Below are 72089 nucleotides of genomic sequence, written 5' to 3' on the forward strand. Positions count from 1 at the left end.
ACCAGAAAAAGACACATCAGAAAAAAGAAAACTATAGGTTAATGTTACTGATGAATGTTGATGCAAAGATCCTCAACAAAATACTAGCAAACTGAATTCAACAGCATATTACGAAAAGCATTCATTATGACCAATTGGGATTTATCCCTGGGATGCCAGGATCATTCAACATATGCAAACCAATTATGTGCTATATCATATCAACAGAATGAAGTATAAAAACTATATGATTATTTCAATTGATGACAAAAATACATTTGATAAAACTCAACATCCTCCATAATAATAAAAAATATCCCTCAAAAACTGGGAGTGGAAGAAACATACCTCAACACAACAAAAATCATACATTACAACCTGATGGTTAGTATCACACTAACTAAAGAAAAACTGAAGCCTTTTTCCAAGATCTGGAACAAGCCAAGAATGCCCATCTTCATCACTGTTATTTAACATAGTACTGGAAGTACTCGCTAGAACAATCAGACAAGAGAAAAAATAAAGGACATCCAAATTAGAATGAAAGAAGTCAAATTATTTTTGTTTGTGGATAATATGATCTTATATATGAAAAACCCTGAAGATTTCACTGATAAACTGTTGGAATAAATAAACAAATTCAGTAAAGTTGCAGCATACAACATCAACATACAAAAATCTGTAGCATTTCTATATGCCAACAGTGAACAATCTAAAAAAATTTAAAAAGTAATTCCATTTACAATAGCCATACATAAAACTAAATACCTAGAAATTAAGCAAAGTAGTGAAAGATTGCTATAATGAAAATATAAAACACTGATAAGAGAAATTGAAGAGGACAGAAAAAGTAAAAAAATTCTGTGTGCATGGATAGAAAGAATTAATATTGTTAAAATGTCCACACTACTCAAAGCAATCTACAGATTCAATGCATTTTCTATCCAAATATTGCAATTGCTTCTAAGTGCAAAAAGAGCAATTACTTTTGCACCAACCTAATATCACTTATATTCTTCACATAAATAGAAAATCTACTCTAAAATTTTTATGAAATCATAAACATCCAGAATTGTCAATGCTATCATAAGCAAAAAGAATAAAATGGGAGGAGTCATATTAACCAACTTCAAATTATATTACAGAGCTACAGTAACCAAAATAGCATTATCCTGGCATAAAAACAGACACATATACCAATGCAACAGAATACAGAACCCAGAAACAATTCCATGCATTTTTAGTGACTTTATTTTCAAGAAAGTTTCCAATAGCATACACTGGGGAAAAGACAGTCTCTTCAATAAATGGTGCTGGAAAAACTGAATATCTATATGCAGAATGATAAAATTAGACACCTATGTCTCACCATATACAAAAATCAAATCAAAATTGATTTAAATTTAAGACCTCAAAATGTGAAAAATTAGTACAAGAAAACTTTAGGAAAAGTTTCTGGGGCATAGGTGTGGGCAAAAATTTCTCGAGCAATGTCCCACAACCACAGTGAACCAAAACAGAAATTGATAAATAAGATTTAACCAAGCCAAATAACTTCTGTACAATAAAGGATACAGTCAATAAAATGCAGAGACAACTTAAAGATTGGAGGAAAATATTTTGAAACTACTCACATGACAAGGAATTAACAACCACAATATATAAGAAGCTCAAACAACTCTATAGAAAAAAATTTAATAATCCAATTTAGAAAATGGGCAAAAGATTTGAATAGACATTTATCAAAAGAAGACATACAAATGCCAAACAGGCAAATGAAAAGTTGCTCAACATCATTGATCATTGGAGAACTGCAAATTAAAACTGCAATGAGTTATCACCTCACTCCAGTCAAAATGCCTTATATTCAAAAGGAAGCAATAACAAAGGTTGATAAGAATGTGGAGAAAAGGCCGCCTTTGCACACTGCTGGTGGGAGTGTAAATTAATACAACCACTATGGAAGACAGTTTGAAGGTTCCCCCAAAAACTAAAATTAAACTACCATGTGATACAGCAAACCCACTGCCAGGTATATACCCAAAAGAAAGGAAATCAGTATACTGAAGAGATATCTGGAGAGGTGGGGCCGTGATTGCTGACTTGAAGCAGTGGAGATCAGAGACTCCCATCAATAAGAACTAAAACAGTGTGTGAATACTGCACCAACAACGGAGGTATCCAGGGTCTGTCATCAGGACTGACTAGACGGCTGGGATGACCCACAGAGAGGAAGAAATAGCAGCGTGGTGTGGTGGCACATCTAAGGGCCACACCGGGTGAAGTAGCCCCCAACCCCCAGCCAAGGGAGGCAGTGAGTGAGTGTGCTACCCAGCCTGGGAAACTGTGCTTTTGCACAATTTCTGTGCAAAAGAACAATGTAACCCATGGAATGAAAGATCCTACTCATGAGCCTACGCCACTGGGGCCTTGGGTCCCAACCAGGGATCTGTGCAGATTCTCAACAGTCACTCAGCTAGAATCTGCTTAAGCCTGCTGAGTTCCTTGGCAGAGGGGCGGCCATCACCACAGCTGTTGCTGCCTGCTGTCTAAGCCATCTGAGTTCCTTGGGGGAGGGGTGGCAACCAACACTGGGACTGCTAGCTGCCTAACACACTAAGCTTCCAGAACTGGGAAAGGGTGGCAGCCATCTCTATAGCTCCAAGTAACACTTTTACCCTGCTAGAGCCTGGGATGCTGGACGGCCAGGTCCCAAGAGGTATTCGCCACAGCCCAACACACCAGCTGTGGAAGACTGCAGTCAGAGTGCCTCTTCAGGTCTGACCCTGACAAATCCCTCCTCACTGGGTGGGGCCTCTTGACAATGCTTTAGCTGTGTCCCAGATATTCTGGTACATTGTCTCTTTGTTCTCATTGGTTTCAAATAATTTCTTGGTTTCTGCCTTAATTTTATTATTTACCCAGGAATCATTCAGGAGCAGGTTGTTCAATTTCCATGTAGTTGTGTGGTTTTGAGTGAGTTTCTTAATCCTGAGTTCTAACTAGATTTCACTGTTACGATTTCAGTCCTTTTGCATTTGCTGAGGAGGAGTTTACTTCCAATTCTGTGGTCGATTGTAGAATAAATGCCATGCACCACTGAGAAGAATGTATATTGTATTGATTTGGAGTGGAGAGTACTGTAGATATCTATTAGGTCCATTTGACCCAGAACTGAGATCAAGTCCTGAATATTCCTGTTGATTTTCTGTCTCATTGATCCATCTAATATTGACAGTGGAGTGTTAAAAAGTCTTCCACTATTATTGTGTGGGAGTCCAAGTCTCTTTGTAGGTCTCTAAGAACTTGTTTTATGAATCTGAGTGCTCATGTATTGGGTGCATATACATTTAGGATAGTTAGCTGTTCTTGTTGAATTGATCCCTTTATCTTCCTTTTCTTATTTGATCTTTGTTGGTTTAAAGTGTCTTTTGTCAGAAACCAGGATTGTAACTCCTACTTTTTCCACTTTCCATTTGCTTAGTAAGTTTTCCTCTAGTCCTTTATTTTCAGTCTATGTGTGTCTTTGCACATGAGATGGGTCTCTCAGTACAGCACACTGATGGGTCTTGCCTCTTTATCCAATTTGCCAGTCTGTGTCTTTTATTTGGGATACTTAGCCCATTTACATTTAAGGTTAATATTTTTATGTGTGAATTTGATCTTGTCATCATGATGCTAGCTGGTTATTTTGCACACTAGTTGATGCAGTTTCTTCATAGTGTCATTGGTCTTTACAATTTAATGTGTTTTTGTAGTGGTTGGTATCAGTTTTCCCTTTCCATATTTAGTGATTCTTTCAGGAGCTCTTGCAAGACAAGCCTAGTGGTGACAAAATCCCTGAGTAGTATTTCATTGTATATGTATACCTCGGTTTCCTTATCCAAAGTTAAGACAAAAGAAAGAATAAAAAACACCAAGTAACCTATAAAGAAAGGTCTATCAGATTAACAGCAGATTTCTCAGCAGAAACCCTACAAGCTATAAGAGATTGGAGGCTGGTGACTGGCAAGATGGCCGAATAGGAACAATTCTGATCTGCAGCTCCTAGTGAGATCAATGCAAAAAGGCGGGTGATTTCTACATTTCCAACTGAGGTATCTGGCTCATCTCATTGGGACTGGTTAGACAGTGGGTGCAACCCACGGAGGGCGAGCAGAAACAGGGTGGGGCGTTGATTCACCTGGGAAGCACAATGGGTCAGGGAACTCCCTCCACTATATCCAAGGAAAGCTGTGAGGGGCTGTGCCGTGAGGGACAGTGCACTCTGGCCCCAGATACTATGCTTTTCCCACTGTCTTCACAACCCATAGACCAGGAGATTCCCTTGGGTGCCTATGCCACCAGGGCCCTGAGTTTTTAGCACAAAACTGGTCGGCAGGCACACACCAAACTACCTGCAGGAGTTTTTTTTCATACCCCAGTGGCATCTGGAATGCCAGCAAGACAGACCTTTGTAGCCTTCTTAAAGAAATAAATGCAAGTCAAAATTTTATATCCTGCCAAACTAAGTTTCATAAATGAGAGTAAAAAAGTCTTTCCAAGATAAGAAAATGCTAAAGGAATTTATCACCACTAGATCAGCCCTACAAGAAATATTAAAAGGAGTTCTAAGCATGAAAGCAAAAGGATGATACTCATAATTATAAAACCATTTGTAAGTACAAAATTCACATCCTATAAAGCAGTGACAAAATGGAGACTACAAATCAGCTAACAACACTGTGACAGAAAGAAAACCTAACATACCAATATTAACTCTAAACACAACTGGCTTACATGTTCCACTTAAAAGATATAGACTGGAAAATTGGATACAATGAAAAAGACTTAACCACTTTCTGCCTACAAGAGACACAGAAAATGGCTAAAGGCACCTATATATTTAAAGTAAAGATGTGAGAAAAAATATATCACATACATGGGAAAAAAAGTAAGTAGGAGCAGCTGTTCATATATCACATAAAACATAAAACAAACTCTAAATCAACAGCAGTAAAAAAAAGGACAAAGGAGAGTCTTGTATAATGATAAAGTGGTCAATAGAACAAGAATAAGTATTCTAAATATGTATGCATTAAATACAATAGCACCCAGATTCATAAAACAACTACCACTAAGCTTAAAAAAGAAATGAACAGCAATAAAATGATAGTGGGGGAACTTTAGCACCACACTGACAAAACACTAAACAGAGCATCAAGGCAGAAAATTAACAAAAAATTATAGTTAAACTAGACTGTTGACGAAATAGAACTAATAGACATTTACAGAACATTCTACCCAGCAACTGCAGAATATACTTTTTCTCATCTGCACATAGAACATCCTCCAAAATTGGTCCTATCCTGGGCCGTAAAACAAGTCAATAAATTCAATAAAAAGCAAAATTCTATCAAGTATCTTCTTGGACCACAGTAAAATAAGATTAGAAACAATGACAAGTGGAACTCTCAAAACTATACAAGTACACCGAAGCTAAACAACTTGCTCCTAAATAACTTTTGAGTAAACAACAAAATTAAGACAGAAATAAAACAAATTTTTTAAATGAATAAAAATAGAGATACAACATAGCAAAACCTCTGGGATACAGCAAAAGCTGTGTTAAGAAGAAAGTTTACAGCATTAAATGCCTACATCAAAGGCATAGAAAGATCTCAAATGAACAACTTAACACTGCACCTCAAGCAATTTGAGAAGCAAGAACACACTAAATCCAAAGTTAGCTTAAGAAAATAAGTTACAGTAGAAAAAAGAAAGCAGAGCAAGATGGCCGAATAGGAACAGCTCCAGTCTCCAACTCCCAGCGCGAGTGACACAGAAGACCCGTGATTTCTGCATTTTCAACTGAGGTACTGGGGTCATCTCACTAGGGAGTGCCGGACAATCAGTGTTGGTCAGCCGCTGCAGGCCGACCAGCGAGAGCTGAAGCAGGGTGAGGCATCGCCTCACCTGGGAACCACAAGGGGGAAGGGAATCCCTTTTCCTAGCCAGGGGAACTGAGACACACAACACCTGGAAAACCGGGTAACTCACACCCCAATACAGCGCTTTAAGCAAATGGGCACACCAGGAGATTATATCCCACACCTGGCCGGGAGGGTCCCACGCACAGGGAGCCTCCCTCATTGCTAGCACAGCAGTCTGCGATCTAACCGCAAGGTAGCAGCGAGGCTGGGGGAGGGGCGTCCACCATTACTGAGGCTTAAGTAGGTAAACAAAGCCCCTGGGAAGCTCGAACTGGGTGGAGCTCACAGCAGCTCACGGAAGCCTGCCTGTCTCATAAACTCCACCTCTGGGGACAGGGCACAGCTAAACAACAAAAACAGCAACAAAAAAAGCAGCAGAACCCTGTGCAGATGCAAACGACTCCGTCTGACAGCTTTGAAGAGAGCAGTGGATCTCCTAACACGGAGGTTGAGATCTGAGAACCGACAGACTGCCTGCTCAAGTGGGTCACTGACCCCTGAGTAGGCTAACTGGGAGACATCCTCCACTAGGGGCAGTCAGACACCCCACACCTCACAGGGTGGAGTAAACCCCTGAGAGGAAGCTTCCAAAGTAAGAATCAGACAGGTACACTCGCTGTTCAGCAATATTCTATCTTCTGCAACCTCTGCTGCTGATACCCAGGCAAACAGGTTCTGGAGTGGCCCTCAAGCAATCTCCAACAGACCTACAACTGAGGGTCCTCACTGTTAGAAGGAAAACTATCGAACAGTACGGACACCTACACTAAAACCCCATCAGTACGTCACCATCATCAAAGACCTGAGGCAGATAAAACCACAAAGATGGGGAAGAAGCAGGGCAGAAAAGCTGGAAATTCAAAAAATAAGAACACATCTCCCCCTGCAAAGGAGCACAGCTCATCGCCAGCAATGGATCAAAGCTGGACGGAGAATGACTTTGATGAGATGAGAGAAGAAGGCTTCAGTCTATCAAACTTCTCAGAGCTAAAGGAGGAATTATGTACTCAGCGCAAAGAAACTAAAAATCTTGAAAAAAGAGTGGAAGAATTGATAGCTGGAATAATTAATGCAGAGAAGGTCATAAATGAAATGACAGAGATGAAAACCATGACACGAGAAATACGTGACAAATGCACAAGCTTCAGTAACCGACTTGATCAACTGGAAGAAATAGTATCAGCGATTGAGGATCAAATGAATGAAATGAAGTGAGAAGAGAAACCAAAAGAAAAAAGAAGAAAAAGAAATGAACAAAGCCTGCAAGAAGTAAGGGATTATGTAAAAGACCAAATCTACGTCTGATTGGGGTGCCTGAAAGTGAGGGGGAAAATGGAACCAAGTTGGAAAACACTCTTCAGGATATCATCCAGGAGAACTTCCCCAACCTAGTAGGGCAGGCCAACATTCAAATTCAGGAAATACAGAGAACGCCACAAAGATACTCCTCCAGAAGAGCAACTCCAAGACACATAATTGCCAGATTCACCAAAGTTGAAATGAAGGAAAAAATGTTAAGGGCAGCCAGAGAGAAGGGTCGGGTTACCCACAAAGGGAAGCCCATCAGACTAACAGCAGATCTCTCGGCAGAAACTCTACAAGCCAGAAGAGAGTGGGGGCCAATATTCATCGTTCTTAAAGAAAAGAATTTTAAACCCAGAATTTCATATCCAGGCAAACTAAGTTTCATAAGTGAAGGAGAAATAAAATCCTTTACAGATAAGCAAATGCTTAGAGATTTTGTCACCACCAGGCCTGCCTTACAAGAGACCCTGAAGGAGGCACTAAACATGGAAAGGAACAACTGGTACCAGCCATTGCAAAAACATGCCAAAATGTAAAGACCATCGAGGCTAGGAAGGAACTGCATCAACTAACGAGCGACATAACCAGTTAACATCATAATGGCAGGATCAAGTTCACACATAACAATATTAACCTTAAATGTCAATGGACTAAATGCTCCAATTAAAAGACACAGACTGGCAAACTGGATAAAGAGTCACGACCCATCAGTCTGCTGTATTCAGGAGACCCATCTCACATGCAGAGACATACATAGGCTCAAAATAAAAGGATGGAGAAAGATCTATCAAACAAATGGGGAACAAAAAAAGCAGGGGTTGCAATCCTGGTCTATGATAAAACAGACTTTAAACCATCAAAAATCAAAAGAGACAAAGAAGGCCATTACATAATGGTAAAGGGATCAATTCAACAGGAAGAGCTAACTCTCCTAAATATATATGGACCCAATACAGGAGCACCCAGATTCATAAAGCAAGTCCTTAGAGACTTACGAAGAGACTTAGACTCCCATACAATAATAATGGGAGACTTCAACACCCCACTGTTAACATTAGACAGATCAACGAGACAGAAAGTTAACAAGGATATCCAGGAATTGAACTCATCTCTGCACCAAGCAGACCTAATAGACATCTACAGAACTCTCCACCCCAAATCAACAGAATATACATTCTTCTCAGCACCACATCGCACTTATTCCAAAATGGACCACATAATTGGAAGTAAAGCACTCCTCAGCCAATGTAAAAGAACAGAAATTATAGTAAACTGTCTCTCAGACCACAGTGTAATCAAGCTAGAACTCAGGGCTAAGAAACTCAATCAAAACTGCTCAACTATATGGAAACTGAACAACCTGCTCCTGAATGACTACTGGGTGCATAATGAAATGAAGGCAGAGATAAAGATGTTCTTTGAAACCAATGAGAGCAAAGATACAACATAACAGAATCTCTGGGACACATTCAAAGCAGTGTGTAGAGGGAAATTTATAGCACTAAATGCCCACAAGAGAAAGCTGGAAAGATCTAAAATTGACACTCTAACATCACAATTAAAAGAACTAGAGAAGCAAGAGCAAATACCTCCAAAAGCTAGCAGAATGCAATAAATAACTAAGATCAGAGCAGAACTGAAGGAGATAGACACACAAAAAACCCTCCAAAAAATCAAGAAATCCAACAGCTGTTTTTTTCAAAAGATCAACAAAATTGACAGACCACTAGCAAGACTAATAAAGAAGAAAAGAGAGAAGAATCAAATAGACGCAATAAAAAAGGATAAAGGGGATATCACCACGGACCCCACAGAAATACAAACTACCACCAAATAATACTATAAACACCTCCACGCAAATCAACTAGAAAATCTAGAAGAAATGGATAATTCCTGGACACTTACACTCTTCCAAGACTAAACCAGGAAGAAGTTGAATCCCTGAATAGACCAATAGTAGGCCCTGAAATTGAGGCAATAATTAATAGCCTACCAAAGAAAAAAAGTCCACGACCAGATGGATTCACAGCTGAATTCTACCAGAGGTACAAGGAGGAGCTGGTACCATTCCTTCTGAAACTATTCCAATCAATAGAAAAAGAGGGAATCCTCCCTAACTCATTTTATGAGGCCAACATCATCCTGAAACCAAAGCCTGGCAGAGACACAACAAAAAAAGAGAATTTTAGACCAATATTCCTGATGAACATCGGTGCAAAAATCCTCAATAAAATACTGGCAAACCGGATTCAGCACCACATGAAGAAGCTTATCCACCATGATCAAGTGGGCTTCATCCCTGGGATGCAAGGCTGGTTCAACATTCGCAAATCAATAAATGTAATCCAGCATATAAACAGAACCAAAGACAAGAACCACATGGTTATCTCAATAGATGCAGAAAAGGCCTTTGACAAAACTCAACAGCCCTTCATGCTAAAAACGCTCAATAAATTCGGTATTGATGGAACATACCTCAAAATAATAAGAGCTATTTATAACAAACCCACATCCAATATCATACTGAATGGGCAAAAACTGGAAAAATTCCCTTTGAAGTATGGCACAAGACAGGGATACCCTCTCTCAGCACTCCTATTCAACATAGTGTTGGAAGTTCTGGCTAGGGCAATCAGGCAAGAGAAAGAAATAAAGGGTATTCAGTTAGGAAAAGAAGTCAAATTATCCTTGTTTGCAGATGACATGATTGTATATTTAGAAAACCCCATTGTCTCAGCCCAAAATCTCCTTAAGCTGATAAGCAACTTCAACAAAGTTTCAGGATACAAAATTAATGTGCAAAAATCACAAGCATTCTTATACACCAGTAACAGACAAGCAGAGAGCCAAATCAGGAATGAACTTCCATTCACAATTGCTTCAAAGAGAATAAAATACCTAGGAATCCAACTTACAAGGGATGTAAAGGACCTCTTCAAGGAGAACTACAAACCACTGCTCAGTGAAATCAAAGAGGACACAAACAAATGGAAGAACATACCGTGCTCATGGATAGGAAGAATCAATATCGTGAAAATGGCCATACTGCCCAAGGTTATTTATAGATTCAATGCCATCCCCATCAAGCTACCAATGAGTTTCTTCACAGAATTGGAAAAAACTGCTTTAAAGTTCATATGGAACCAAAAAAGAGCCCGCATTGCCAAGACAATCCTAAGTCAAAAGGACAAAGCTGGAGGCGTTACGCTACCTGACTTCAAACTATACTACAAGGCTACAGTAACCAAAACAGCATGGTACTGGTACCAAAACAGAGCTATAGACCAATGGAACAGAACAGAGTCCTCAGAAACAATACCACACACCTACAGCCATCTGATCTTTGACAAACCTGAGAAAAACAAGAAATGGGGAAAGGATTCCCGAGTTAATAAGTGGTGCTGGGAAAATTGGCTAGCCATAAGTAGAAAGCTGAAACTGAATCCTTTCCTTACTCCTTATAAGAAGATTAATTCAAGATGGATTAGAGACTTAAATGTTAGACCTAATATGATAAAAACCCTGAAAGAAAACCTAGGTAGTACCATTCAGGACATAGGCATGGGCAAGGACTTCATGTCTAAAACACCAAAAGCAACGGCAACACAAGCCAAAACTGATAAATGGGATCGAATTAAACTAAAGAGCTTCTGCACAGCAAAAGAAACTACCATCAGAGTGAACAGGCAACCTAGAGAATGGGAGAAAATTTTTGCAATCTACTCATCTGACAAAGGGCTGATATCCAGAACCTACAAAGAACTCAAACACATTTACAAGAAAAAACAAACAACCCCATCAAAAAGTTGGCAAAGGATATGAACAGACATTTCTCAAAAGAAGACATTCATACAGCCAACAGACACATGAAAAAATGCTCATGATCACTCGCCATCAGAGAAATGCAAATCAAAACCACAATGAGATACCATCTCACACCAGTTAGAATGGCAATCATTAAAAAGTCAGGAAACAACAGGTGCTGGAGAGGATGTGGAGAAATAGGAACACTTTTACACTGTTGGTGGGATTGTAAACTAGTTCAACCATTATGGGAAAGAGTACGGCAATTCCTCAAGGATCTAGAACTAGATATACCATATGACCCAGCCATCCCACTACTGGGTATATACCCAAAGGATCATAAATCATGCTGCTATAAAGACACATGCACACGTATGTTTATTGCGGCACTATTCACAATAGCAAAGACTTGGAATCAACCCAAATATCCATCAGTGGCAGACTGGATTAAGAAAATGTGGCACGTATACACCATGGAATACTATGCAGCCATAAAAAAGGATGAGTTTGCATCCTTTGTAGGGACATGGATGCAGGTGGAAACCATCATTCTTAGCAAACTATCACAAGAACAGAAAACCAAACACCGCATGTTCTCACTCATAGGTGGGAACTGAGCAACGAGATCACTTGGACTCTGGAAGGGGAAGATCACACACCAGGGCCTATCATGGTGAGGGGGCAGCGGGGAGGGATTGTATTTGGAGTTATACCTGATGTAAATGACGAGTTGATGGGTGCTGACGAGTTGATGGGTGCAGCACACCAACATGGCACAAGTATACATATGTAACAAGCCAGCACGTTATGCACATGTGTTCTAGAACTTGAAGTATAATAATAATAATAATAATAAAGAAAATAAGTTACAAAGATTATAGCAGAAATAAACAAGAGTGAGACCACAAAAACCATGCAAATTATTAACAAAAATTTTGTTCTTGGACATAATAATGAAATTTATAGACCACTAGCTAGATTAACCAAGAAGAAAGAGAAGATTCAAATAAATACGATAAGAAATAATAGAGGTCACAATAGATTCCATAGAAATACAGAAGATTATCAGAGACTACTATGAACATTGCTATGTGCACAAACTAAAAAATCTAGAGGAAATAAATAAATTTCTTGAAACATAAAACCTACCAATATTAACTAGGAAGAAATATAAAAAAGTAAATTCATTGAGATAGTGAATAGAAGGATTGTTACCAGAGGCTGGGAAGGGTAGGAAGGGGTTGGGGAGGATGTAGGGATGGTTAATGGGTTCAAAAAACATAGAAAGCATGAATAAAGCCTAGTATGTGATATTACAACAGGGGGGCTATAGACGATTATAATTGATATTGTTTGTATGTGTGTGCCTATCTAAATCTTACATTGAAATATAATCCCCAGTGCTGGAGGTGGGACCTGTTGAGAGGTAATTTAATCATGAGGGTGGATTTCTCATGAATGGTTTAGCAGTATTCCCCTTGGTACTTTTCTCATAATAGTGAGTGAATTCTCGTGATAGCTGGTCATTTTAAAATGTGTAGCACCTCTCCTCTCACTCTCTTGCTCCTGCTTTCACCACGTGATGTTACACCTCTCACCCTTTGCCTTCTGCCATGGTTAGAAGCTTGCTGAGGCCTCCTCAGAAGCAGATGATGCTGTGATTTCTGTACAACCTGCAGAATCATGAGCCAATTAAACCTTCTTGCTTTCCTTTTTTTTTTTTTTCAGAAGCACACTACAATAGTTAATTTTATTTGTTCAAGAACTCATTGCAAGCATTAAACCAAGCATAGGCTTTGACTCTGTGAGCCCAAATTCACATGTTGAAGATCAAAGCAAACTGTGATCCATGTAAATAGATGAAATCTAAAGGCTCAGAGTTAATCATATTGTAGTTTTTAAATTTCTACAGCCTAGAGATCAGTAGTCACAGGTCTTTTAGGTCCTTCTGGATGTCCCACAGGGTGTCTGTACTTTTCTTGAACTGAGCAACCTCATTATCCTTTAGCTTCTGGTTGATAATGCTGGTTAATCCCCGGGCATTGAGGATACACAGAAATCTGAGGAGGACTTCATTCTCGATGCCATACATCCCCTTTACCATTGTTGACATGGGATGAATCCTGGGTAGATTATTCATCACAGATTCAATAAGATCAGTCACACTTAATCCAATAGCCCAGTTGGTATATCCTTTTAGCTTGATGACTTCATGGGCACTTTCAACCACCATCTTATGCACTTCCTTCCAATTTTCACTATCATCATCAGTTCCTATTTCTGGATTCAATTCCTGGAGAGAAAAACCTGCCACATTCACTCCAATCCACACAGCCACATTTGAGTCGCTATGTTCCCCCAAAATCCATACATGGCAGCTGCTGGGATGAATGCCAAGGTTTTCAGCCATAAGGCAGTGAAATCTAGCAGAATCCGGATTACATCCACTTCCAATCACACTTTGGGTAATCCACTTATTTTCCAGGTAACATATATAAGAATGTCTACTAGGTTGGAAACCACTATTATGAGGCAATCAGGAGTGAACTTGACCATCTGAAGAATAATGAATTTGAAGACATTAACATTTTTCTGCACCAAATTGGGACGCCTCTCCCCCTCTTGCTGACGGACTCCTGCGGTTACGACTACAATCTTAGAACTGGCGGTCATAGAACAATCTTTATCTGCCACAATTTTAAGTGTCTGGAGAAATAAACTCCCATGCTGCAGATTGATCATTTCTCCTTTAAGCTTACCTTCCAAAACATCCACAAGAGCAAGTTCATCAGCCAGAGAACTTTCCCAGAATGCAGATAGCACATGCCATACCAACTAGTCCAAAACTCACTGCAGTGATCTTATTGTTTTGGACTGTTGCCTCTTCTTCCGCAACTGGTGCAATGAGTTTTTCCTTAAGAGTTGCCATTTTGCACAGAGAGAAAAGGCTCTGGAGACCACTGTAACAGTCGTGTGGAGGAGACAATGTCAGCTGTGTCAAAACTTTCTTTCTTCATAAATTACCCAGTCTTAGGTATTTCTTTATAACCATGTGAGAACAGCCTAACACAATAATTCAGTTGCACAGTTTAGAATAACTAAAAAGAGTTATAATTGGATTGTTTGTAAAACAAAAGATATATACTTCAGGGAATGGATACTCCATTTTATATGATGTGATTATTATGCATTGTGTGCCTGTATCAAAACATCTAATTTACTTCACTGATATATACACCTACTATGTACTCACAAAAATTAAAATTAAAACTAAAACAGCATTGTACTAGTACAAAAATAGACACACAGGTCACTGGAACAGATTAGAAAATCCTGAAATAAAGCCATGCATCTATGACCAACTGACTTTCAACAAAACCAGCATAAATAATCAATGAAGAAAGAACTCCTTTTTCACTAATTGGTGTTGAATGAATTGGCCAGCCATATGCAGAAGAATAAATCTGGACCTTCACCTGTCATGATACACAAAAATTAACTAAAAATGGATTAAAGACCTAAATGTAAAGCCTGAAACTATAAAAATTCTAGAAGAAAATCAAGAAGAAACTCTTCTGGTCATGGATTTAGGAAAATAATTTATAAATAAGACCTCAAAAGTGAATACAAAAAAACCCAAATAGACAAAAGGGACCAAATTAAACTAAGAAGCTTCTGCAGAGCAATAGAAATATTCAACAGAGTAAACAGACAACCTACAAAATGGGAGAAAATATTTGTAAATTAATCTTTTGACAAAAATAATCTTAAAGGAACTCAAACAACTCAACAAGAAAAAACAACTTCATTAAAAAGTGGACAAAGAACAAGAATGAGCATTTTTTTAAAAAGAAGACATACAAGCAGCTCAGAAACATGAAATAATGCACATCAGTAATAATCAGATAAATGCAAATTAAAACCACAATGAGAAACTAGTTTATATTAGTCAGAATTATTATTATTAAAAAATCAAAAACAGTAGATGTTGGCATGGATGTGGAGAAACACAGATGTTTATGCACTGTTGCTGGGAATGTAAGCACAAGCCTCGTGTAAAACAGTATGAAAATATTTCACAGAACTGAAAGTAGAACTACTATTCTACCCAGCAATCTAACTGCTATCTACCCAAAGGCAAATAAACTATTGTATAAAAAAGAAATCTGCAATCATATGTTTATTCATAGTAGCAAAGTCATGAGATTAACCTCATTGTCCTCACTGGTTGATTGAATAAATATAATGTGGTACACATACACAATGGAATACTATGCAGCCATAAAAAGAATAAAATATTGTTCTTTGCCGGAATATGGATGGGGCTGGAGGCCATTGTCCTAAATGAAATAACTCAGGAACAGAAAATCAAACACCGCAGGTTCTCACTTATTAGTTGGAGTTAAACAATGGGTACGCATAGGCACAAAGATGAATGTTATGAACACTGGGGGCTCCAAACAAGGAGAGGGGGAGGGGAATGTGAGTGTTGTAAAAATATCTCTTGGCTACAATGTTCACTATTTGAATGATGGGTACACCAGAAGCTCAAACCTTACCATTATGCACTACATTCATGTAAGAAACCTACACATGTACCCCTTGAAAATAAAGTTAAAATGCATATTCTATTTTGGTTGTGCATAAAATGAGTGAAAAATATGAGAAAATAGGATAAATGTTTTATTTCTAGTGTGTTTCCCTCCACCAAAAATGATGAATGATAACAAGTGTTGTCAAGGATGTGGAAAACAGGGTACACTTGTACCTAATTGGTAAAAATGTAAACTAGTAAAACCATTTTAAAAATTGTATGGAGCTTCCTCAGAAAGATAAAAATAGAATTATCATATGATCCAGCAATCGCACCCCCTGGTATTTACTCCAAAGGTATGAAATCTGTATGTTAAAAAGAAGTCTGCATTTTCATGTTCATTGCAGCACTGTTCGTAATAGCCAAGTTATAGAATCAACCTTAGTGTTTATCAACATGAATGTTGGCATGGATGTGGAGAAACAGGGATGCTTATGTACTGTTGGTGGGAATGAAGAAAGATATGAAGATGAATGAAGAAGGATAATGTGGTGTATATAGGCATGTTTTATTTAATCCCACTTCACAGTTATTGCCTTTTTTTTTTTTTTCAAATTGAAGGTTTGTAGCAATCCTGCATCAACCAAGATTATCGGTGCCATTTTTCCAACCACATGTGTTCACACAATGTTTGTGTCATATTTTGGTAATTCTCACAATATTTTAAGTCTTTTCATTTTATTATATTTGTCATGGTGATCTGTGATCTTACTATTGAAATTGTTTTGAGAGGTTAATTATGCCCATATAAGACAGTGACCTTAATAAATATACAGGTGTATTTTGACTGATCTACTTACTGGCTATTCCCCTATCTCTGTCCCTCTCCTCAGGGCTCCTCATTTCCCGAGACACAACAATATTAAAATTAGATTAATTAATAAGCCTACAATGACCTCTAAGAGTGCAAGACAAAGGAAGAGTTACACATCTCTTAATTTAAATCAAAAGGTAGAAGAAATTAAGTTTTGTTAGTAATAAATGTCAAAACATAAGATAGGTCAAAAGCTAGGCCTCTAGCACCAAGCAGCCGTTCTGTGAATGCAAAGGAATAGTTCCAGAAGCAAATTTAAAATGCTACTCCAGAGGGGCGGAGCAAGATGGCCGAATAGGAACAGCTCCAGTCTCCAACTCCCAGCGCGAGCAACACAGAAGACCGGTGATTTCTGCATTTTTAACTGAGGTACCGGGGTCATCTCACTAGGGAGTGCTGGACAATCGGTGCTGGTCAGCTGCTGCAGCCTGACCAGCGAGAGCTGAAGCAGGGCGAGGCATCGCCTCACCTGGAAGTGCAAGGGGGAAGGGAAACCGTTTTCCTAGCCAGGGGAACTGAGACACACAACACCTGGAAAATCGGGTAATTCCCACCCCAATACGGCGCTTTAAGCAAAGAGGCACACCAGGAAAATATATCCCACACCTGGCCGGGAGGGTCCCATACCCACAGAGCCTCCCTCACTGCTAACACAGCAGTCTGCGGTGATCTATCGGCAAGGCAGCAGCGAGGCTGGGGGAGGGGCGCCCGCCATTGCTGAGGCTTAAGTAGGTAACCAAAGCCGCTGGGAAGCTCGAATTGGGTGGAGCTCACAGCAGCGCAAGGAAGACAGCCTGTCTCTGTAGACTCCACCTCTGGGGACAGCGCACAGCTGAAGGCCAACAGGGGAAACAGCGGGGGCCGGTGCAGACGCGAACGACTCTGTCTGACAGCTTTGGGGAGAGCTGTGGATCTCCCAACGCGGAGGTTGAGATCTGAGAACGGACAGACTGCCTGCTCAAGTGGGTCCCTGACCCCTGAGTAGCCTAGCTGGGAGAAATCCCCCACTAGGGGCAGTCTGACACCCCACACCTCACAGGGTGGAGTACACCCCTGAGAGGAAACTTCCAAAGGAAGAATCAGACAGGTACACTCACTGTTCAGCAATATTCTATCTTCGGCAACCTCTGCTGCTGATACCCAGGCAAACAGGGTCTGGAGTGGACCTCAAGCAATCTCCAACAGACTAACAGACAGTCCTTCTGACTGTCAGAAGGAAAACTATCAAAGAGGAAGGACACCTATACCAAAACCCCATCAGTACATCACCATCATCAAAGACCAGAGACAGATAAAACCACAAAGATGGGGAAGAAGCAGGGCAGAAAAGCTGGAAATTCAAAATATAAGAGCGCATCTCCCCCTGCAAAGGAGCGCAGCCCATCGCCAGCAACGGATCAAAGCTGGTCAGAGAATGACTTGGACGAGAGGAGAGAAGAAGGCTTCAGTCCATCAAACTTCTCAGAGCTAAAGGAGGAATTACGTACCGAGTGCAAAGAAACTAAAAATCTTGAAAAAAGAGTGGAAGAATTGACAGCTAGACTAATTAATGCAGAGAAGATCATAAACGAAATGACAGAGATGAAAACCATGACACGAGAAATACGTGACAAATGCACAAGCTTCAGTAACCGACTCCATCAACTGGAAGAAAGAGTATCAGCGATGGAAGATCAAATGAATGAAATGAAGCGAGAAGAGAAACCAAAAGAAAAAAGAAGAAAAAGAAATGAACAAAGCCTGCAAGAAGTATGGGATTACGTAAAAAGACCAAATCTACGTCTGATTGGGGTGCCTGAAAGTGAGGGGGAAAATGGAACCAAGTTGGAAAACACTCTTCAGGATATCATCCAGGAGAACTTCCCCAACCTAGTAGGGCAGGCCAACATTCAAATTCAGGAAATACAGAGAACGCCACAAAGATACTCCTCCAGAAGAGCAACTCCAAGACACATAATTGCCAGATTCACCAAAGTGGAAATGAAGGAAACAATCTTAAGGGCAGCCAGAGAGAAAGGTCGGGTTACCCACAAAGGGAAGCCCATCAGACTAACAGCAGATCTCTCGGCAGAAACTCTACAAGCCAGAAGAGAGTGGGGGCCAATATTCAACGTTCTTAAAGAAAAGAATTTTAAACCCAGAATTTCATATCCAGCCAAACTAAGTTTCATAAGTGAAGGAGAAATAAAATCCTTTACAGATAAGCAAATGCTTAGAGATTTTGTCACCACCAGGCCTGCCTTACAAGAGACCATGAAGGAAGCCATAAACATGGAAAGGAACAACCGGTACCAGCCATTGCAAAAACATGCCAAAATGTAAAGACCATCGAGGCTAGGAAGAAACTGCATCAAATAACGAGCAAAATAACCAGTTAATATCATAATGGCAGGATCAAGTTCACACATAACAATATTAACCTTAAATGTCAATGGACTAAATGCTCCAATTAAAAGACACAGACTGGCAAACTGGATAAAGAGGCAAGACCCATCAGTCTGCTGTACTCAGGAGACCCATCTCACATGCAGAGACATACATAGGCTCAAAATAAAGGGATGGAGGAAGATCTACCAAGCAAATGGAGATCAAAAAAAAGCATGGGTTGCAATCCTTGTCTCTGATAAAACAGACTTTAAACCATCAAAGATTAAAAGAGACAAAGAAGGCCATTACATAATGGTAAAGGGATCAATTCAACAGGAAGAGCTAACTCTCGTAAATATATATGCACCCAATACAGGAGCACCCAGATTCATAAAGCAAGTCCTTAGAGACTTACAAAGAGACTTAGACTCCCATACAATAATAATGGGAGACTTCAACACTCCGCTGTCAACGTTAGACAGATCAACGAGACAGAAAGTTAACAAGGATATCCAGGAATTGAACTCATCTCTGCACCAAGCGGACCTAATAGACATCTATAGAACTCTCCACCCCAAATCAACAGAATATACATTCTTCTCAGCACCACATCAAACTTATTCCAAAATTGACCACATAATTGGAAGTAAAGCACTCCTCAGCAAATGTAAAAGAACAGAAATTATAACAAACTGTCTCTCAGACCACATTGCAATCAAACTAGAACTCAGGACTAAGAAACTCAATCAAAACCGCTCAACTACATGGAAACTGAACAACCTGCTCCTGAATGACTACTGGGTACATAATGAAATGAAAGCGGAAATAAAGATGTTCTTTGAAACCAATGAGAACAAAGATACAACATACCAGAATCTCTGGGACACATTTAAGCAGTGTGTAGAGGGAAATTTATAGCACTAAATGCCCACAAGAGAAAGCAGGAAAGATCTAAAATTGACACTCTAACATCACAATTAAAAGAACTAGAGAGGCAAGAGCAAACACATTCAAAAGCTAGCAGAAGGCAAGAAATAACTAAGATCATAGCTGAACTGAAGGAGATAGAGACACAAAAAACCCTCCAAAAAATCAATGAATCCAGGAGTTGGTTTTTTGAAAAGATCAACAAAATTGACAGACCGCTAGCAAGGCTAATAAAGAAGAAAAGAGAGAGGAATCAAGTAGATGCAATAAAAAATGATAAAGGGGATATCACCACTGACCCCTCAGAAATACAAACTACCGTCAGAGAATACTATAAACGCCTCTACGCAAATCAACTAGAAAATCTAGAAGAAATGGATAATTTCCTGGCCACTTACACTCTCCCAAGGCTAAACCAGGAAGAAGTTGAATCCCTGAATACACCAATAGCAGGCTCTGAAATTGAGGCAACAATTAATAGCCTACCCACCAAAAAAAGTCCAGGACCAGATGGATTCACAGCTGAATTCTACCAGAGGTACAAGGAGGAGCTGGTACCATTCCTTCTGAAACTGTTCCAATCAATAGAAAAAGAGGGAATCCTCCCTAACTCATTTTATGAGGCCAACATCATCCTGATACCAAAGCCTGGCAGAGACACAACAAAAAAAGAGAATTTTAGACCAATATCCCTGATGAACATCGATGCAAAAATTCTCAATAAAATACTGGCAAACCGGATTCAGCAGCACATCAAAAAGCTTATCCACCACGATCAAGTGGGCTTCATCCCTGGGATGCAAGGCTGGTTCAACATTCGCAAATCAATAAACGTAATCCAGCATATAAACAGAACCAAAGACAAGAACCACATGATTGTCTCAATAGATGCAGAAAAGGCTTTTGACAAAATTCAACAGCCCTTCATGCTAAAAACGCTCAAGAAATTCGGTATTGATGGAACGTACCTCAAAATAATAAGAGCTATTTATGACAAACCCACAGCTAATATCATTCTGAATGGGCAAAAACTGGAAAAATTCCCTTTGGAAACTGGCAGAAGACAGGGATGCCCTCTCTCACCACTCCTATTCAACATAGTGTTGGAAGTTCTGGCTAGGGCAATCAGGCAAGAGAAAGAAATCAAGGGTATCCAGTTAGGAAAAGAAGAAGTCAAATTGTCCCTGTTTGCAGATGACATGATTGTATATTTAGAAAACCCCATTGTCTCAGCCCAAAATCTCCTTAAGCTGATAAGAAACTTCAGCAAAGTCTCAGGATACAAAATTAATGTGCAAAAATCACAAGCATTCTTATACACCAGTAACAGACAAGCAGAGAGCCAAATCAGGAATGAACTTCCATTCACAATTGCTTCAAAGAGAATAAAATACCTAGGAATCCAGCTTACAAGGGATGTAAAGGACCTCTTCAAGGAGAACTACAAACCACTGCTCAGTGAAATCAAAGAGGACACAAACAAATGGAAGAACATACCATGCTCATGGATAGGAAGAATCAATATCGTGAAAATGGCCATACTCCCCAAGGTTATTTATAGATTCAATGCCATCCCCATCAAGCTACCAATGAGTTTCTTCACAGGATTGGAAAAAACTGCTTTAAAGTTCATATGGAACCAAAAAAGACCCTGCATTGCCAACACAATCCTAAGTCAAAAGGATAAAGCTGGAGGCGTCACGCTACCTGACTTCAAACTATACTACAAGGCTACAGTAACCAAAACAGCATGGTACTGGTACCAAAACAGAGCTATAGACCAATGGAGCAGAACAGAGTCCTTAGAAATAATACCGCACATCTACAGCCATCTGATCTTTGGCAAACCTGAGAGAAACAAGAAATGGGGAAAGGATTCCCTATTTAATAAATGGTGCTGGGAAAATTGGCTAGCCATAAGTAGAAAGCTGAAACTGGATCCTTTCCTTAACCCTTATATGAAGATTAATTCAAGATGGATTAGAGACTTAAATGTTAGACCTAATATCATAAAAACCCTAGAAGAAAATCTAGGTAGTACCATTCAGGACATAGGCATGGGCAAGGACTTCATGTCTAAAACACCAAAAGCAACGGCAGCAAAAGCAAAAATTGACAAATGGGATCTCATTAAACTAAAGAGCTTTTGCACAGCAAAAGAAACTACCATCAGAGTGAACAGGCAACCTACAGAATGGGGGAAAATTTTTGCAACCTACTCATCTGACAAAGGGCTAATATCCAGAATCTACAAATAACTCAAACAAATATACGAGAAAAAAACAAACAACCCCATCAAAAAGTGGGGAAAGGATATGAACAGACATTTCTCAAAAGAAGATATTCATACAGCCAACAGACACATGAAAAAATGCTCATCATCACTCGTATCAGAGAAATGCAAATCAAAACCACAATGAGATACCATCTCACACCAGTTAGAATGGCAATCATTAAGAAGTCAGGAAACAACAGGTGTTGGAGAGGATGTGGAGAAATAGGAACACTTTTACACTGTTGGTGGGATTGTAAACTAGTTCAACCATTATGGAGAACAGTATGGCAATTCCTCAAGGATCTAGAACTAGATGTACCATATGACCCAGCCATCCCACTACTGGGTATATACCCAAAGGATTATAAATTATTCTACTACAAAGAGACATGCACACGTATGTTTATTGCGGCACTATTCACAATAGCAAAGATTTGGAATCAACCCAAATGTCCATCTGTGACAGACTGGATTAAGAAAATGTGGCCCCTATACACCATGGAATGCTATGCAGCCATAAAAAAGGATGAGTTTGCGTCCTTTGTAGGGACATGGATGCAGCTGGAAACCATCATTCTTAGCAAACTATCACAAGAAGAGAAAACCAAACACCGCATGTTCTCACTCATAGGTGGGAACTGAACAATGAGATCACTTGGACTCGGGAAGGGGAACATCACGCACTGGGGCCTATTATGGGGAGGGGGGAGGAGGGAGGGATTGCATTGGGGATTTATGCATGATATAAATGATGAATTGATGGGTGCTGACGAGTTGATGGGTGCAGCACACCAACATGGCATAAGTTTACATATGTAACAAACCTGCACGTTATGCACATGTGCCCTAGAACTTAAAGTACAATTAAAAAAAAAATGTGGCACATATAAAAAAAAAATGCTACTCCAGTGAACACATGAATGAAAAGAAAGCAAAACAGCTTTATTGCTGATGTGGACAAAGTTTTAGTGGTCTGGATAGAAAATCAAATCAGTTCCTACACTCTTTCAAGCTAAAACCTAATCCTAACAATGCCCTGACTCACTTAAATTCTATGAAGGCAGAGATAGGGGAAGAAACTGAAGAAGAAAACTTTGAATCTAGCAGAGACTGGTTCATAAAGTTGAAGGAAAGAGACCATCTCCACAACATAGAAAGATATGTGAACTAGCAAATATTGATGTAAAAGTTGCAGCAAATTATTTTGAAGATTTAGCTAAGATATTGACAAAGGTGGCTACAGTAAACAATATATATATATTATTATCATACTTTAAGTTCTAGGATACATGTGCACAATGTGCAGGTTTGTTCCATATGTATACATGTGCCATGTTGGTGTGCTGCACCCATTAACCCATCATTTACATTAAGTATATCTCCTAATGTATCCCTCCCCCCGCTCCCCACAATAGACCTTGATGTGTGATGTTCCTCTTCCTGTGTCCAAGTGATCTCATTGTTCAATTCCCACCTATGAGTGAGAACATGCAGTATTTGGTTTTCTGTTCTTGCGATAGTTTGCTGAGAATGATGGTTTCCAGCTTCATCCATGTCCCTACAAAGGACACAAACTCATCCTTTTTTATGGCTGCATGGTATTCCATGGTGTATATGTCCCACATTTTCTTAATCCAGTCTGTCACTGATGGACATTAGGGTTGATTCCAAGTCTTTGCTATTGTGAATAGTGCTGCAATAAACATACATGTTCATGTGTCTTTATAGCAGCATGACTTATAATCATTTGGGTATATCCCCAGTAATGGGATGGCTGGGTCAAATGGTATTTCTAGATCTAGAACCTTGAGGAATCACCACACTGTTTTCCACAATGGTTGAACTAGTTTACAGTCCCACCAACGGTGTAAAATTGTTCCTATTTCTCCACATCCTCTTCAGCGCCTATTGTTTCCTGATTTTGTAATTATTGCCATCCTAACTGGTGTGAGAAGGTATCTCATTGTGGTTTTGATTTGCATTTCTCTGATGGCGAGGGATGATGAACATTTTTTCATGTGTCTGTTGGCTGTATGAATGTCTTCTTTTGAGAAGTGTCTGTTCATACCCTTTGCCCACTTTTTGATGGGGTTGTTTGTTTTTTTCTTGTAAATTTGACTGAGTTCTTTATAGGTTCTGGATGTTAGCCCTTTTTCAGATGAGTAGATTGCAAAAATTTTCTCCCATTCTGTAGGTTGCCTGTTCACTCTGATGGTAGTTTCTTTTGCTGTGTGGAAGCTCTTTAGTTTAATTAGATCCCATTTGTCAGTTTTGGCTTTTGCTGCCATTGCTTTTGGTGTTTTAGACATGAAGCCCTTGCCCATGCCTATGACCTGAATGGGATTACCTAGGTTTTCTTCTAGGGTTTTTATGGTTTTAGGTCTAACATTTAAGTCTCTAATTCATCTTGAATGAAATTCCGTATAAGGAAGAAGGAAAGGATCCAGTTTCAACTTTCTACTTATGGCTAGCCAATTTTCCCAGCACCATTTATTAAATAGGGAATCCTTTCCCCATTTCTTGTTTTTCTCAGGTTTGTCAAAGTTCAGATGGCTGTAGATGTGTGGTATTATTTCTGAGGACTCTGTTCTGTTCCATTGGTCTATATCTCTGTTTTGGTACCAGCACCATGCTGTTTTGGTTACTGTAACCTTGTAGTATAGTTTGAAGTCAGGTAGCGTGATGCTTCCAGCTTTGTTCTTTTGACTTAGGATTGTGTTGGCAATGCGGGGTCTTTTTTGGTTCCGTATGAACTTTAAAGCAGTTTTTTCCAATTCTGTGAAGAAACTCATTGGTAGCTTGATGGGAATGGCATTGAATCTATAAATTACCTTGGGCAGTATGGCCATTTTCACAATATTGATTCTTCCTATCCATGAGCATGGCATGTTCTTCCATTTGTTTGTGTCCTCTTTGATTTCACTGAGCAGTGGTTTGTAGTTCTCCTTGAAGAGGTCCTTTACATCCCTTGTAAGTTGGATTCCTAGGTATTTTATTCTCATTGAGGCTTTGTGAATGGGAGTTCATTCATGATTTGACTCTCTGTTTGTCTGTTACTGGTGTATAAGAATGCTTGTGATTTTTGCACATTGGTTTTGTATCCTGAGACTTTGTTGAAGTTTCTTAGCAGCTTAAGGAGATTTTGGGCTGAGACAATGGAAAACCCACTTTTATTAACTACTGTCATTGAGTAAATAGAGCAATGGGCCATGGCCTTTTGGGTTCCATTTAAGGAATGCCCAGAGACAGTATGTACCCAGTGTTATAAACAAGATGCTTGTGATTTATGTGATCAAATTAAAAATGCTGTATTTCAAAGACAATAGCCACAAACACGAAAGGATTGCCAAAATAAAATGATAATTTATAATGATCAGTGGGATGATGACAAATGTAAACAATATAAGTCCTTACAATTATTGGTGTCTTTTCTTATTATGATGTTCTTGCTCCCCTGTAGTACAAACCCCATTTATTGAGACTCTGTGTAGAACTTACTAATAAATAACCTTTGCTTTCCACATTTGGGTGGTCTTTTTATTCCAACAGTATATTATTTGGTATACCCCAGAAAAATAACATTGGTCAGAAATTTTCCCCAAATAGTTCTCAAGCCTTTATTCATGGCAATTTGGGTAATTTTTAAATATTTGCAAAGTTTCTAATAAATATAAGCAAGTAGTTGTCAATTTGCATAGAGAAACTCCAATGCAGAGAGCAGTTTGAGTTCTTCATGGGATCCAATATGTTTTCAGAAGGAATTGTCTTTGCTGTAACCCTCAAGAGCTATGAAAATTTTGTACTAACTAAGTGGCCAGGGGCATCTTACTATGGACTTCCTCTCTGGTGGCCCATTAATTTAAACAAGTAAAGCTATGTTTACTATGTAATATTACCTGGGTCAAGGCACATCTGATAAATCAGAGACTACAATCAGCTTAAGAATTCTTCCATAGTAACCTTCTTACAATATCAACTGCAAGTTTTACATAACACTCAACAGAAGCTGGCTCTACAACAATCGCAAGACTGGCTGTCCATGGTAAATAATCATAACTCTTGAGGGTTACAGCAAAGACAATTCCTACTGAAAACATATTTGATCCCATGGAGAACTCTAACTGCTCTCTGCATGTTAGTTTCTCTACCCAAATTGACAACTACTGGCTTGTATTTATTAGAAATTTTGCAGGGTCTACCAAAACTGCCATTAATAAAGTCTTGGGAAATATTTGAGGAAAATTTATGACCAATGTTACTTTTCTGGAATATCCCAAATAATATACTGTGGGAATAACAAAGACCACCCAAATGTGAAAAGCAAAGGCTATTCAGAGCTTGCTATAGTAAGGGAATCAACTATTGTCATTTGCATTTTGGCAGAGACTCAATGGCGAGCAGAACAGTGAGAAAGCTTTGTAGGGGGAAAAAGAAAGGCTACAGCTATACGCTTAATAGAGATCATTGGCATGGGGAAGATGTAGGCAGGCTAACTAGAAGTGGATCATCCTATGTGATTAGTTAGAGGTGCATACTTGGCTTTCTCTGGTTGGATCTAAGTTGGATGCAGAGACAAGAATTAAGAAGGTAGTCAGTTATTAATCAAGTCCTGGCCATTTTGGGCTGATTGTTTTAGTAATTATTGTTTATTTTCTTGGATTGTTAGTAAAGATAAAAATTTGACATTCTACAAGTCTGACTTACAGCAGGATAATGCTCTGGGCTGCTTATTGTAGTTAAGTGGGTTGGTTTCCTAGGCAAGTTGTTGAAGGTTGCGGGTCACTGTTCTACTTTTTATATATGTTCCAACCATTGTCCATTTGTACATTCAATACATCCCACCATACAGGAGATAGACACAATAAACAGAAGCCTGGTATCAAAGCTAACCTGGGAAGAAACTTATTGGTGACATCACATTATCACCTGTAAAGAGGTCACCCTTAAGGCTATTCAAGCTACACAAATGGACTCCTTAGAATAGTTTCCCTGGAATAAAAATGATGGAACAGGTGGCCTCCAACTAAAATTAGAACAACATCATCATAAACAGGGAAATACATAGGCCAAATTTATAATATGATTGATGGTTATTTTTGAAATAATTTGACCTACCTGTGAAGATCACATATGTGAATACTCCACAGTTCAGAATCAAATTTGGTGCATGTATAAATTAATAACTTTTTAAAAACTGCCAAGGGATACTGTGAAGCTTACTTTAGACCCATGCGAACATTCTGATGTTATGTACTACTGGCAATCACCCGGAAACTCAAGCAAGGCACACCAATCCAAATAAGAAGGAACATTCATTTGCCTAAACCTGCAGCTATCTTAAGTCACAGCAACACATATAATGACAAATTGAACTGTATGCTGGACTTGCTTCTGCCAATCTGATTCTAGCATTATGGACAGCCAGGGACATGTAGCAAAGGGGTTATAATGTCACTCTATTGACTGAACAATTGAACAATTTAAAATCTGCTTCTTTTTCTAATCTATTCCCCTTGCTTTCCTCCATTAAATGGGAAGATTGGCTATGAAAGGGCTTTGAAATCCTTGTCTGTGCTCTTTTAGGATTCTGTCTCCTTTATTTCCAGCAAGAAACTCAGGCACTGCAAAATAACATACAATTTTAATTATAAGATAACATGGGGCCAGGGGATGGACTGTTAGTTATATGCACAAGTCAAAGATGGCCTCTATATATTGACCCTGCCAGTACCAAACTCAATTTTTTACACATCCAATTGTTTTAAATATAGACCGATAAGTAGATTGTTAGCTATTTAGAGGCTGCCTTCTTTGCATACCCCTGTGAAACTACAATCATCTGCTAGCTATAGATAGAACAAACTCCAGGAGATAAAAACCCTAACCTACTGCTGCCCTTCAGAGATCTCTGACCCAGCAACTCCTTGTCTTGCTGCTGAGAGACATCACATATATACATAAGCCATCTCTTTGATTCCCCTCCCTCTCTCCAGTTAGCTTGTCCTCTCATTTTCTAGGTTGTGACCTCCCACCAGCCTCTGGAAGATCTCAGACTTTGATGAACCCCATGCCCTTGTAAACCTGTCAAAGCGTTGACCAAATAAAGCTCATTGTATGCTTATACACTGTTGGTGGTAATGTAAATTAGTAATAATAAACACTATATATAGTTCAACCACTATAGAAAACAGTTTGGAGATTTCTCAAAGAACATAAAACACAACTACCATTCAATTCAGTAATCACATTATTGGGCATATATCCAGAAGAAAAGAAATCATTCTGTCAAAAAGACACATACACTCATATGTTGTTTGCAGCCTTATTAACAATAGCAATGACGTGGAGTCAACTTAGGTGTCTATCATTGATATTGGCTAAAGAAAATGTGGTACATATATACCATGAAATACAACACAGCCATACAAATTAATGAAATAATGTCCTTTGCAACAACATGGATGCAGCTGGAGGCCATTATCTTAAGCAAATTTACACAGAAACAGAAAATCAAATACCACATGTTCTTATATATAAGTTGCAGCTAAACATTGGGTACTCATGGACATAAAGATGGCTAAAACAGACACTGGAGGAATATTAGAAGGAGGAAGAAGAGAGGTGGGCATGGGTTGAAAAACTAACTGTTGAGTATTATGCTCACTACCTGGGTGATGAGATCATTTGTTTTCCAAACCTCAGCATCATGCAATATACCCATGTAACAAACGTGTGTATGTATCCCCAGAATCTAAAATAAAAGTTGAAATTCTAAAACAGACAAACAACAAAAACTCATTTTGTGCTACTGAAAACTTGTGGTAATATATTTTTTTCTTGATCAGTCCCCAAATCTCTTGCACTCACTTGTTTCCTATATTTTAATTCTACATATAAATTATACAAAACATATTATTATTATTGTTTCACATTGTCAATATGTCTGTTTACCCACATATTTGTCATTTCTATTACTGTTCGCTTCTTGCATCTCTTCAGTTTCAGAAGAGAATCTTTCAGTATTTCCTCAGTCTGGGCTTACTGGTGATCAATTTACTCAGCACTGATTTCTGAACATGTATTTATTTTGCCTTCATTTTTGATGTACTATTTCAGTAAGTTCAGAATTCCAAATTATCAGTTTGCAAATAATTAAATTCCTTAAGTGACAAAGTTGTATGCAATGTATGACTCACCTCTTTGCACTTCCCTTTTTTCTGAAATCATTACTCTTGAAGTCCTCATTGCCTTTATAGGTTTGTGATGCTGTATTGGTAGGCTTTGTTGCCAAAAAAGCGTTTCTTTACCTAAATTTCTAGGTTATTTTTCCCCCCACAGGGCTGCTACAATCAACTACACATTATTAGAAATGGAATTCTTTGATATTATTATAATGACTTACTGGTATTCCATTTTTACTACCATAATTTCTTTAAATACTCTTTAGTTATTTAACATTCATTTAGTTTACAGCTCTGTTATACTAGAACAAATTATATAATAAAAGTCATTTTAGCTTAATATTTGCACGTATTTCTTATTATTTCTTTAGAATATATTTCTAGAGGTAAAAATTTTTAGTTTTTAGGTTTGAACAACTTCAGGGTCCTTAAAAATCACTGTGCCATAGGTTAGGAATATCTGTTGCTGAAGTTTAGAAATATCATAGGTTTTTTTGTGCCTCCCATTCTGAATAGGCCCTGGGCACAATAACTGCATTGGACTTCACAGAACCGGAACTGGTTATGCATATAAGGGATTGCTTCTCCAACTGGAGATGGAGATGGTGACACATTGTGACTGTAGTCAGTTATTTTCCTTTTCCTAAAGAGGTATAAAAAAAATTGGAACCAACCCAAATGTCCATCAATGACAGACTGGATAAAGAAAATGTGGCACATATGCACCATGGAATACTATGCAACCATAAAAAAAAGGATGAGTTCATGTTTTTTGCAGGGACATGGATGAAGCTGGAAACCATCATTCTCAGAAAACTAACACAAGAACAGGAAACCAAACGCCACATGTTCTCACTCATAAGTGGGAATTGAACAATTACAACACATGGACACAGGGAGGGGAACATCACACACCAGGGCCTGTCAGGGGGCAGGGAGATAGGAGAGGGAGAGCATTAGGAGAATACCTAATGGAGATGATGGGTTGATGGGTGCAGCAAACAACCATGGCACGTGTATACCTACGTAACAAATCTGCACCTTCTGCACATGTACTCCAAAACTTAAAGTATAAAAAAAAAGTATACTCCCAGATTTTTGAGGAGATATTAAGAAAGACAACATATAATAAATGTTTGCAGCAAGATACAAACATATCAATAGAGGGTCAATAGTGGTAAGCTAAATTGTATTGGTTGCATGAGTGTCAGAAAGTTAGTATTTTCCCTCTATCTCTCTTCCTCTCTCTCCCCTACTTCTAAAAACAGCCTGCCTGTGCTCTTCAGTGTTTTCTTATTCACTGCTGCCATGCTACTCTCAGTTGGAATGATTTTCTCATCCTTGTCATTTTGGTAAATACCTACCCACTCATCTTTTTAAACATCTCCTCTTTTATGAAGCCTTTTCTGCACCTATAGGTAGAACTGACCCTGCCTCCCCTGCATTCTTTACAAACTTCTAGAAAATTTGGCTTCACTTTTTCTTTGACTCCCATTTTTACACTGGGTGCTCCTTGATGACAAAGAAATGAACTCTGTAACTTCTGGATACATTACCAGTGTTTGTGGAATGAATGAATAAAAGGGATGAGGGTTGGATCTGCTCAAAAGTGCTAGAGTAATAGGGCAAAACAGAGCAGGTAACATCCCTTAACACTCGGTATCTCAACTGACTTTCACAAAAGTTGTATTAAATGAGCAGATGATTGTGGAGTGAAAGAATTAAACAAATTTTCAAGAGTGTTAGTGGCTTTCCCACTAAAGCCTGGGGGACTGGGAAAGTTTGGGCTGGGAATGTTGGGTTTTTCAAGCTTGTTCGAAGCTCCCTAATTGGTACTAAATATCAGGCATTCAGACCCTCTAGGTAAGAGTTCTTTCTAGCTCACAGCATTAGGGGAGGTGTTAGACATATAAATGGAGAAAGTGATAGATAAGACATGGTCAGGGATGGGGGTTCTACCCTTCCAGAGACAACGCACATTTTGTTTGAAACAGCTTCGGGAAAACTGCAAATCTCAATGATAATTACCAATTTTGAGAATCTATTAAGTGCCTGGCACTCTGTGTAGAACCCCTCCAATCATACCCTAAATCTGAGAAGTATTTATTATTATTTCCATTTTTGTTCCCTATGCATCTACTCTAAGCTCCTTGTTTCACCCTACCAAAATTTCCCTTCTGCTAGTGCTCTCCTTTGGTGCAGAACCACCGCATCCACTTTCTCAGGCCCAGGGGAGGGGCGGGGCGGGGCGATTTCGCCTTGCCGCAGAGCCAGTCTGCGCCTGCGCGGACTGCGGCAGAGGGCGGGGTGTGAGAAGCAGAGTACACTGAGACTAGCATTCACTGCTGGCCAGTGCCTGCGTTTTTCACCACCTCTAATTTCAGCTTCAGCAAGTTGCTTGGAACTTTGGTTCTGGCAGCAGCAGCAACATCATTACCGCTAGCGGCAGTTTTGTGCCGAGGCACCTACACACCTCCAGTCGTCTGTGCCAGATCGCGGGCCTGTCTGTGTCTGCTCCTACACGCCGGTCGGCAGGACCATGTCTCTGGTAAGCCAGAATTCGCGCCGCCGCCGCCGCCGCGTTGCAAAGGCCACTGCGCACAACAGCAGCTGGGACGAAATGCAGGCCCCTAATGCCCCCGGTCTCCCCGCTGATATGCCAGGCTCAGACGTCCCCCAGGGTCCCAGCGATTCCCAGATCCTTCAGGGCCTCTGTGCCTCTGAGGGCCCAAGCACCTCCGTTCTGCCCACCTCCGCTGAGGGCCCAAGCACCTTTGTGCCGCCCACCATCTCTGAGGCCTCAAGCGCCTCTGGGCAGCCTACCGTCTCTGAGGGACCTGGCACCTCCCTGCTGGCCACCCCCAGCGAGGGCCTAAGCACCTCCGGGCCTCCCACCATCTCTAAGGGGCTGTGCACCTCTGTGACGCTTGCCGCCTCTGAGGGCCGGAACACCTCCAGGCCGCCCACTTCCTCTGAGGAACCGAGCACCTCCGTGCCGGCCACCCCTGGTGAGGGAACGAGCACCTCCGTGCCGCCCACAGCCTCTGAGGGACCAAGCACCTCCTTGGTGCCCACCCCTGATGAGGGACCGAGCACCTCCGTGCAGTCCACCCCTGGTGAGGGACCGAGCACCTCCGTGCCGCTCACCGCCACTGAGGGCCTGAGCACCTCCGTGCCGGCCACTCCTGATGAGGGACCGAGCACCTCCGTGCCGCCCACCGCCACTGAGGGTCTGAGCACCCCCGTGCCGCCCACCCCTGATGAGGGACCGAGCACCTCCATGCCGGCCACTCCTGGTGAGGGACCGAGCACCTCCGTGCTGTCCGCCGCCTCTGACGGACAAAGCATCTCCTTGGTGCCCACCCCCGGTAAGGAATCAAGCACCTCCGGGCCACTCACCGCCACTGAGGGCCTGAGCACCTCCGTGCAGCCCACTGCTGGTGAGGGACTGAGTACCTCCGTGCCGCCCACCCCTGGTGAGGAACCGAGCACCTCTGTGCCTCCCACCGCCACTGAGGGCTTGAGCACCTCCGTGCCGCCTACTCCCGGTGAGGGACCAAGCACTTCCGTACTGCCAACCCCCAGTGAGGGACGGAGCACCTGTGTGCCGCCCACTGCCTCTGATGGATCGGACACCTCCGTGCCGCCCACTCCTGGTGAGGGCCCAAGCACCTTAGTGCAGCCCACTGCCTCTGACAGACCGGGAAGCTCCGTGCTGCCCAACCCTGGTGAGGGCCCGAGCACCTTGTTTAGCTCTAGTGCTTCTGCGGACCGGAACCCCTCCAAGTGTTCCATTGTTTTGCCAAGCCCTAGGGTAACCAAGGCCTCTGTGGACTCGGACTCTGAGGGTCCTAAGGGTGCAGAAGGCCCTATAGAATTCGAGGTCCTGAGAGACTGTGAGAGCCCCAACTCCATTACTATTATGGGCCTCAGTACTTCCCGGGTTGCAATTACCTTGAAGCCCCAGGACCCTATGGAACAGAATGTAGCTGAGCTGTTGCAGTTCCTGCTGGTGAAGGATCAGAGCAAGTACCCTATCCGGGAGTCTGAAATGCGGGAATATATTGTTAAAGAATATCGCAACCAGTTTCCTGAGATACTCAGGCGAGCAGCAGCCCACCTGGAGTGCATTTTTCGGTTTGAATTGAGAGAACTTGACCCTGAGGCACATACCTACATTCTGTTAAACAAACTGGGACCTGTGCCCTTTGAAGGGTTAGAAGAAAGCCCAAACGGGCCAAAGATGGGCCTCCTGATGATGATTCTAGGCCAAATATTCCTGAATGGCAACCAAGCCAAAGAGGCTGAGATTTGGGAAATGCTCTGGAGGATGGGGGTGCAGCGGGAAAGGAGGCTTTCCATTTTTGGGAACCCAAAGAGACTTCTGTCTGTGGAGTTTGTATGGCAGCGTTACTTAGACTACAGACCAGTAACTGACTGTAAACCAGTGGAGTATGAGTTTTTCTGGGGCCCAAGATCCCACCTAGAAACCACCAAGATGAAAATTCTGAAGTTCATGGCTAAAATATATAACAAAGATCCTATGGATTGGCCAGAGAAATACAATGAAGCTCTGGAAGAAGATGCTGCCAGAGCCTTTGCTGAGGGTTGGCAGGCTCTCCCTCACTTTAGGAGGCCCTTTTTTGAGGAAGCTGCTGCAGAGGTAGCATCCCCCGATTCAGAGGTTTCCAGCTATGCCTCAAAATATGCCCCACATTCATGGCCTGAGTCAAGATTGGAGAGCAAGGCAAGGAAGTTGGTGCAGTTATTTCTGCTTATGGATTCAACTAAGCTGCCTATACCAAAGAAAGGAATTCTGTACTACATTGGCCGAGAGTGCAGCAAAGTGTTCCCTGACCTCCTGAATCGTGCTGCCCGCACCCTGAGCCATGTCTATGGGACAGAACTAGTGGTACTTGATCCCAGGAATCACTCCTATACCCTGTACAACCGAAGGGAGATGGAAGAAACTGAGGAGATCGTAGACAGTCCAAACAGGCCTGGTAACAACTTTTTGATGCAGGTCCTAAGTTTCATCTTTATCATGGGCAACCATGCCAGGGAGTCTGCAGTCTGGGCTTTTCTGCGGGGCTTAGGGGTTCAATCTGGGAGAAAGCACGTGATTACCTGCAGATACTTGAGTCAGCGCTATATAGACAGTTTACGGGTTCCTGACAGTGATCCAGTGCAATATGAGTTTGTATGGGGTCCTAGAGCCCGTCTGGAAACCTCCAAGATGAAAGCCTTGCGATATGTGGCCAGAATCCACAGAAAGGAACCACAGGACTGGCCACAGCAGTACAGGGAGGCAATGGAAGATGAGGCCAATAGAGCTGATGTTGGGCACAGGCAATTCTTTGTTCACAACTTCAGGTAGAGGAATGCATGGCAGTCAGAGGGGCCTTGCAAGAAGGGGCATTAGAGCCTCAGGTCTCATGTATTGGGGGATGGGGGCGGGTACATACTGTATTTGGTATTTGTGTTCCAGTTATATTTACGTCTTTTCATATTTAGTTCTTGTGTGGTGTCTGGAAGTGTTTCAACTGTTTTAATATATTGTCCGATTGGGTAAATGTGATTGACCACTTGCTGTCTCTGTTGTATTTTGGTATGAGTTTTGATAGCTCTGTAAAATGTTTTGAAAATCTTTCCATCTTGTTGCATTATCTAGAAGATAATATATAGCATATAGCTATAGATATAGGCTTTTCCTTAAAAGCTTGAAAAAAATTCGCCAGTAAAATAATCTAGCTTAAAATGATAAACAAACAAATATAATGACAACTGAAAAAGCACTCTAAATTGTGGCTGGCTTCCTTTTCTGTGTGCTATTGTATAAAGAATACTGATGTTTACCTGTATTTGCTTTGCTGTACTAAAGTGTAATGAACAATAAAAGATTAATAAATGAAACATAATGCTAACACACTGACTTATTCAACTGCTTTCATACAATGAGCACAGTGGTGGGTCATAGTTATAGAAGTATAAAAGTTTGCAAGATATAATACCTGCCCAAAAATTCAGAGACTGGATAGGGTACGGGGGGAGGTCATTTAAACCACTAATTTATTACGGTGTACTATGTGCTACAGTAGAATAATACAGAGTGCTATGGTAATTAAAAAGAGGCACACCTGACCAATTCCTGGAGTGTTCAGGATGGTCCTTAAGGAAGATGGTAGGTATGTGGGGTGGGGACAAGATGGGGTCCTTTTTTTGTTTTTGAGATGGAGTCTCGCTCTCTTGCCCAGGCTAGAGTGCAGTGGCATGATCTCAGCTCACTGCAACCTCTGCCTCCTGGGTTCATGCAATTCTCCTGCCTCAGCCTCCAGAGTAGCTGGGACCACGTGCCATCACACCCAGCTAATTTTTGTATTTTTACTAAAGACGGAGTTTCACTATTTTGGCCAGGCTGGTCTCAAACTCCTGACCTTGTGATCTGCCCACCTGGGCCTCCCAAAGTGTTGGGATTACAGGCGTGAGCCACCGTGCCCAGCCAATATGGGGTCCTTAATACAATCATGAATTGAACTGATTCAAGGCTGGATTTCAGTCTTCATGTGTGCTGTTAGGAAAAAAATCAAAGATATTAGGCCAGAGGGCCGGCGGTATTGTGTCATCAATGGTTTCAATAAGATGCACGAGCCAGCTTTCTCTAAGTTATGCTGTGGTTTTTAAAAAAGTACCCAAATCTCAGAGGCTTATAACAACAAAATTTTGGGCTCATTTTATATCCCCTTCATGGGTTGTCTGAGATTCTGTTTATATTGTCTTCATTCAGGTAACCAGGTTAAAGGAGTAAATAATATATGGGACACCTGTTCTTGTGGCAGAGGTAAAAGAGCCATAGTGGAACCATGTGGTAGTTTTCAAAGTCTATGCTCAGATATGGCATATTATAGTTGTAATTCATTGGCAAAAGCAAGTTACATGGGCAAGTTTGATGTCAATGAGATGGGAAGTGTACTCTTTCTACAGGGAAGAACATGTAGGAACGGGCCCAGTAGAGAGGAAGAACATATATTTTTGAATAAAAAAAATTAGTCTACCATATAAGAATTTGGCTTTAGTTATTAGTGATATGGAAAACTTTTTAAGGCTTTTGATCTGAGGAATGGCAGGAAACCACTTAGTTTTAACAGGATTCTTTTGGCTCTTGTATTGAAAAACTAAAGGGGGTGGGGAGGGCAGAAACTCTAATTTTAGCATAGTAGTTTCTTCTTAATGTACCTGTGAAAAGAGGTATCATTTTCTGAACAAAATCAAATTTAAATAAATTGAAGTCAGAAAGCCTGTTATCTTTTAAAAAACACCTTGGAAATCAAACTCCATGGCATCAAGGTTAAAAGGCATTAGAACATAGTAGTAAGAGCATGTAGTCTAGAGTCAAAGTGCCTGGGTACAAACCCTGGATCTCTCTCATACTAGAGATGAGAACTCAGGCAAGTTACTTAACCCCTTTGTGCCTCCATTTTTTCATCTGTAAAATGGGCATAATAATTTCACCTATGCCATAATGTTGGGGATTAAATGTGTTAACATGTAAAACACAAGAACACTTGACATGTAGTTAGCAATATATTAATGACATTGTTGCATGTTGATTTTTTCCAGGAATGGGACTGTGAAGTGATTTCCTTGCAGAAATTTTATTGGGGAGTTGTTTTTGGTTCAACAGCTGTGGGGAGCAAGAGAAGCAGAATTGTGTAGAGGGAGAAATAGAGCAGTGATTCAGTCACAGCAAATAAATTAACTGATTCCACAGGGAGCTCTGGAGTTGGTATGGTCCTGCAGAGTTGTCCCAAATTAGGAAAATGAGGCCAAAGTTTTATCCCACCATACTGACCAGTCATTGGATGCAAACTGCCTCCTGATAAGGAGCTATGACTTTTTGAGAGTCAGTTCTTTTCAGCTGAGAGCAATCCCCGAGAAAGATACTCAACTGTAAACACAACAGCTGTCATCACCCTCAAGAGCTGGAGGAGTGAGTACTGTGATCCTGAAGAGTAGGGGCATGTGGGTGATACATCACAATCTCCACTACAGTTGTTGCTGTTTTTATTGGTTTCCTTCCCCTACCCTCCTACTCTTTAATAATAATTCTTCCTCTTCTTCTTCTTCATCATCCTCATCTCTTTCCGCTTTCCCCTTCCCACCTTCGCCTCCTTGTTATTATCACTACTACTATTGTTATAATCTAAAAGAATTACATATCTTCTTATCATATTATTACTACTATTGTTTTTTAAAAATCTGTAAAGATTACACATATTCTTATTGTTCTTCCTGGGATATAACACCCATATCACTGAATCGTTTTACTCTTGGCACAACATTCCTGAGACAGAAGTTCTGATAATAGAGCTTCATTTACCTCTTAAGTTCTATATCAGTTTTCTATTCTTTTCAGGTTTCTGTTATTATTATTATTATTATTACTATTATTATTATTTTATACTTTAAGTTCTAGGGTACATGTGCACAACGTGCAAGTTTGTTACATATGTATACATGTGCCATGTTGGTGTGCTGCACCCATTAACTCGTCATTTACATTAGGTATATCTCTCCCCCCTCCCCCCTCCCCACAATAGGCTCCGGTGTGTGATGTTCTTCTTCCTGTGTCCAAGTGATCTCATTGTTCAATTCCCACCTATGAGTGAGAACATGCGGTATTCGGTTTTCTGTTCTTGTGATAGTTTGCTGAGAATGATGATTTCCAGCTTCATCCATGTCCCTACAAAGAAATTGAACTCATCCTTTTTCATGGCTGCATAGTATTCCATGGTGTATATGTGCCACATTTTCTTAACCCAGTCTGTCACTGATGGACATTTGGGTTGATTCCAAGTCTTTGCTATTGTGAATAGTGGCTCAATAAACATACGTGTGCATGTGTCTTTATAGCAGCATGATTTATGATCCTTGGGGTATATCCCCAGTAATGGGATGGCTGGGTCAAATGGTATTTCTAGTTCTAGATCCTTAAGGAATCACCACACTGTTTTCCACAATGGTTGAACTAGTTTACAGTCCCACCAACAGTGTAAAAGTGTTCCTATTTCTCCACATCCTCTCCAGCACCTGTTGTTTCCTGATTTTTTAATGATTGCCATTCTAACTGGTGTGAGAAGGTATCATATTGTGGTTTTGATTTGCATTTCTCTCATGGGAAGTGATGATGAGCATTTTCTCATGTGTCTGTTGGCGATATGAATGTTTTCTTTTGAGATGTGTCTGTTCATATCCTTTACCCACTTTTTGATGGAGTTGTTTGTTTTTTTCTTGTAAATTTGAGTTCTTTGTAGGTTCTGGATATCAGCCCTTTGTCAAGTGAGTAGATTGCAAAAATTTTCTCCCATTCTGTAGGTTGCCTGTTCACTCTGATGGTAATTTCTTTTGCTGTGCAGAAGCTCTTTAGTTTAATTAGATACCATTTGTCAATTTTGGCTTTTGTTGCCAATGCTTTTGGTGTTTTAGACATGAAGTCCTTGCCCATGCCTATGTCCTGAATGGCATTAACTAGGTTTTCTTCTAGGGTTTTTATGGTTTTAGGTCTAATATTTAAATCTCTAATCCATCTTGAATTAATTTTCATATAAGGAGTAAGGAAAGGATCCAGTTTCAGCTTTCTACTTATGGCTAGCCAATTTTCCCAGCACTGTTTATTAAATAGGGAATCCTTTCCCCATTTCTTGTTTTTCTCAGGTTTACCAAAGTTCAGATGGCTGGAGATGTGTGGTATTATTTCTGAGGGTTCTTTTCTGTTCCATTGGTCTACATCTCTGTTTTGGTACCAGTACCATGCTATTTTGGTTACTCTAGCAGTGTAGTATAGTTTGAAGTCAGGTAGCGTGATGCCTCCAGCTTTGTTCTTTTGGCTTAGAATTGTCTTGGCAATGCAGGGATTTCTTTGGTTCCATATGAACTTTAAAGCAGTTTTTTCCAATTCTGTGGAGAACGTCATTGGTAGCTTGATGGGGGTGGCATTGAATCTATAAACTACCTTGGAGAGTATGCCCATTTTCATGATATTGATTCTTCCTATCCATGAGCATGGTATGTTCTTCCATTTATTTGTGTACTCTTGTATTTCACTGAGGAGTGATTTGTAGTTCTCCTTGAAGAAGTCCTTTACATCCCTTGTAAGTTGGATTCTTAGGTATTTTATTCTCTTTGAAGCTATTGTGAATGGGATTTCATTCATGATTTGGCTCTCTGATTGTCTGTTACTGGTGTATAAGAATGCTTGTGATTTTTGTACATTAATTTTTTATCCTGAGACTTTGCTGAAGTTGCTTATCAGCTTAAGGAGATTTTGGGCTGAGACAATGGGGTTTTCTAAATATACAATCATGTCATCTGCAAACAGAGACAATTCGACTTCTTCTTTTCCTAACTGAATACGCTTTATTGCTTTCTCTTGCCTGATTGCCCTAGCCAGAACTTCCAACACTATGTTGAATAGGAGTGGTGAGAGAAGGCATCCATGTCTTGTGCCGATTTTCAACGGGAATTTTTCCAGATTTTGCCCATTCAGTATGATACTAGCTGTGGGTTTGTCATAAATAGCTCTTATTATTTTGAGATATGTTCCATCAATACCTAGTTTATTGAGAGTTTTTAGCATGAAAGGCTGTTGAATTTTGTCAAAAGCCTTTTCTGCATCTATTGAGATAATCATGTGGTTTTTGTGTTTGGTTCTGTTTATATGCTGGATTACGTTTATTGATTTGCATATGTTGAACCAGCCTTGCAACCCAGGGATGAAGCCCACTTGATCATGGTGGATAAGCTTTTTGATGTGCTGCTGGATTAGGTTTGCCAGTATTTTATTGAGGATTTTTGCATCGATGTTCATCAGGGATATTGGTCTAAAATTCTCTTTTTTTGTTGTGTCTCTGCCAGGTTTTGGTATCAGGATGATGTTGGCCTCATAAAATGAGTTTGGGAGGACTCCCTCTTTTTCAATTGATTGGAATAGTTTCAGAAGGAATGGTACCAGCTCCTCCTTGTACCTCTGGTAGAATTCAGCTGTGAATCCGTCTGGTCCTGGCCTTTTTTTCGTTGATAGGCTTTTAATTATTACTTCAATTTCAGAGCCTGCTATTGGTCTATTCAGGGATTCAATTTCTTCCTGGTTTAGTCTTGGGGGAATGTAAGTGTCCAGGAAATTATCCATTTCTTCTAGGTTTTCTAGTTTATTTGCGTAGAGGTGTTTATAGTATTCTCTGATGGTAGTTTGTATTTCTGTGGGGTTGGTGGTGATGTCCCCTTTATCATTTTTTATTACATCTATTTGATTCTTCTCTCTTTTCTTCTTTATTAGTCTTGCTAGTGGTCTATCAGTTTTGTTGATCTTTTCAAATAACCAACTCCTGGATTCATTGATTTTTTTTGGAGGGTTTTTTGTGTCTCTATCTCCTTTAGTTCTGCTCTGATCTTAGTTATTTCTTGTCTTCTGCTAGCTTTTGAATGTGTTTGCTCTTGCTTCTCCAGTTCTTTTAATTGTGATATTAGGGTGTCAATTTTAGATCTTTCCAGCTTTCTCTTGTGGGCATTTAGTGCTATAAATTTCCCTGTAAGTGTTTCCCAGAGATTCTGGTATGATGTATCTTTGTTCTCATTGGTTTCAAAAAACATCTTTATCTGCCTTCATTTTGTTATGTACCCAGTAGTCATTCAGGAGCAGGTTGTTCAGTTTCCATGTAGCTGAGTGGTTTTGATTGAGTTCCTTAGTCCTGAGTTCTAGTTTGATTGCACTGTGGTCTGAGAGACAGTTTTGTAATAATTTCTGTTCTTTTCCGTTTGCTGAGAAGTGCTTTACTTCCAACCATGTGGTCAGTTTTGGAATAAGTGTGATGTGGTGCTGAGAAGAATGTATATTCTGTTGATTTGGGGTGGAGATTTCTGTAGATGTCTATTAGGTCTGCTTGGTGCAGAGTTGAGTTTAATTCCTGGATATCCTTGTTAACTGTCTGTCTCGTTGATCTGTCAAACGTTGACAGTGGGGTGTTAACATCTCCCATTATTATTGTATGAAAATCTAAGTCTCTTTGTAAGTCTCTAAGGACTTGCTTTATGAATCTGGATGCCCCTGTATTGGGTGCATATATATTTAGGATAGTTAGCTCTTCCTGATGAATTGATCCCTTTACCATTATGTAATGGCCTTCTTTGTCTCTTTTGATCCTTGATGGTTTAAAATCTGTTTTATCAAAGACTAGGATTGCAACCCCTGCTTTTTTTTTGTTTTCCATTTGCTTGGTAGATCTTTCTCCATCCCTTTATTTTGAGCCTATGTATGTCTCTGTATGTGAGATGGGTCTCCTGAATACAGCAAACTCATGGGTCTTGACTCTATCCAATTTACCAGTGTGTGTCTTTTAATTGGACCATTTAGGTCATTTATTTGTAAGGTTTATATTGTTATGTGTGAACTTGATCCGGTCATTATGGTATTAGCTGGTTATTTTGCTCACTAGTTGATGCATTTTCTTCCTAGCATCAACGGACTTTACATTTTGGCATGTTTTTGCAATGGCTGTTACCTGTTGTTCCTTTCCACGTTTAGTACTTCCTTCAGGATCTCTTGTAGGGCAGGCCTGGTGGTGACAAAATCTCTAAGCATTTGCTTGTCTGTAAAGAATTTTATTTCTCCTTCACTTATGAAGCTTAGTTTGGCTGGATATGAAATTCTGGGTTTAAAATTCTTTCCTTTAAGAATGTTGAATATTGGTCCCCACTCTGTTTTGGCTTGTAGAGTTTCTGCCAAGAGATCTGCTGTTAGTCTGATGGGCTTCCCTCTGTGTGTAATCCGACCTTTCTCTCTGGCTGCCGTCAACATTTTTTCCTTCATTTCAACTTTGGTGAATCTGACAATTATGTGTCTTGGAGTTGCTCTTCTTGAGGAGTATCTTTGTGGCCTTCTCTGTATTTCCTGAATTTGAATATTGGCCTACCTTGCTAGGTTGGGGAAGTTCTCCTGGATGATGTCCTGCAGAGTGTTTTCCAACTTGGTTCCATTATCCCCGTCACTTTCAGGCACACCAATCAGATGTTGATTTGGTCTTTTCACATAATCCTATATTTCTTGGAGGCTTCATTCATTTCTTTTTACTTTTTTGCTCTAAACTTCTCTTCTCACTTCATTTCATTCATTTGATCTTCAGTCACTAATACTCTTTCTTCCAGTTGATTGAGTCGGTTACTGAAGCTTGTGTGTTTGTCACGTAGTTCTCGTGTTATGGTTTTTTATTTCTATCAGTTCTTTTAAGTTCTTCTCTGCATTGATTATTCTAGTTATCCATTCATCCATTCTTTTTTCAAGGTTTCTAGTTTCTTTGTGCTGGTTATGTAGTTCCTCCTTTAGCTCTGAGAAGTTTGATGGACTGAAGCCTTCTTCTCTCAACTCGTCAAAGTCATTCTCTGTCCAGCTTTGTTCCATTGCTGGCGATGAGCTGCGTTCCTTTGGAGGGGGAGATGCGCTCTGATTTTTTGAATTTCCAGCTTTTCTGCACCGCTTTTTCCCCATCTTTGTGGTTTTATCTGCCTTTAGTCTTTGATGATGGTGACATACTGATGGGGTTTTGGTGTGGGTGTCATATCTGTTTGTTAGTTTTCCTTCTAACAGTCAGGACCCTCAGCTGCCAGTCTGTTGGAGTTTGCTTGAGGTCCACTCCAGACCCTGTATGCCTGGGTATCATCTGTGGAGGCTCAGTTGAAAATGCAGAAATCCCCCATCTTCTGTGTCACTCACACTTCGAGTTAGAGGCTGGAGCTGTTCCTATTCGGCCCTCTTGGGCACCCCCCTCTTTTTTCACATTTCTTAGTAGACTTGTGTGTTATCCAATTGTTTCCAGAAGATGTTACCTAAGCAAGTTTCTTTGTTGATTGTTTGTCATTTAAATATTGAGAACTATTTTTCTATGAGATAAACTTGACCAACATGCACAAACATTCAGAATATCCCACCAAAGCCAACCAAGGAAGAAAATACGTTTATTATGCATTTCTCTCAAAAGTAACCATTTTGGTCTCAGTGAATGTCTGATTAAATGTCTTTGTTCAAATGCACCTGTTTGGTTAGGATGCATGCTTTTGTTTCAAGGTTCCATGCGTTCAGTGGAGGGTCGTGCTCTCAAGATCACATGAATGTGCACTACTTTGTTAAAAAGTGTCTTGTCATTCTGCATTAGAGTAATAATCATTGACCTGTGTCAAACCCTTGCAAAGAGCAACAGTCAATGTGTCTAACTGCAGTATTCATCTGTGGTGGAATGCAAAAGCTTCTGAACTTCACAGTGGAAGTCTCTTTAGGTAGAGAAATCATGGGTGGGACTCTGTTGATTGTCTTCATATTGTTATTCAATCTTCCCAATGAATTGTTCTGTGAGATTTCTCTTTGTGCCTAAGAAGCTATGTAGCCACTTAATCCAATCTAAGTACCTTCTAAATTTCTCTAGGTGATCCATATATCTCAGATGATGACTCATCAAAATTGATTAAAAACAATTATTTCCCTAAACTTGAATTTGAGATACAGCCTTAAAAATTGGTAGATGGAACAGAAAGGATGATTATGGAAATTCACAACTGTGATCTTCTGTTGATAGAGTGGATAGCAGAAAAGCAGTCATTTTGAGATGAATGTGGGGTTTGATTGTTTTGTTGTGTTTTTTGATGAGCGAGATAACTTTGCTCTATCTTCCTGGATTAGAATATTTCAAGTAGTAACAGTGATAGAAATCAGGTAGGTAAATGGAAGTCATCATATTTTGATGAAAATATGTGAGGCAGTAAAATACCCAGTTCTCAGATAATCATATAAAATGTAAAAACTACTTTAAAAGGCTAACAAGAAGAAAAACACAGTAGCTAAAGTATGAAAGGAAGGAAATTAGAAAATACCAAGCATTTTTTTCATTGCATTTACTAAAATTGAAAAACAGTTATTGTTTCTACTGCTTTTTTTTTTTTTAATTATACTTTAAGTTCTAGGGTACATGTGGATCAAAGCTGGTCAGAGAATGTTTCTACTGCTTTCTTTCTTAGAAATGTTATTATTAACATCAATATTTAACTGAAATTATCTTCTAAGTGTGCTCAGATTTAAAAGATTACTTTTGCTAGCAGAAATCAGAAGAATATACTTTCCAGCAGAAGCCAAACTCCTTGAAAGAATGTTCATTCTTGATATCTCCTATTTCTCTTCTACTATTTATTTCTGACTCAACACAATTAGGTTTTTCTTACAACAGTCAACTGCTGCTGCTTCTCTCAATCTGTACAGTGACGTATATAAAAATTGATAAATCCACTCATCTTTTCTCAGACATTGTCTTCATCAGTGGATTTTGACATAGTTAATTTATTTTTTCCTCTTTTAAACATTTTGCACATGTGAAATACTCTTCTGGTTTTCCTCCTGCCTTTCTTCCTACTGCTTCCTCACCTCCTTTACAGGTTTCTCTCCTCTCAGAATTCTAAGAATGCTCCAGGATAAGTCCTTGAACTTACTCGCTTTTTTTTCTGTTTATATGCTCTCCTTAATCTCACCCATTTATTTCCTATATTTAAAAAATATTTTATATGCTGGAGAGCCCAGGATTTGTAACTCAAGCCTCAAGGTAGGTACCTCTATCCTGAATTCCTCTGACATTCAATTCTCTTCTCAGGTTTTCCACTTGGATGTCCAGTATGCACTAAATTCTAACATGCCCAAATCTGAGCTCCTGGTATTTATTTACAAACTTGTTCCTTCTACAGATTTTCTCACCTTAATCAATGGCTAGTTCATTGTTACAATTGCTCAGTATAAAAGCTTGGGCATGTACTTGACTGTTTTTTCTTTCATTTTCAGGATATTAGAAAAAATTTAATATGTCAACAAATTCTGATGGCTCTGCTCACAAAATAAGTTCAGAAACTAATATTATGTCAACTCCAACATTACTACTATGATTGTATCTCACCTATATTATTGCAGTGGAGTTAGAATTTGTCCTCCTACTTCTGACCTAGTATATTTATTCTTAGCACAGTAGCCAGAGGAATTCTGTAAGAATCTATTTAACTTGTAGGCATGACTTATTTTGCTTATAGTATACACCTGAGCGATATGATCTAGCCTGCAATTTCTTTTCAGATTTTATCTCTTATGCTCTTCCCTACTGTTATACAATTTGTTTTTTGAGCAAGTCTGACAAGCTACTACCTCAGGGCCTTTAAACTTTCTGGTCTCATTGCTTGGAATGCCTCAAGGAAATGCATGACGTATTCATGTCTTTCATGCTTTTGCTAAAAATACACTACGTAGTAAGTACACTCTACCCAAAATTAACTTTATAACATTCCTCCTTGCTTTACTTTTTCTAGCACATATCATTATCAATAATCTATTTTAAAGAATCAATTCTTTCCTTTGCTGATATTTTGCAAACTACTTCAGTAACTTCTGCTATGTATTATTTCCATCTTTTCACTTTATATGGTTTCACCTTGATTTTTTCTACCTTCTGTAGATTAAAGCTTGGATGACAGATTTTCAACCTATCTTTGTTTACAATGTGTGTGCATTTAGGGATAGAAATTTCTTTCTCCCACTGCTTCTTCTATCATCCCATAAAATATTTTGTCTCTTTACTTATCCATCTTAACATTTATTCTCATGAATGTAAACTACAAATATAAACTTACGTATGAATAAAACATAAAATTATCTATATATTACTTCTATATGATATATATGCCTGCACAAGTATTTCAATGGGAAAATATACTCCTTAAACTGAATTGCAAAGGCATCTGTTCTTTTTCTTTTTCTTTTTTTTTTTATTATACTTTAAGTTCTAGGGTACATGTGCATAACGTGCAGGTTTGTTACGTATGTATACTTGTGCCACGTTGGTGTGCTGCATCCATCAACTCGTCAGCACCCGTCAATTCGTCATTTATATCAGGTATAACTCCCAATGCAATCCCTCCCCCTTCCCCCCTCCCCATGAAAGGCCCCGATGTGTGATGTTCCCCTTCCCGAGTCCAAGTGATCCCATTGTTCAGTTCCCACCTATGAGTGTGAACATGCGGTGTTTGGTTTTCTGTTCTTGTGATAGTTTGCTAAGAATGATGGTTTCCAGCTGCATCCATGTCCCTACAAAGGACGCAAACTCATCCTTTTTTTATGGCTGCATAGTATTCCATGGTGTATATGTGCCACATTTTCTTAATCCAGTCTGTCACAGATGGACATTTGGGTTGATTCCAAGTCTTTGCTATTGTGAATAGTGCCACAATAAGCATACGTGTGCATGTGTCTTTATAGAAGCATGATTTATAATCCTTTGGGTATATACACAGTAGTGGGATGGCTGGGTCATAGGGTACATCTAGTTCTAGATCCTTGAGGAATTGCCATACTGTTTTCCATAATGGTTGAACTAGTTTACAATCCCACCAACAGTGTAAAAGTGTTCCTATTTCTCCACATCCTCTCCAACACCTGTTGTTTCCTGACTTTTTAATGATTGCCATTCTAACTGGTGTGAGATGGTATCTCATTGTGGTTTTGATTTGCATTTCTCTGATGGCGAGTGATGATGAGCATTTTTTCATGTGTCTGTTGGCTGTATGAATGTCTTCTTTTAGGAAATGTCTGTTCATATACTTTGCCGACTTTTTGATGGGGTTGTTTGCTTTTTTCTTGTATATTTGTTTGAGTTCTTTGTAGGTTCTGGATATCTGCCCTTTGTCAGATGAGTAGATTACAAAAATTTTCTCCCATTCTGTAGGTTGCCTGTTCACTCTGATGGTAGTATCTTTTGCTGTGCAGAAGCTCCTTAATTTAATTAGATCCCATTTGTCAATTTTGGCTTTTGTTGCCAATGCTTTTGGTGTTTTAGACATGAAGTCCTTGCCCATGCCTATGTCCTGAATGGAAACCTAGGTTTTCTTCTAGAGTTTTTATGGTATTAGGTCTAACATTTAAGTCTCTAATCCATCTTGAATTAATTTTCGTATAAGGAGTAAGGAAAGGATCCAGTTTCAGCTTTCTACTTATGGCTAGCCAATTTTCCCAGCACCATTTATTAAATAGGGAATCCTTTCCCCATTTCTTGTTCCTCTCAGGTTTGTCAAAGATCAGATGGCTGTAGATGTGTGGTATTATTTCTGAGTACTCTGTTCTGTTTCATTGGTCTATATCTCTGTTTTGGTACCAGTACCATGATGTTTTGGTTACTGTAGCCTTGTAGTATAGTTTGAAGTCAGGTAGTGTGATGCCTCCAGCTTTGTTCTTTTGACTTAGGATTGTCTTGGCAATGCGGGCTCTTTTCTGGTTCCATATGAACTTTAAAGCAGTTTTTTCCAATTCTGTGAAGAAACTCATTGGTAGCTTGATGGGGATGGCATTGAATCTATAAATAACCTTGGGCAGTATGGCCATTTTCACGATATTAATTCTTCCTATCCATTAGCATGGTGTGTTCTTCCATTTGTTTGTGTCCTCTTTGATTTCACTGAGCAGTGGTTTGTAGTTCTCCTTGAAGAGGTCCTTTACATCCCTTGTAGGTTGGATTCCTAGGTATTTTATTCTCTTTGAAGCAACTCTGAATGGAAGTTCATTCCTGATTTGGCTCTCTGTTTGTCTGTTACTGGTGTATAAGAATGCTTGTGATTTTTGCACATTAATTTTGTATCCTGAGACTTTGCTGAAGTTTCTTATCAGCTTAAGGAGATTTTGGGCTAAGACAATGGGGTTTTCTAAATATACAATCATGTCATCTGCAAACAGGGACAATTTGACTTCTTCTTTTCCTAACTGGATACCCTTGATTTCTTTCTGTTGCCTGATTGCCCTAGCCAGAACTTCCAACCCTATGTTGAATAGGAGTGGTGAGAGAGGGCATCCCTGTCTTGTGCCAGTTTTCAAAGGGAATTTTTCCAGTTTTTGCCCACTCAGTATGATATTGCCTGTGGGTTTGTCATAAATAACTCTTATTATTTTGAGGTACGTTCCATCAATTTCGAATTTATTGAGCGTTTTTAGCATGAAGGGCTGTTGAATTTTGTCAAAAGCCTTTTCTGCATCTATTGAGATAATCATGTGGTTCTTGTCTTTGGTTCTGTTTATATGCTGGATTACGTTTATTGATTTGCGAATGCTGAACCAGCCTTGCATCCCAGGGATGAAGCCCACTCGATCATGGTGGAAAAGCCTTTTGATGTGCTGCTGAATCCGGTTTGCCAGTATTTTGTTGAAGATTTTTGCATCGATGTTCATCAGGAATATTGGTCTAAAAATCTCTTTTCTTGTTGTGTCTCTGCCGGGCTTGGTATCAGGATGATGTCGGCCTCATAAAATGAGTTAGGGAGGATTCCCTCTTTTTCTTTTGATTGGAATAGTTTCAGAAGGAATGGTACCAGCTCCTCCTTGTACCTCTGGTAGAATTTAGCTGTGAATCCATCTGGTCCTGGCCTTTTTTTAGTTGGTAGGCTATTAATTATTGCCTCAATTTCAGAGCCTGCTATTGGTCTATTCAGGGATTCAACTTCTTCCTCGTTTAGTCTTGGAAGAGTGTAATTGTCCAGGAAATTATCCATTTCTTCTAGATTTTCTATTTTATTGGCGTAGAGGTGTTCATAGTATTCTCTGATGGTAGTTTGTGTTTCTGTGGGGTCGGTGGTGATATCCCCTTTATCCTTTTTTATTGTGTCTATTTGATTCTTCCCTCTTTTCTTCTTTATTAGTCTTGCTAGCAGTCTGTCAATTTTGTTGATTTTTTCCAAAAACCAACTCCTGGATTCATTGATTTTTTGGAGGGTTTTTTGTGTCTCTATCTCCTTCTGTTCTGCTCTGATCTTAGTTATTTCTTGCCTTCTGCTAGGTTTTGAATGTGTTTGCTCTTGCTTCTCCAGTTCTTTTAATTGTGATGTTAGAGTGTTAATTTTAGATCTTTCCTGCTTTCTTTTGTGGGCATTTAGTGCTGTAAATTTCCCTCTACACACTGCTTTAAATGTGTCCCAGAGATTCTGGTATGTTGCATCTTTGTTCTCATTGGTTTCAAAGAACATCTTTATTTCTGCCTTCGTTTCGTTATGTACCCAGTAATCATTCAGGAGCAGGTTGTTCAGTTTGCATGTAGTTAAGCGGTTTTGAGTGAGTTTCTTAGTCCTGAGTTCTCGTTTGATTGCACTGTGGTCTGAGAGACAGTTTGTTATAATTTCTGTTCTTTTACATTTGCTAAGGAGTGCTTTACTTCCAATTATGTGGTCATTTTGCAATAAGGGCGATGGGGTGCTGAGAAGAATGTATATTCTGTTGATTTGGGGTGGAGAGTTCTATAGATGTCTATTAGGTCCGCTTGGTGCAGAGATGAGTTCAATTCCTGGATAACCTTGTTAACTTTCTGTCTCATTGATCTTTCTAATGTTGACAGTGTGGTGTTGAAGTCTCCCATTATTATTGTATGGGAGTCTAAGTCTCTTTGTAAGTCTCTAAGGACTTGCTTTATGAATCTGTGTGCTCCTGTATTGGGTGCATATATATTTAGGAGAGTTAGCTCTTCCTGTTGAATTGATCCCTTTACCATTATGTAATGGCCTTCTTTGTCTCTTTTGATCTTTGATGGTTTAAAGTCTATTTTATCAGAGACTAGGATTGCAACCCCTGCTTTTTTTTTGTTCTCCGCTTGCTTGGTAGATCTTCCTCCATCCCTTTATTTTGAGCCTATGTATGTCTCTGCATGTGAGATGGGTCTCTTGAATACAGCAAACGGATGGGTCTTGACTCTTTATCCAGTTTGCCGGTCTGTGTCTTTTAATTGGAGCATTTAGTCCATTTACATTTAAGGTTAATATTGTCATGTGTTACCTTGATCCTGCCATTATGATATTAACTGGTTATTTTGCTCGTTAGTTGATGCAGTTTCTTCCTAGCCTCGACGGTCTTTACATTTTGGCATGTTTTTGCAATGGCTGGTACCAGTTGTTCCTTTCCATGTTTAGAGTTTCCTTCAGGGTCTCTTGTAAGCATACCTGGTGGTGACAAAATCTCTAAGCATTTGCTTATCTGTAAAGGATTTTATTTCTCCTTCACTTATGAAAATTAGTTTGGCTTGATATGAAATTCTGGGTTTAAAATTCTTTTCTTTAAGAATGTTGAATATTGGCCCCCACTGTCTTCTGGCTTGTAGAGTTTCTGCCGAGAGATCTGCTGTTAGTCTGATGGGCTTCCCTTTGTGGGTAACCCGACCTTTCTCTCTGGGTGCCCTTAAGATTTTTTCCTTCATTTCAACTTTGGTGAATCTGGCAATTATGTGTGTTGGAATTGCTCTTCTGGAGGAGTATCTTTTTGGTGTTCTCTGTATTTCCTGAATTTGAATGTTGGCCTGCCCTACTAGGTTGGGGAAGTTCTCCTGGATGATATCCTGAAGAGTGTTTTCCAACTTGGTTCCATTTTCCCCCTCACTTTCAGGCACCCCAATTCGACGTAGATTTGGACTTTTTACATAATCCCATCCTTCTTGCAGGCTTTGCTCATTTCTTTTTCTTCTTTTTTCTTTTGGTTTCTCTTCTCGCTTCATTTCATTCATTTGATCCTCAATCGCTGATACTGTTTCTTCCAGTTGATCGAGTCAGTTACTGAAGCTTGTGCATTTGTCACGTATTTCTCGTGTCATGGTTTTCATCTCTGTCATTTCGTTTATAACCTTCTCTGCATTAATTAGTCTAGCTGTCAATTCTTCCACTCTTTTTTCAAGATTTTTAGTTTCTTTGCACTGGGTACATAATTCCTCCTTTAGCTCTGAGAAGTTTGATGGACTGAAGCCTTCTTCTCTCATCTCGTCAAAGTCATTCTCTGACCAGCTTCGATCCGTTGCTGGCGATGGGCTGCGCTCCTTTGCAGGGGGAGATGCGCTCTTATTTTTTGACTTTCCAGCTTTTCTGCCCTGCTTTTTCCCCATCTTTGTGGTTTTATCTGTCTCTGGTCTTTGATGATGGTGACGTACTGATGGGGTTTTGGTATAGGTGTCCTTCCTGTTTGATAGTTTTCCTTCTGACAGTCAGGACCCTCAGCTATAGGTCTGTTGGAGATTGCTTGAGGTGCACTCCAGACCCTGTTTGCCTGAGTATCAGCAGCAGAGGTTGCAGAAGGTAGAATATTGCTGAACAGCGAGTGTGCCTGTCTGATTCTTACTTTGGAAGCTTCCTCTCAGGGGTGTACTCCACCCTGTGAGGTGTGGGGTGTCAGACTGCCCCTAGTGGGGGATGTCTCCCAGTTAGGCTACTCAGGGGTCAGTGACCGACTTGAGCAGGCAGTCTGTCCGTTCTCAGATCTCAACCTCCGTGTTGGGAGATCCACTGCTCTCTTCAAAGCTGTCAGACAGAGACGTTTGCGTCTGGACAGGGTTCTGCTGCTTTTGTTGTTGTTGTTGTTGTTGTTGTTTAGCTGTGCCCTGTCCCCAGAGGTGGAGTCTACAGAGACAGGCAGGTTTCCTTCAGCTGCTGTGAGCTCCACCCAGTTCGAGCTTCCTAGCGGCTTTGTTTACCTACTTAAACCTCAGCAATGGTGGCCGCCCCTCCCCCAGCCTCTCTGCTGTCTTGCGGTTAGATCGCAGACTGCTGTGCTAGCAACGAGAGAGACTCCGTGGCCATGGGACCGTCCCGGCCAGGTGTGGGTATAATCTCGTGGTGTGCCCATTTGCTTAAAGCGCAGTATTGGGTTGGGAGTTACCCAATTTTCCAGGTGTTGTGTGTCTCACTTCCCCTGGCTAGGAAAAGGGATTCCCTTCCCCCTTGCGCTTCCCAGGTGAGGTGATGCCTCGCCCTGCTTCAGCTCTTGCTGGTCGGGCTGCAGCAGCTGACCAGCACTGATTGTCCGGCTCTCCCTAGTGAGATGACCCCAGTACCTCAGTTGAAAATGCAAAAATCACCGGTCTTCTGTGTCGCTCGCGCTGGGAGTTGGAGACTGGAGCTGTTCCTATTCGGCCATCTTGCTCCGCCCTCCCTGTTCTTTTTCATTGATGCATAATATTTGTACATGCTTATGGGATACATATGATATTTTGTTTTTTTTATTTTTATTTTTTTATTTTTATTTTTTTTTGAGACGGAGTCTCGCTCTATCTCCCAGGCTGGAGTGCAGTGGTCGGATCTCAGCTCACTGCAAGCTACACCTCCCGGGTTTACGCCATTCTCCTGCCTCAGCCTCCCGAGTAGCTGGGACTAAAGGCACCCGCCACCTCGCCCAGCTAGTTTTTTGTATTTTTTTAGTAGAGACGGGGTTTCACAGTGTTAGCCAGGATGGTCTCGATCTCCTGACCTCGTGATCCACCCGTCTCAGCCTCCCAAAATGCTGGGATTACAGGCTTGAGCCACCGCGCCCGGCCAATATGATATTTTGTTACATGCATAGGATGTATAATGATCAAGTCAGGATATTTAGGATATCCGTTACAACAATCATTTATTATTTCTCTGTGTTGAGAGCATTTCAAGTCCTCACATCTAGCTACATTGGAATATACAATATATTGTTGTCAACTATAGTCACCCTACTTTACTATTGAGCATTAAAATTTCGTCCTTCTATTCAACTGTATGTGTGTATCCATTAACCAACATCTGTTCACTTCCTCACACACACCCCCAACATCTTTCCCAACCTCTGTTAAATATCATTCTACTCTTTACCTCCATGAGATCACCTTTTTAAACTCCCACATATGAGTACATGAGATATCTGTATTTCTGTATCTGGCTTATTTCACTTAACATAATGACCTTTATTTTCATTCAGTTGCTACAAATGATATTTTTCATTTTTTATGGCCAAATAGCATTCCATTGTGCAAATATACATTTTCTTCATACATTCATCCATTGAAGGGCACTTAGTTTTATTCCATATCATGGCTGTTGTGAATGCTGCTGAAATAAACATGGAGGTGCAATAAACATGAGTCTGTTTGATATACTTATTTCCTTTCCTTTGGATAAACACCCAGTTGTGAAATGGTTGGATCCTATGGCAGTTCTATTTTTAGTTGTGTGAGTTTGTTTTTTTTTTGAGAAATCTCCATACTGCTTTTATAATGGCGATACTAATTTACATTCCCACATTGTGTAAGAATTCCATTTTCCCTGCATCTTCCCCAGCATCTGTTATTTTTTGTCTTTTTGATAATAGCAATTCCAACTGGGGGAAGGTGGTATCTCACTGTGGGTTTCATATGCACTCCTTCATGATTAGTGATGTTGAAAATTTTTTACATACTGTTTGGCTATTTGCATGTATTTTTAAATAATATCTATTTAGATCCTTTGCCCACTTTCCAATAGGATAGATTGTTTTTGATTTTGAGTTGTTCAAATTCCTTGTATATTCTGGACATTAATCCCTCATCAGATGAATATTTTGGAAATATTTTCTCCTATTCAACAGATTATTTCTTCACTTTGCTGATTGTTTCCTTTGCTGTGCAGAAGATTTTTAGTTTAATATTTTTCCAGTTGTCTATTTTTTATTCGGTTATCTGTGCTTTTGGGGTCTTAGCCATAAACTCTTTGCATAGAACAATATCCTAGTGAGTTTCTCCTATATTTTCTTACAGTAGTTTTATAGTTTTGAATCTTACATTTAAGTGTTCAATTCATATTGAGTTAATTTTTTATAAGGTAAGAGATAAGGGTCCTTCTGCATATGAATATCCTATTTTTCCGGAACTGCTTATTAAAGAGGGTATACTTCCCTCTTCCCAACGGGGAAGTATTGGGTAGTCCTCTTAAAGTATGTTCTTGGTGCCTTTGTCAAAAATCAGTTGGCTATAAACATATGGAATTATTTCTGGGTTATGTATTCTCTTTCATTGGTCTATGTGTCTGCTTTAATCCTAATACCATGCTGATTTGGTTACTATAGACTTATAATATATTTTGAAGTCAGGTAGTGTGATGCCTTCAGTTTTGTTTTGTTCAGGGTTGCTTTAGTTATTCAGGCTCTTTCTTGGTTCCATACAAATTTTAGGATTTTTTTTCTATATTTGTAAGAAATGTCAATGTCATTGGTATTTTGATAGGGATTGCATTAAATCTGTACATTCCTTTAGGTAGTATGGTAATCTTAACAATATCAATTCTTCTGATTTATGAGCATGGGGTGTTCTATATTTTGGATGTTTGTCTCCTCCAAATCTCATGTTGAAACTTAATCCTCAATGTTGGAGATGGGCCTAATGGAAAGTGTTTTGATCATGAAAGTGGATCTCTTATGAATAGATTAATGGTCTCCCAGGAGAGTGAGTGTGAGTTTTCACCCTATTGGTTCCTGGGAGAGCTGGTTGTTAAAAAAACATGGTAACTTTCCCCTCTCTCATGCTTCCTTTCATGCCGTCTGATATCTACACAAGCCAGCTCTCCTTCTCTTTCCTCTTTCTCCATGAATGGAAGCATCTCAAGGTCCTCAGCTGATACAGATACTAGTGGCATGCTTCTTGTATAGCCTATAGAACCATGAGCCAAATAAATCTTTTCTTTTTTTAAGTTACACAGACTCAGGTGTTTCTTTATGGAAACACAAACAAATTAAACAAGATGTCTTCCTATTTGCTTGTGTCCTTGTCAATTTCTTTCTTCAGTGTTTTGTAGTTTTCCCTGCAAAGATCTTTCACCTTCTTAGTTAAATTTATTCCTAGGAATTTTATATTTTTATAGATTTTGTAAATTGGATGCTTTCCAATTTATTTTTCAGCTAGTTCACTACTGGTGTGTAGAATAGCTACTGATTTTATATGTTGATTTTGTGTTCTTCAACTTTATTGAACTTATCAGATCAGATCTAAGAGATTGTTTTTTTTGATGGAGCCTTTAGGTTTTGCTAAATATGAGATCATGTCATCTGCAAAGAGAGATTATTTGACTTCCTCTTTTTCAATTTGGATGCCTTTTATGTCTCTCCATAGCCTGATTGCTCTCACTAAGACTTCTAGTACTATGTTGAATAAGACTAGTGACAGTGGGGTGGGCATCTTTGTCTAGTTTCAGTTCTTAGAGGAAAGGTATTCAGCTTTTCCCTGTTCAGTATTATGTTAGCTGTGGGTTTGTCATATATGGTTTTTATTATGTTAAGGTATATTCTTTCTATGTCTCATTTGTTTAGCACTTATTATCATGAAGGGATATTAAATTTCATCAAAGAACTTATCTGCATCTATTGAGATAATCATAATTTTTAATCCTTCATTCTGTTGATTTGATGCATCATGTTTATTGAGTTCTATATGTAGAACCATCCTTGAATTCCTGGGATAAATCCCACTTGTTTGTGGTGTATTATGTTTTGGATGTGCTGTTGGATTCAGTTTGCTAGCATTTTGTTAAGAATTTTTGCATCTATGTTAATCAGGGATACTGGCCTGTATTTTCTTTTTTTGTTGTCCTCTTGTTTGGTTTTGGTATTAGGATAACGCTGGCTTTAAAGAACAAATTAGAAAGAATTTCCTCCCTTTTCTAATTTTTGGAATGGTTTGAGGAGAATTGATATTAGTCCTTCTTTAGAGGTTTGGTAGAATTGGGCAGCAAAGTCAAAAGGTCCTAGACTTTTTCTTTATTGGGAGACTTTTTATTGCTGATTCAGTCTCATTACTGACGATTGTCTGCTTAGTGTTTTTACTTCTTCATGATTCAATCTTGGAAGATTGTATGGTTCCAGAAATTTATTCATTTCCCCAAGGCTTTCCAGTTTCTTAGTGTACAGTTGTTCATAGTAATATCTGATAATCTTTAGTATTTCTGTGGTATCAGTTGTAATGACATTTTTTATTCGGATGTTATTGCATCTTTTTTTCTTGGTTAGTCTATCTGGTGGTTTATTGATTGTATCTTTTAAAAATATCTACTTTTTTTGTTCTTTCTTTTTTTTTAGTCCATTTCATTTAGCTCTGCTCTGATTTTCCTTATGCATTTATTTCTACTAATTTGGCATTTAGTTTGTTCTTTTTTTTTTTATTATACTTTAAGTTCTAGGGTACATGTGCATAACGTGCAGGTTTGTTACATATGTATACTTATGCCATGTTGGTGTGCTGCACCCATCAACTCGTCAGCACCCATCAATTCCTTATTTATATCATGTATAACTCCCCAATGCAATCCCTCCCTCCTCCCCACTCCCCCCTCCCCATGATAGGCCCCAATGCGTGATGTTCCCCTTCCCGAGTCCAAGTGATCTCATTGTTCAGTTCCCACCTATGAGTGAGAACATGCGGTGTTTGGTTTTCTCTTCTTGTGATAGTTTGCTAAGAATGATGGTTTCCAGCTGCATCCATGTCCCTACAAAGGACGCAAACTCATCCTTTTTTATGGCTGCATAGTATTCCATGGTGTATATGTGCCACATTTTCTTAATCCAGTCTGTCACAGATGGACATTTGGGTTGATTCCAAGTCTTTGCTATTGTGAATAGTGCCGCAATAAACATACGTGTACATGTGTCTTTGTAGTAGAATAATTTATAATCCTTTGGGTATATACCCAGCAGTGGGATGGCTGGGTCATATGGTAAATCTAGTTCTAGATCCTTGAGGAATTGCCATACTGTTTTCCATAAGGGTTGAACTAGTTTAAAATCTGACCAACAGTGTAAAAGTGTTCCTATTTCTCCACATCCTCTCCAGCACCTGTTGTTTCCTGACTTTTTAATGATTGCCATTCTAACTGGTGTGAGATGGTATCTCATTGTGGTTTTGATTTGCATTTCTCTGATGGCCAGTGATGATGAGCATTTTTTCATGTGTCTGTTGGCTGTATGAATGTCTTCTTTTGAGAAATGTCTGTTCATATCCTTTGCCCACTTTTGGATGGGGTTGTTTGTTTTTTTCTTGTATATTTGTTTGAGTTCTTTGTAGATTCTGGATATTAGCCCTTTGTCAGATGAGTAGGTTGCAAAAATTTTCTCCCATTCTGTAGGTTGCCTGTTCACTCTGATGGTAGTTTCTTTTGCTGTGCCAAAGCTCTTTAGTTTAATGAGATCCCATTTGTCAATTTTTGCTTTTGCTGCCGTTGCTTTTGGTGTTTTAGACATGAAGTCCTTGCCCATGCCTATGTCCTGAATGGTACTACCTAGATTTTCTTCTAGGGTTTTTATGGTATTAGGTCTAACATTTAAGTCTCTAATCCATCTTGAATTAATCTTCGTATAAGGGGTAAGGAAAGGGTCCAGTTTCAGCTTTCTACTTATGGCTAGCCAATTTTCCCAGCACCATTTATTAAATAGGGAATCCTTTCCCCATTTCTTGTTTCTCTCAGGTTTGTCAAAGATCAGATGGCTGTAGATGTGCGGTATTATTTCTGAGGACTCTGTTCTGTTCCATTGGTCTATGTCTCTGTTTTGGTACCAGTACCATGCTGTTTTGGTTACTGTAGCCTTGTAGTATAGTTTGAAGTCAGGTAGCGTGACGCCTCCAGCTTTGTCCTTTTGACTTAGGATTGTCTTGGCAATGCGGGCTCTTTTTTGGTTCCATATGAACTTTAAAGCAGTTTTATCCAATTCTGTGAAGAAACTCATTGGTAGCTTGATGGGGATGACATTGAATCTATAAATAACCTTGGGGAGTATGGCCATTTTCACGATATTGATTCTTCCTATCCATGAGCATGGTATGTTCTTCCATTTGTTTGTGTCCTCTTTGATTTCACTGAGCAGTGGTTTGTAGTTCTCCGTGAAGAGGTCCTTTACATCCCTTGTAAGCTGGATTCCTAGGTATTTTATTCTCTTTGAAGCAATTGTGAATGGAAGTTCATTCCTGATTTGGCTCTCTGCTTGTCTGTTACTGGTGTATAAGAATGCTTGTGATTTTTGCACATTAATTTTGTATCCTGAGACTTTGCTGAAGTTGCTTATCAGCTTAAGGAGATTTTGGGCTGAGACGATGGGGTTTTCTAAATATACAATCATGTCATCTGCAAACAGGGACAATTTGACTTCTTCTTTTCCTAACTGGATACCCTTGATTTCTTTCTCTTGCCTGATTGCCCTAGCCAGAACTTCCAACACTATGTTGAATAGGAGTGGTGAGAGAGGGCATCCCTGTCTTCTGCCAGTTTTCAAAGGGAATTTTTCCAGTTTTTGCCCATTCAGTATGATATTAGCTGTGGGTTTGTCATAAATAGCTCTTATTATTTTGAGGTACGTTCCATCAATACCGAATTTATTGAGTGGTTTTAGCATGATGGGCTGTTGAATTTTGTCAAAAGCCTTTTCTGCATCTATTGAGACAATCATGTGGTTCTTGTCTTTGGTTCTGTGTATATGCTGGATTACGTTTATTGATTTGCGAATGTTGAACCAGCCTTGCATCCCAGGGATGAAGCCCACTTGATCATGTTGGATAAGCTTTTTGATGTGCTGCTGAATCCGGTTTGCCAGTATTTTATTGAGAATTTTTGCATCGATGTTCATCAGGGATATTGGTCTAAAATTCTCTTTTCTTGTTGTGTCTCTGCCAGGCTTTGGTATCAGGATGATGTTGGCCTCATAAAATGAGTTAGGGAGGATTCCCTCTTTTTCTATTGATTGGAATAGTTTCAGAAGGAATGGTACCAGCTCCTCCTTGTACCTCTGGTAGAAATCAGCTGTGAATCCATCTGGTCCTGGACTTTTTTTGGTGGGTAGGCTATTAAATCTTGCCTCAATTTCAGAGCCTGCTATTGGTCTATTCAGGGATTCAACTTCTTCCTGGTTTAGCCTTGGGAGAGTGTAAGTGGCCAGGAAATTATCCATTTCTTCTAGATTTTCTAGTTGATTTGCGTAGAGGCGTTTATAGTATTCTCTGATGGTCGTTTGTATTTCTGTGGGGTCAGTGGTGATATCCCCTTTATCATTTTTTATTGCATCTATTTGATTCCTCTCTCTTTTCTTCTTTCTTAGCCTTGCTAGTGGTCTGTCAATTTTGTTGATCTTTTCAAAAAACCAACTCCTGGATTCATTGATTTTTTGGAGGGTTTTTTGTGTCTCTATCTCCTTCAGTTCGGCTCTGATCTTAGTTATTTCTTGCCTTCTGCTAGCTTTTGAATGTGTTTGCTCTTGCCTCTCTAGTTCTTTTAATTGTGATGTTAGAGTGTCAATTTTAGATCTTTCCTGCTTTCTCTTGTGGTCATTTAGGGCTATAACTTTCCCTCTACACACTGCTTTAAATGTGTCCCAGAGATTCTGGTATGTTGTATCTTTGTTCTCATTGGTTTCAAAGAACATCTTTATTTCCGCTTTCATTTCGTTATGTACCCAGTAGTCATTCAGGAGCAGGTTGTTCAGTTTCCATGTAGTTGAGCGGTTTTGATTGAGTTTCTTAGTTCTGAGTTCTAGTTTGATTGCACTGTGGTCTGAGAGACAGTTTGTGATAATTTCTGTTCTTTTACATTTGCTGAGGAGTGCTTTACTTCCAATTATGTGGTCAATTTTGGAATAAGTGCGATGTGGTGCTGAGAAGAATGTATATTCTGTTGATTTGGGGTGGAGAGTTCTATAGATGTCTATTAGGTCCGCTTGGTGCAGAGATGAGTTCAATTCCTGGATATCCTTGTTAACTTTCTGTCTCGTTGATCTGTCTAATGTTGACAGTGGAGTGTTGAAGTCTCCCATTATTATTGTATGGGAGTCTAAGTCTCTTTGTAAGTCTCTAAGGACTTGCTTTATGAATCTGGGTGCTCCTGTATTGGGTGCATATATATTTAGGAGAGTTAGCTCTTTCTGTTGAATTGATCCCTTTACCATTATGTAATGGCCTTCTTTGTCTCTGTTGATCTTTGATTGTTTAAAGTCTGTTTTATCAGAGACAAGGATTGCAACCCCTGCTTTTTTTTGTTCTCCATTTGCTTGGTAGATCTTCCTCCATCCCTTTATTTTGAGCCTATGTATGTCTCTGCATGTGAGATGGGTCTCCTGAATACAGCAGACTGATGGGTCTTGCCTCTTTATCCAGTTTGCCAGTCTGTGTCTTTTAATTGGAGCATTTAGTCCATTAACATTTAAGGTTAATATTGTTATGTGTGAATTTGAACCTGCCATTATGATATTAACTGGTTATTTTGCTCGTTAGTTGATGCAGTTTCTTCCTAGCCTCGATGCTCTTTACATTTTGGCATGTTTTTGCGATCGCTGGTACCGGTTGTTCCTTTCCATGTTTCGGGCTTCCTTCAGGGTCTCTTGTAAGGCAGGCCTGGTGGTGACAAAATCTCTAAGCATTTGCTTATCTGTAAAGGATTTTATTTCTCCTTCACTTATGAAACTTTGTTTGGCTGGATATGAAATTCTGGGTTTAAAATTCTTTTCTTTAAGAACGTTGAATATTGGCCCCCACTCTCTTCTGGCTTGTAGAGTTTCTGCCGAGAGATCTGCTATTAGTCTGATGGGCTTCCCTTTGTGGGTAACCCGACCTTTCTCTCTGGGTGCCCTTAAGATTGTTTCCTTCATTTCAACTTTGGTGAATCTGGCAATTATGTGTCTTGGAGTTGCTCTTCTGGAGGAGTATCTTTGTGGCGTTCTCTGTATTTCCTGAATTTGAATGTTGGCCTGCCCTACTAGGTTGGGGAAGTTCTCCTGGGTGATATCCTGAAGAGTGTTTTCCAACTTGGTTCCATTTTCCCCCTCACTTTGAGGCACCCCAATCAGACGTAGATTTGGTCTTTTTACATAATCCCATCCTTCTTGCAGTCTTTGCTCATTTCTTTTTCTTCTTTTTTCTTTTGGTTTCTCTTCTCGCTTCATTTCATTCATTTGATCCTGAATCGCTGATACTCTTTCTTCCAGTTGATCGAGTCGGTTACTGAAGCTTGTGCATTTGTCACGTATTTCTCGTGTCATGGTTTTCATCTCTGTCATTTCGTTTATGATCTTCTCTGCATTAATTAGTCTAGCTGTCAATTCTTCCACTCTTTTTTCAAGATTTTTAGTTTCTTTGCGCTGGGTACGTAATTCCTCCTTTAGCTCTGAGAAGTTTGATGGACTGAAGCCTTCTTCTCTCCTCTCGTCCACGTCATTCTCTGACCAGCTTTGATCCGTTGCTGGCGATGGGCTGCGCTCCTTTGCAGGGGGAGATGCGCTCTTATTTTTTGAATTTCCAGCTTTTCTGCCCTGCTTCTTCCCCATCTTTGTGGTTTTATCTGTCTCTGGTCTTTGATGATGGTGACGTACTGATGGGGTTTTGGTATATGTGTCCTTCCTGTTTGATAGTTTTCCTTCTGACAGTCAGAAAGACTGTCTGTTGGTCTGTTGGAGATTGCTTGAGGTCCACTCCAGACCCTGTTTGCCTGGGTATCAGCAGCAGAGGTTGCCGAAGATAGAATATTGCTGAACAGCGAGTGTACCTGTCTGATTCTTCCTTTGGAAGTTTCCTCTCAGGGGTGTACTCCACCCTGTGAGGTGTGGGGTGTCAGACTGTCCCTAGTGGGGGATTTCTCCCAGCTAGGCTACTCAGGGGTCAGGGACCCACCTGAGCAGGCAGTCTGTCCGTTCTCAGATCTCAACCTCCGCGTTGGGAGATCCACGGCTCTCCCCAAAGCTGTCAGACAGAGTCGTTCGCATCTGCACCGGCTCCTGCTACTTCCCCTGTTGGTCTTCAGCTGTGGGCTGTCCCCAGAGGTGGAGACTACAGAGACAGGCAGGCTTCCTTGAGCTGCTGTGAGCTCCACCCAGTTCGAGCTTCCCAGCGGCTTTGTTTACCTACTTAAACCTCAGGAATGGCGGGCGCCCCTCCCCCAGCCTCGCTGCTGCCTTGCGGATAGATCGTGGCAGACTGCTGTGTTAGCAGTGAGGGAGGCTTCGTGGGCGTGGGACTCTCCCGGCCAGGTGTGGGATATATTCTCCTGGTGTGCCTGTATGCTTACAGCACAGTATTGGGGTGGGAGTTACCCGATTTTCCAGGTGTTGTGTGTCTCAGTTCCCCTGGCTAGGAAAACGGATCCCCTTCCCCCTTGCGCTTCCAGGTGAGGCGATGCCTCGCCCTGCTTCAGCTCTCGCTGGTCAGGCTGCAGCAGCTGACCAGCACCGATTTTCCGGCACTCCCTAGTGAGATGACCCCAGTACCTCAGTTGAAAATGCAGAAATCACCGGTCTTCTGTGTCGCTCGCGCTGGGAGTTGGAGAGTGGAGCTGTTCCTATTCGGCCATCTTGCTCCGCCCCCCTCTGGTTTGTTCTTAATTTATAGTTCTTGAGGTGAATTGTTAGATTGTTTATTTAAAAATCTTTCTTCTTTTTGATATACGCATTTAGTGCTATAAAATTCCCCTCTTAGTACTGATTTTACTGTATCTCATAGGTTTTTGTATGTTATGTTTTCACTTTCATTTGTTTCAAAAATTTTTATCATTTCCTTCTTAATTTCTTCATTGATCCAATGGTTATTCAGGACCATGATTAATTTCCATTTATTTATACAATTTCTGAAATTTTTCTTCCTATTGACTTCTAGTTTTATTTCATTGTGATCTGAGAAAATACTTGATATGATTGCTATTTTTAAAAATTTGTTGACTTGTTTGGTAGTGTAACATATGGTCTATCCTGGAGAATGTTCCATGTGCCTATAAGAGGAATGTGTTTTCTGCAACTGTTGGACAAAATGTTCTTAAATGTCTGTTAGGCATATTTGGTCTATTGTACAATGTAAACCCAATGTTTCTTTGTTGCTCTTATGTCTAGATGATCTCTCTAATTCTAAGAATGGGGTGTTGATGTCCTCAGCTATAACTGTATTGGAGTCTTTCTCTCCCTTTAGATCTAATAATATTTGCTTTATATACCTGAGTGCTCTGGGGTTGGGTGCATATATATTTGCGATTGTTATATCTTCCTATTGAATTGATGTTTTTATCATTATATAGAGACTTTCTTTGTCTTTTTTTTACTCTTACTGACTTAGCGTCTATTTCATCTGACATAATTATAGCTACTTCTGCTTGTTTTTGTTTTCCGTTTGTATGAAAATTTTATTTATTTTATTCTATGTGTATTCTTAAAGGTGAAGTAAGTTGCTTGTAGGCATAATATATTTGAGTGATATTTTCTTATCCATTCAGCCAGTCTGTATCTTTTAAGTGGAAAATATAATCTGTTTACATTCAAGGTTACTATTCATATGTGAATATTTCTTCCTTTCCTTTTGGTGATTGTTTTCTGATTGTTTTGTATATCCTTTTTTTCCTTTCTTTCTCTCTTTTTGTTTCTTTATGGTTTGGAGGTTTTCTGTAGTGGTAACATTTTAGTTCTTTCTGTTCCTCATTGGTGTGTCTGCTCTACCAGTTAGTTTTGTCCTTTCTTCTGTTTTCATGAGGGTAGATAGCATCCTTTTGATTCTAGGTGTGGGACTTCTTTAGTAGTTCTTATAGGTCTGGTATTGTGCTGATGAATTCCCTCAATTTTTGTTTGTCTGGGAAAGTATGTGTTTTTTATTTATAAAGAATAACTTTGCTAGTTATACTATTGTTAGTAGAGAGCTGTTTTCCTTTAGCACTTTGAATATATCATCTCATTCTCTTCTGGCCTGTAAGATTTCTGCTGTAAAAGTCACTATTATTCTGATGGAGGTTCCCTAACATATGACTAGACGGTTTTCTCTTGCTGTTTAAATAATTCTTTCATTTTCTTTGACTTTGGACAGTTTCACTCTAATGTGCTGGGGCAGAAAATCTTTTTGAGTTGTATCTACTTGGGGATCTCTGAACTTCCTGTACCCGGATGTCTAAATTTCTTGCTAGGCTTGAGAAGTTTCAGCTATTATGTCATTTAATAGGTTTTCATTCTTTAAACTTCTCTACACCTTCTGGGACACCCCAAATTCAGATATTTGGTCACTTTCTGGTGTCCCATATATCTTGCAGGCTTTTTATATTTCTTTTATTCTTTTTTGGTCAGACAAGATTATTTTGAAAGACCCATCTTCAAATTCTGAAATTCTGCTTGATTTTGGCTATCTTTGAAGCTCTCAGTTATATTTGTTATTTCATTCGTTGAATTCTTCAGTTCTGAGATTTATGTTTAGTGCATTGTTTATGGCTCAGTAGAACCAAACAGTTATTTTCTAATGATAGCTATCTCTCTGGTGAATTTCTTGTTTATATCCTGAATTGCTTTTCTGATTTTTTTGGTGTTGTTTATCTGTTTTCTCTTGTATCTCAATGAGTTTATTTAGTATCATAATTTTGAATTCTTTTCAGGCAATTAATAAATTTATTTTGTGCTAAAATCTGTTGTTGGAAAATTATTGTATTCTGTTGGATATATCATATTTCTACACTTTTCATGTCCTGGTGTCCTTTTGTTGATATCTGTGTATTAGGTATATGGTACATAGTAGGTATATATATTTATGGTATCCATGAGATGTTTTGATACAGGCATGCAATGCATAATAATCAGACCATAGAAAAAATATCCATCACCTCAAGCATGTATTCTTTGTGTTACAAGCAATCCAATTGTACTCTTTCAGCTATTTAAAAGGTATAATTAAATTATTATTTACTATAGTTACCCTATCATGCTATCAAATACTGAATATTGTTCACTATTTTCAACTAATTTTTTTGTACTCATTAACCATCCCTAACCCCCTTCAGCCCCCTGCTACCTTTCTCAGTTTCTAGTAACCATCCTTCTATTGTCTGTCTCCATGAGTTCAGTTGTTTTGATTTTTAGATCCCACAAATAAGTGAGAACATGTGATGTCTTTCTTTCTGTACCTGGCTAATTCCACTTAACATAATGACCTCCAGTTCCTTCCATGTTGTTGCAAATGACAGGGTCCCATTCTTTTTATGTGACTGGATAATACTCCATTGTGTATAAATATCGTATTTTGTTTATCCATTCATCTTTCAATGAATACTTAGGTTGATTCCAAATCTTGGTTATTTTGAATAGTGCTGCAACAAAGATGGGAGGAGTCCAGATTTTTTTGGGTATACGGATTTTCTTTCTTGTGAGTATATACCCAGCAGTGGGGTAGTTGGATCATATTGTAGCCTTATTTTTAATTTTTTGAGGAACCTTCAAACTTCTTTTCAAAGTGGTTGTACTAATTTACAGAAGTTGCATACCCTGATGGTCCTCTGATCTACCAGCTGAGATATCGAAGGGCATATACTAATTTACATTGCCACCAACAGTGTACAAGAGTTCTCATTTCTGTACATCCTCGCCAGCATTTGTTATTGCGTGACTTTTAAATGTAAGCCATTTTAACTGGGGTGAGATGATACATTGTAGTTGTGATTTGCATTTCTCTGATAATCCATGAATTTGAGCACTTTTACTTGCCATATTTATTTGCCATTTGTATGTTTTCTTTTGAGAAATGTCTATTCAAATCTTTGACCATTTCTTAATCAGATTATTGGTTTTTTTTCCTATAGAGTTGTTTGATTTCCTTATATATTTAGGTTATTAATCTCTTGTCAGTTGGGTAGTTTGCAAATATTTCTTCCCAATAAATTTCTACTGTGCAGAAGCTTTTCAACTTGATGTGATCCCATTTGTCCATTTTTGCTTTGGTTGCCTGTGCTTGGGGATATTATTCAAGAAATGTTTGCCCAGACCAATATCATGGAGATTTTCTCCAATGTGTTTTTGTAGTAGTTTTATAGTTTGAGGTCTTAGATTTAAGTTTTTAATACATTTTGGTTTGATTTTTGTATATGACGAGAAATAAGGGTTTAGTTTCCTTCTTCTGCATGTGGATATCCAGTTTTCCTAGCACCATTTATTGAAGATACTGTGTTTTCTCCAGTATATGTTCTTGAAGCCTTTGTCAAAAATAAGTTCACTGTAGATGTATGAATTTGTTTGTTGGTTCTCTATTCTGCTCCACTGGTCTATGCTTCTGTTTTTATGCTGCTACCATGTTGTTTGGTTTATTATAGCTGGTAGTATAATTTTAAGTCAGGTAATGTGATTCTTGAAATTTTGTTCATTTTGCTTAGAATAGCTTTGGCCATTATTTTAAAATTGTGTTTTCCATTTCTGTGAAGAATGTCATTGGTATTTTGATAGGGATTGCATTGTATCTGTAGATTGCTTTGGGTAGTATGGATATTTTCACAATATTCTTCCAATCAATGAACATCGATATTCATCTATTTTTGGTGTACTTTTTGACTTCTTTCATCAATGTTTCATCGTTTTCATTATAGCAATTTTTGAATTGTTTGTTTAATTCCTAGGCATTTTATTTTATTTGTGGCTATTGTAAATGGGATTACTTTTTTTTATATATATATTTTTTACTTTGGGCATACAGAAGTGCTACTGATTTTTGCATGTCAATTTTGTATCCTCTGACTTTACTGAATTTGTTTATAAGTTCTAATTTTATTTTGGTAGAGTCTTTGGAGTATTCTAAATATAAGATTATATCATCTGTAAACAAAAAATATTGAATTATTTCTTTCCAATTTGGAGGCATTTTATTTCTTTCACTTGTCTGATTGCTCTAGCTAGGACTTCCAGTTCTAGGTTTAATAACAGTGGTGAAAGTGGGCATCCTTGTCATGTTACAGGTCTAGGAGGAGAGGTTTTAAGTTTTTCCCCAATTCAGTATATTAACAGTGATCCTGTCATATATTACTTTTATTATGTTGAGGTGTTTCTTCTATACCCAGTTTTTTGAGGATTTTATTATGAAGGGATGTTAAAATTTATCAAATTCCTTTTAGCACCAATTGAAACGATTGCATAATTTTGTCTTTTATTCTGCTGATACAATGTGTCACCTTGATTGTTTTTCCTATATGGAACCATCCTTGCATCCCAGGGTAAATCCTCTATGGTCATGATGAATAATCTTTCTAATGTATTGTTGAATTTGGTTTGCTAGTATGTTGTTGAGGATTTTTTCATCAATATTTATCAGATATATTGGTCTATGTTTTTTCTTGATGTGTCTTTGTCTGGTTTTGGTATCGAAATAATACTGGACTTATGGATTGAGTTGGAAAGTGGTCCCTCCTCCTCTATTTTTCAGAATAGTTTGAGTAGAATTGGTACTAGTTTTTCTTTAAATGCTTGGGAGAATTCAGCAGTGGCACCTTTGTGTCCCAGGTGTTTTTTTTTTTTTTTTTTCCTGCCAAACTTTATACTGTGGTTTCAATCTCATTACCTGTTATTGCTCTTTTAAGATTTTCCATTTTTTCCTGGTTTAATCCTGGTATGTTGTATGTGTCTAGGAATTTATTCATTACCTCTAGATTTTCCAATTTATTGGCATATAGTTGCTCATAGTAGCCTCTAATGATCCCTCAAATTTCTGCAGTATCAGTTGTAATGTCTCTTTTTTCATCTCTATTTCATTTACTTGGATCCTCTCTCTTCTTTTTATGAGTTTTGCTAAAGACTTGCCCGTTGTGTTTCACCTTTAAAACCAATTTTTTTTTTCCATTGGAGTTTTGTATTGTTTCATTTTCATTTCAATTTCAGTTATTTCTGCTTTGATCTTTATTATGTATTTTCTTCTGCTAATTTTGAGTTTGGTTGGCTCTAGCTTTTCTAGTTTTTAAAGGTGAATTGTTAGTATGAATTTTTTTTTAATGTAGGCACTTATAGCTATAAATTTCCCTCTTAGGACTGCTTTAGCTGTATCCCACAGTCTTTGATATGTTGTGTTTCCATTATTATTTGTTTCAATTTTTTTTTCAATTTTTTTCTTGGTTTCTTTATTGATCCACTAGTCACTTAGAAGCATATTGTTTAATTTCCATATATTTGCATAGTTTTCAAAGTTCCTCTTGTTAGTGATTTCTAGTTTTATTACATTGTAATTAGAAAAGATGGTTGATATTATTTCAGTATTTTTGAATGTTTAAAGACTTGTGATTTAACATATTGTCTATCCTTGATAATGTTCCATATGCTGAGGAAAATAATGTTTATTCTGCAGCTGTTAGATGAAAATTTATTTAAATATTTAGTAGATTCATTTGTTCTGTAGTGAAGATTAAGTCTGATGTTTCTTTGTTGATTTACCATCTGTCTAATGCTGAAAGTGGGATGTTGAAGTCTCCAGCTATTATTGTATTGGGGCCTATCTCTATTTTTATCTTTAATAATATTAGCTTTATATGTCAGGGTGCTCTACTGTTGGGTGCATATGTATTTAAATTCATTATATCTTCTTGCTGAATTGAGCCCTTTGTCTTTATATAGTCACCTTTTTTGTGTCTTTTTATAGTTTTTGCCTTGATTATCCATTTTTTCTGATACAAGTATAGCTACTCCTGCTTTTTTAAAAAAAATTCCATTAGCATGGAGTATCTTTTTCCATCCTTTACTTTTCACTCTACGTGTGTCTTTATAGGTGAAGCATGTTTCTTATAGGCAACAGATTATTGAGTCCTTTTTTAATGCGTTCAACCACTCTATGTTTTCTGATTGGAAAGCTTAGTCCATTTACTTTAAATATTATTATTGATATTTGATATTACATACTTGTTAATATACCTGTTGGCCAAATGTATGTCTGTTTTTAAGAAATTTCTGTTCAGATTTATTATAGTTAGAATATATTCCCCACACAATTTAGCTGTTGCCAATGTGATAGTATTAAGTAGATGCCTTAGGTGTTTATTAGACCAAGAGGACTTTTCTTTTGTGAATAGATATAGGTGCCCTTATAAATACGAGGGAATTTTTTCTTGCTTGCTCTTCCATCTTTCTCCATATGAGGACACAGTTTTTTTTCCTCTGAAGAATGCAGACCTCACCAAACCCCAAATCTTGGTGTCTTAGCCTTAGACTCCCAGCTTCCAGAAATGTGAGAAATACATTTCAATTCTTTATGAATTACCAGTCTGTGATATGCTCTTACAGTAGAACAAGATGGACTAAGTCAAGGTCTTTGCCCATTTTAGAATTAGGTTATTTATTTCTTTTTTTTTTTTCTACTGAGTTGAGTTTTCCAGGTATTTTGATATTAACACCTCATCAGATGTATGGATTGCAAACATTTTCTCTCATTGTGTAGGTTGTGTCATTACTCTGTTTATTGGTTTCTATGCTCTGCAGAAACCTTTTAGCTTGATGAAATTCAACTTATTTGTTTTCTTCTTTTTTGCCTGTGCTTTTAGTGTCATATCTAAAAAATTTTGCCCAAACTAATGTCATGAGCTTTTTCCCTAGGCATTTTCATTGGTTTTACAGTTTCTGATCTTACGTTTAAGTCTTTAATTCATTTCAGGTGGGGCCTTTAAGAGGTGAATGGGTTATGAGGCCTTTGCTCTGAATTGATGGGTTAATAGGTTATAACAGGAGTGAGTAACTTATCACAAGACTGGATCTGTCATAAAAGCCAGTTTGGTTCTCAGTGTGTCCTCTCACCATGTGATGTCCTGCACCACCTCAGAACTGTGCAGAGTTCCCATCAGCAAGGAAACTCTCACCAGACATGGCTCCTCCACCTTGGACTTTCCAGCCTCCAGAAATGTAAGAAATAAATTTATTTTCTTTATAGATTACCCAATTTCAAGCATTCAGTTATAGAAAGAGAAAATGTACTAAGTCATAAGAATATTTTAGTGAATGGATATAATATATGTAGTGATGCGTTTGTAGACATATGCTTCATAGATGTCTTAAAGTTACTTATAAGTTGTGGTATTAACAGAGTTAATTTTGGGAATATAAGTGATTATCCAACTGTAACACATGTAATAGGGGTATTTAAAAATACTTTTTTGAAGGAGAAAGTTGCAATTTTATTGTATTTTTATTGAAAAGTAATGATTATATTTATGTGGTATGATGTGGTTTTAATATATGTTTACATTATGAAGTGATGAAATCAATCTTATTAACACATCCATCACCTCACATACTCATCCACTTCTTTGTGGTGAGAACATCTGAAATGAAATCTTTAAGCAACTTTTAAATATACAATGCTTTATTATCAATTATAGTCATCAATTTGTACACTACATTACTAAAGCTTATTTTTCCTGTCTACCTGAAATTTTATACTCTTTGATCAACTTCTCCCCTTTTCTCCATTTTCACCCTCTCAAGCCTCTGATAACCACTATTCTGCTCTCTACTTCTATGAGTTCTGCTGTTTTAGATTCCACATATACAAGAAATTATGCAACATTTTTGTTTCTGTGCCTGGTTTACTTCACTCGGCATAATATCCTCCAGGTTTACCTATATTGTAGCAAATGATGGAATTTCCTTCTTTTTTAAGGCTTAATACTATTCCATTATATGTATGTGCATATATATATATACTCGCACATATTTATATACACATATACATGTCTATAGATTACATTTTTAAAATCATTCCTCTGTTGATGGAAACTTAAGTTGCTTCAATTTCTTAGCTATTGGCAATAATGCTACAATAAACATTAGAGTGCAGATATCTCCTTAACATACTGATGTAAAATCTTAGGACACATGACCAGAAGTGGGATTGCTAGATAATATGATAGTTCTAGTTCTAGTTTTCCAAAGAGCATCTATACTGCTTTCCAAAGGGGTTCTATTAATTTATATTCCCACCAATAGTGCACAAGGGCTATTTTTCTCTACATTCTTGCCAAAATTTATCTTTTTAAAATAATAGTTATTCTAACAGATGTGAAGTCATATCTTATTGTAGTTTTAATTTGCATTTTCCTGGTATTAAGTGATGTTGAGCCTTTATTTATATATGTAATGACCATTTGTATTTCTACTTTTGAGAAATGTTTATTCAGGACCTTTGCCCATTTTTAAATTCGGTTACTGGTTTTTTTGCTATTGAGTTTGGTTCCTTATGTATTTTGAATACTAGTTCCATATCAAATGTATGGTTTGTACATATATTCTTCCAGTCTGTGGGTTGCCTCTTCACCCCATTGATTAGTTTCTCTTCTCTGCGGAAGTTTTTTAGTTTGATGCAATTCCACTTTGTTTTTTGTTTTTCTTTTGCCTGTGTTTTTGGGTTCATGTCCAGGAAATCGTCGCCCAGACCAATGTGAAAGAGTTTTTCACTTATGTTTTCGGCTATTAATTATACAATTTCAGGTTCCATATTAATCCCTTAATCTAATTTAAGTTGATTTTTGTATATGGAGTGAGATGAACATCTAATTTCATTCTCTTTATGTGGATATCTAGTTTTCCCAGCACCATTTATTCAAGAGACTGTCCATTCTTCATTGTGTGTTTAGGCATCTATGTCAAAAATCAATTGAATATAAAAACATGGGTTTATTTCTTGGCTCTCTATCCTATTTTATTTATTGATGTGTATGTCTTTATATTAGTGCTATGCTATTTTGATTACAATCACCTTATGGTATATTTTGAAATCAGAGTATGTGATGCTTTCTGACTTTTTTTCATTTACAAAAGATTTCTTTGGCTAGTCTGGGTCTTCTGTGGTTCCATAATTTCTAGGAGTTTTTAAAAATTTTCTGTGATAAATGACATTAAAATTTAGATAAAATTGCATTAAATGTTTAGGCAGCTTTGGATAGCATGGAAAATAACAATATTTTTTAATTCTTAAGTGTGGGCTGCATTTTCATTTATTTTGCCTTTATTTGATTAATGTTATATAGTTTTCAGTGTGCAGATCCTTCAGGAAATCATAAAAATTATTTCTGAATATTTTTGTAGCTATTAAAAATGGAAATGTCTTGATTTCTTTTCAGATAGTTTATTATTATTGTTTACGCCCAATAGTTTTTTGTGTATTGATATTGTAACTGACAAATTTACAGAATTTGTTTATTAATTCTAACAGTTACTTGGTTGAGTCCTTAGGGTTGACTGCATATAAGATCATGTCATCTGCAAAAATAGACACTTCTTTTTCTTATTTGGATTTCTTAAATTTGTTCT

The 72089-nt window shown here is 38.9% G+C and overlaps 1 protein-coding gene and 1 pseudogene across 1 annotated transcript; one reads left to right on the forward strand and one right to left on the reverse strand.

The window, feature by feature from the left end:
- Positions 1 to 12938: 12938 nt before the first annotated feature.
- Positions 12939 to 13989, reverse strand: LOC104666697 (annotated as a pseudogene).
- A 17501-nt stretch (positions 13990 to 31490) lies between these two features.
- Positions 31491 to 35122, forward strand: MAGEE1 (MAGE family member E1). The gene has a single exon (XM_010353780.2). It carries the CDS (start codon positions 31758 to 31760, stop codon positions 34593 to 34595), a length of 2838 nt encoding a protein of 945 aa, XP_010352082.1. The 5' UTR covers positions 31491 to 31757; the 3' UTR covers positions 34596 to 35122.
- The last annotated feature ends 36967 nt before the right edge of the window (positions 35123 to 72089 follow it).

Source organism: Rhinopithecus roxellana, chromosome 7 (genome assembly GCF_007565055.1).
Source record: "Rhinopithecus roxellana isolate Shanxi Qingling chromosome 7, ASM756505v1, whole genome shotgun sequence".
Lineage (NCBI taxonomy): Eukaryota > Metazoa > Chordata > Mammalia > Primates > Cercopithecidae > Rhinopithecus > Rhinopithecus roxellana.

What these genes read in the sequence shown, in the direction of transcription:
- MAGEE1 (XM_010353780.2), top strand. Translation starts at nt 31,758, where the DNA reads ATGTCTCTGGTAAGCCAGAATTCGCGCCGCCGCCGCCGCCGCGTTGCA.